At 44.1% G+C, this 69,218-nt stretch overlaps 1 protein-coding gene across 4 annotated transcripts; it reads left to right on the top strand.

The window, feature by feature from the left end:
* Positions 1-15,537: 15,537 nt before the first annotated feature.
* On the top strand, positions 15,538-68,372 carry Ube2f (ubiquitin conjugating enzyme E2 F (putative)). Of its 4 annotated transcripts, none has more exons than XR_012908202.1 (11): positions 15,538-15,681; positions 20,132-20,265; positions 35,228-35,257; positions 38,158-38,223; positions 48,846-48,913; positions 50,036-50,106; positions 51,766-51,823; positions 53,243-53,275; positions 55,829-55,891; positions 59,255-59,812; positions 67,211-68,372. XR_012908202.1 is itself a non-coding variant. In XM_075952035.1 (10 exons), exons 2-10 carry the CDS (start codon positions 20,148-20,150, stop codon positions 59,303-59,305), a joined length of 558 nt encoding a protein of 185 aa, XP_075808150.1. In that variant the 5' UTR covers positions 15,538-15,681; positions 20,132-20,147; the 3' UTR covers positions 59,306-59,849. The 4 variants fall into 4 exon arrangements, 2 of the variants coding, with proteins under 2 accessions (XP_075808150.1, XP_075808151.1); XR_012908201.1 differs by lacking the exon at positions 67,211-68,372 and adding an exon at positions 59,907-63,028; XM_075952035.1 differs by lacking the exon at positions 67,211-68,372 and having other exon boundaries at positions 59,255-59,849.
* Positions 68,373-69,218: the final 846 nt, after the last annotated feature.

Below are 69,218 nucleotides of genomic sequence, written 5' to 3'. Positions count from 1 at the left end.
CCTCACCCCCTACCTTTACTACTATAAAAAAAAACCCAACCCCAATTGAGCTTATGAGCTCTCCAATCCCTCCCACACGCTAGACACACGGAGAGTCCGAGTTTGCAAACTTGTGTAAGAATAAAGGCTCTTTGCTTTTACATACATAATTTGATTCTCCTGGCTGGGTTTTTTGGGGGGTGTGGAGGAACTCCAAGATCTGGGCAGAGCAGTACATAGACAATAGATAATTAACAAGGAAAAATTGGCTCCTATTTTGTAAATAATAGTTTCAATTGAAAAATATATTATTAAAAACTTTATCAGTTTTTTAAATGACCACAGAGTTCTTAGACATCCCGAAGGCAAGGCTTCTATCCTTTTTGTTTATACCATTTATAAATAATGCTCCGATTTGTGCTTCCTTATTTCCGTCTTTAAAACAAATGTTTAGAAGTAGACTGGTGGGTCAAGGGGATCCTTGTGCTTTGAGTAAACACTGCCAGGCTCATTACAAGTGCTGGCGTCACCCACATTCACCAAGGTCAACTAGAACTCCTACCTAGGCAGTTGCCTAAAAGGGACAAGATTTCTTTTTGATCTTTGTAGGAGGAGGTGTTTGTTCGTCCCGACCACCCAGAACTGAAATAATCATACAGAAACTGTATTATTAATTAAATCACTGCTTGGCCCATTAGCTCTAGCTTCTTACTGGCTAACTCTTACATCTTAATTTAACCCATCTCTATTAATCTGTGCATCACCACCAGGTCGTGGCCTACCAGCAAAGTTTCAGCATGCCTATCTCAGTTGCGGCTCCATGGCGTTCCCCTGGTTCTGCTCTTTTTTCTCCTAGCATTCAGCCCAGTCCTCTCCGCCTACCTAAGTTCTGCCCTATCAACAGGCCAAGGCAGTTTATTTATTAATGGCAATCACAGGACACAGAGGGGACTCCCACATCAGGTCTTAAATGGAAAAATCAGTTGGGGGAGGAAAGGTGTTCTCCACTGCTGTTCTCATCATGCATGTCTGACTATGGAGTGGCCAACCTGTCGCCTGTGGATAACAGCCATATGAAGTCTTAGTGATTCCCATGCAGGTCCTTACCACCAACCAATTCCTCCTCTCTTAACAAGAGCCCTCCACTTACAGGCTGACTGTGTTCACGTTGTATGCGCAAAATCTGGCTTTCTCGAAACTGAGTTTGTACCTCTTTTAAGAAGTCGTGTTTTTCTCAGGATTTTGTGAGCTATCCTGTTCATGTTTTGTTAAGGAGGTGAGAAACTTTCATCTTATTCTGTGCCCTCAATGGTGTGCGGAGCGTGAGAAACACAGGGAAGGATGTGGAAAAGCTTGACAGGATCAAGGCGATGTCTCCCCTCTCGGCTCTAAGTGGTGCACACAGACAGACGTTGAAGAGGATGAAGCAAGAGGATCACCTGGGCCACACTTTAAACTAGGTGTGGTGGTCCATGGCTTTCACCCTCAGCTGCATAGCAAGGACAAGGCCAACTTCCACTACAAGAGATCCCATTCTGAAAACAAACCACGACAAAAACGAAGCTACCCCACAAGGTGGTCAGTGTAAAGCTTTTATCGCCAGATAAGACTCTCTGCCAATGCAATAATCCAAATCAGACCAAATTAAAACGAATTAGAAAAAAAAATAAGGTTTAATGGATGGCAGTGCTCGTGGGGGGCCTCCAAGAAAACACAGAGATGGGAGGGAAAACCGGGAAGACCACAGAGAAGGAAAGGAAGACCAGAAGACCGTGGTGTGTTCGTTCTCTGGGGCAGAGTAAACAGCCTGTGAGAGTTGTCTTGACACTCTCTGGGGAGGGGTCACTATTTGGCGGGCTTTCTCAGAGGTGGAGTCTGTACTGAGGTAACTCCCAGGGGAAGGGGCTTGAAATGGAACTTTCCACCAAACATTCCAGACTCCTTGGCTATATGGATGCCAGGGGCTGGGGTGAAGTCCCAGTCCAAACGGTCAGGAAATGCAGATTAAAGCAAGAATGGAATGTCATTTTGTATATGTCATATTGGCAGTTTTTAAACTGATAAAAATCCACAAAGACAATTGTAATCAAGCTGTAAAGAATTGCAGCCTTTGGCAAGAACAAATTATCAAACCCTATCAAACTTTTTTTTAAACATTTACCTATTTTGTTGAAACAACTGTGATTGTCAGGAAGCCAACCGCAGTAAAGATGAAATCTTGCTTGGAGGAGTGCCTTCATAGCAAGACTCCACCCATCAAAGCTCCAAAGCACCCTGGCAGGAACGTGCTAGCTTAATTAAAGGGTTTTTGTTTAAAAAGAGAATGCCTGAGAAGATAGGTCCTCCAGGCAGCCAGCTCCAACAGGACCACCTACGGAGACAGTTTTCCCAGGTTCAGTCACGCAGGCACTCAGTACACACTGCAGTGTGGCCCAAAGAGGCCAGACTGCACCTCACATTCACAACAGGATTTGGTGTTGTCTGCATGGCACAAACATGCCTGCAGCCAGGAGTGGGGAGCGGCAGGCTTCATCATTCAGGCGTTGCCAGATGGAGTGATTTCAGAAGCAGGTCTGAACTGTTTTCTTCTTATGGATTTGAAGGACCTTCCTCTGTTCTGGATTAAACCTTATGCCTAGTGCACAAGATACCGACATGCAAAAAGCAAAAAAATCTCCTGTTGAGTAGCTTGTCTTTAGCATGTTTTAGTATGGTTTTTTTTTAAGTATGATTTTTTTTTTGCCATACAAAAGTTTAGACAAAATGCAAAGTCAACTTTATCTGTCATTTCCTTCATGATTTATACTGCTTTTCCTTTCGTTAAAATAAAAAGACTTGCCGGGCAGTGGTGGTGCAGCCTTTAATCCCAACACTCGGGAGGCAGAGACACGCAAATCTCTGTATAGTATGAGGCCAGCATAGTCTACAGAGAAAATTCCAGAACAGGCTCCAAAACTACAGAGAAACCCTGCCTCAAAAAACCAAAAATAAAATAAAAAGACATTTCATGTATATATGTGTTTGCTTGCATGCATGTCTGTGCACCATGTGAGTGGTAGTACACACAGAGGTCAGAAAAAGACACTGGATCCCCTGGAAGAGGACCCAGCCCTGCACTGTGAAGAGCAGCTTGTCAATCCCTACAAAGCTGAGAATACCTTTTTCCCACCACCCAACCATTCTGTTGTAGGGACAGACTCCAGGAGGCTTCCAGCCTGCAAGTACAGCCATTTGTTACTGCGGACAATTAATGCAACCAACGTATAACATACACAACAACAGTCTACCGGGAGTCTAAAGGCCAAGCTGTGAGTCCATTGCACTTGCCCAGAAGTGGAACTGCTGGGCTGTCAAGGAAGCGTTTGCTGGCCTTCGCTGGTAGCAGCGGTCTGTTTTCCAAAGCTGAAGACCCAATTTGCACCACCATTGGTAGTTAGCATAGCTACCCTTTTTGGCCTCCTGGCTATGCAAGAAGCGTGTCAACTTGTCCTTCCTTGTGACTAGTGAGGAGGTGCATATGTCATGGTAAGCTTTTGTGATGTGCCCAGTAACATCTGCTGCTGGTTTTCTTTGGGAATTTGCCTGTTAATCCATGGTCTTCCTAAGACCCAGTGGGGGCTATGCTCCATACATAAATTCTTTCTACATGTATGTCATAGGCATCTCCTCCCACTCAGTCTTCTCTTTTAGTTTTCTTTCATCTGTTTTTTTTTGAAGAAAAGACGTATTATTTTCATCTGTAGGCATGCTTTTTTATTAAGTGTGTGTGTGTGTGTGTGTGCATTGTGTGTGTGTGCATTGTGTGTGTGTGCTTAGTGCCCATGGAGCTCAGAAGAGGTCATTGGATCCCTGGAACTGGAGTTACAGTGGTTGTGAGTCACCATGTGGATGCTGAGAACTGAACTCCCAGACCTCAGCAAGAGCAACAAGTGCTCTTAATTTGCTGAGCCATCTCTCCAGACCCCTTTCATTTTCCAAACAATGTCATTTGGTCAAAAGAAGTTTTCTCTTTTTTTCTCTTTTTCCTTTTCTTTCTTCTTTCTTCCTTCTTCTTTTACTTCTTCTCCTTCCTCTTCCTCCTCTTCTTCATCTTCATTTTTGGTTTCTGTTTGTTGCTTAGACAGAATCTCAGTGTCTCACCCCGACTTCAGCCTTCAACTTCTGATCCTCCTGTTTCCATCTGCCTCCTGAGTGCCAGTGTTATAGGCCTGTTCATGCCTGCATCATATATACTACAGATCAAGCCCAGGATGCTAGGCAAGCAGTCTCAATAAGCCGCAACCCTGGCTCCAGAATAGAAGTTTAAATTCAGTGTCCATGGTGTCCTTGTGCCGTGTGTGTGTGTGTGTGTGTGTGTGTGTGTGTGTGAGAGAGAGAGAGAGAGAGAGAGAGAGAGAGAGAGAGAGAGAGAGAGAGAGAGAGAGAATATTTCTCTGGTGAATTCTCCGAGAGGTGAGAAACCTTGCTGTTTTAGGTTTCCTGCTTAGCTCTACAAACCACTTGGAAACTAAACTCTTTCCCCTTTCATAATCTCTCCCTTGAAGTGGTGAGCACAGGGAGTCTGGGCTGGGGGTTGAGGTTCAGACCGACAGAGCTCCACTGGCAACTTTAACTCCTCTACAAGTGAGTCGGTCCTGGGCTTTGCTTGGTATGCGTCCTTAGGATGCCCCCTGGAGGCGGGAGTTGTGTAGCCAGATCCTTTAACCTCAGAGGCATAGCGGGTCACACCTCTCCTTGGGACCCTGCAGGCTTTAAGAACCGCGGCCTGGGCAGCAGCTAGACCTACAGGACCTAGGGACCAGGTAGACTCAGAGAATTTATTCTGTGCACCTCCTCCACACGAGCGCAATCCCCTCACTCCCGCGTTCTAGCCTGAATCCGGGCGAGGCCACCAAGATTCACCATCCAGAGGGAGGGAGAGGAAAGGGAGCCTCGAGCATTGAGCATCGGGCACACGGCAAAGTACGTCCTGCTTCAATCCAGTAAACCCAGCGATGTCCAGATCCTGGGCCACATGTGACTCAAGTGATAACCTTGTTCCGGACAGCCACTAACTGTTTATACCCGCTGGTGGTCCCTTGCAACTGCGGGGTTGGGAGATGGGGTGAGAAACCTGTTTAACCACCTTTTCAGTCCCTGCCCTTGTGACTGTAACTGTCTGCCCTTTGCAGCTATGCATTGTCCCAGGGAAGGATAGTCTGCAGGGTGAACTCTAGCCCCTCGGAACATCGCGAAGCAGAGCAGCGAGCTTGAAAGGGGCTCCTTTCCAGTTGCGGTGGAGAGGGAGGACCCAGAAGAAACAGTCACTTTTCACAGCACAGTGCAGGGCCAAACCTGCCTGCGCACTTGTAGAGATCTGAAATCTCTAACGCACCTGTGACACCTGGAGGCCGCCATCTTGATGAAGTCCCCTCCTGGTCCTGGCCTGCAGGTGTCTCTATGGGATGAGACGAGGTAGGGGATGACCATGTCCAGCTGGAGCTAGGGGTGATGGCTTCTCCATACTAAGGGTAGATGCAGCCGAACATGAAGATCCTCCCCACAGGGCTAATCTGGCATGCCGCTTACTCTGTTTGTCCTCCGTCCTGGTGGAGACTCTATAAAAGTCTCAGAATGAACAGACACCAACATGCAGGAGACAGAGGAAAGGGATGCCCACCCTAGGACCTTTGGTATCCCTGACCTCTTCCAGAGGCTTCTGTGAGATACCCACAGGATCAGGGAGTAGTGTAGCCTGCAGCCCCTACCTTTCTTGGAGTCCCACAGCTCTGCCATTTACACCTATGTCTCCCACTGGAGACTTGGAACTGGAGTCGGGCAGAGGAGCCTCAGAAAGGTTCTTTGGCTGGGTGAGCCCCATCGACTTCTATCAGTCTTGGTAGGTGTGACCAAACTTTGAAGGAGGTCCTTGGCACCTATCAATCACTCTTGCAAGCAAATCAGAATTATCCAGGGTTCTCCAAGGTAAAGAGACTGCTATTCTCCTCTCTCCCCTTACTGTTGCATGAGGAATGGTTAGCAAAGGAAGATTCCACACATGGCTTATGATTTGAACTGTAGCCCCCACTCCCCATTTGTATGTAGAGGCCCTCGCTCCCAGAAACTTGGGAGGTTATCTTACTTATAAGGTATAAGGTCTCTGCAAAGGTAATCAGTTAAGTTGAGGCCAAAATAATCTCATCTGCAAAGTGTCTTTAAAAACTAGAGGATTTAAAAAAAAAACCAAAAACTAGAGGATTTGAGCCGGGCCTTTAATCCCAGCACTCGGGAGGCAGAGGCAGGCGGATCTCTGTGAGTTTGAGGCCAGCCTGGGCTATAACAGCTAGTTCCAGGACAGGCTCCAAAGCTACAAAGAAACCCTGTCTTGAAAAACCACACACACAAAAAAAGAATAGCAGTACCCAGGTTCAAATCCCAGCACCCACATGTCAGCTCACAACTGTCTGTAACTCCAGTGCCAGGGTATCTGACACCTTCACACCAATACACATAGAATTAAATAAATTATTTTTTAAAAAAATTAAAAAAAACCTAGAGGCTTTAACTAACAGAGAGGGGAAGGGGAAGATTTTGAGACCCTCAGTCAGAAAGAAGGAAGCCTGACCAGCTAAGGAGAGAGGCTTAGACCAGATTCATCCTTCAGGCCTTGGGGAGAAAAGCCCACCAGTGACCTGATTCCAGGCTTATGGCTTCACAACAGTGTGTGAAGATTCTTTTGCTTAAGCTGTTATGGTTTTGGCCCTTGGTCCCTTTAAGAGACAAGCCATGCCCACTCCCTTCTCCATCCGTGGAGGCAGGCTGATCTTCAGCTTCTGGCCTGAACTCGCTCTCTTTTCCATCTTCCTCTCAGAGAGGCAGCTTCGCTTCTGCCTCTCTCCCCACTTCTCCGCTTCCCCCTTCTCTGTCTCTTTCTCCTCTCTCTCTCTCTCTCTCTCTCTCTCTCTCTCTCCCCCCTTCCCCCTTCATAACCCTCTAAATAAATATTCAACCTCACTCTGCATGTTGTGTCTATCCATGTCTCTGTCTCCTGCCCGCCCGCCATGTGTCTCCCTGCCTGGAACCAGCCACTGCTTGGGGACCAGCAGCCGTCTCTGCCTGGGACTGGGTGCTCCCAGGGTCCACTGCCTGCTGCCACATGGCCTGCCACCACCATTTGGGACCTACAGCATTTCTGCTGCCTACTGCCGCCGGGGATCTTGTAGCATTTTTTAAAAAAGTATAAAATAAGCTACTCCATGTGTGGTAACTTATTTTATAATTGGGCCGCCTTGGCAAATGAATACAGCACACTTCTAAGTGTTTTCTCACCATCCATGAACTTAGCTCTACCTAAACAGGATATTTTTACACAAAATGCCATCATGGGGCTGGAGAGATGGCTCAGTGGTTAAGAGCATTGCCTGCTCTTCCAAAGGTCCTGAGTTCAATTCCCAGCAACCACATGGTGGCTCACAGCCATCTATAATGAGGTCTGATGCCCTCTTCTGGCCTGCAGACATACACACAGACAGAACACTGTATACATAATAAGTAAATAAATAAATATTTTAAAAAAATGCCATCATGCTATCCATGCTCCTTACCACCTATTTTTCTCCTTTTGTGAACTATTGATGCTTAGATGTGGGTGCATGTGAACATACATGTATGTATATACGGGGTTGTTCCCTGTAGGTCTCATGGCCAGCAGCAAAACTGTCAGAGACCAGTTTTGACAAGAATACCACTCACCAGAGTAGGGGCATGGGGATTAGAAAAATAAGTAAAGAGAATAAAGACACGAGTGAAAATAATAAAATAGAAACATAGGACTGTACCGGAAGGGAGTTCCAGTGAGTACTGAATCATCCGCATTTAGCTTCCATTTGCTTAAAATTTCCCTGACCCCAAAAGGTAGGAGTAAGATAAAAACTACATTAACATGATACAAGGAAATGAGCAGACCAGTTGAAGGATCATGGGCTACATTCTTAGTTAAATATCCTATTGCCAAAACAAGACAAGTACTGCTCATACCCTAGGCCAAAACTTCCTGGGTGGAATCCATCCTTATCTCCCTAAGGAAGTTGGAACTCAGTTGGGTCCTTAAGATTTCTGTGTGAGGTAGAAACAGATCTACTTCTCAAAACCTGAAGTACAAGGTCCGGATATTAGCCACACTTGTTGACAATAACCTTGGGAGGGCAGGACTCTCTGGCTTAAATCAAGGTGGAAGCTTGAGGTTCAAACAGACAATAACCTTGAAGGAACAGAAGTAACTTCCAACTCTCTGACCAGTAGTCAAGAGAGAATAGGCTCACATTTTGGGCCCTTTTTTGTTTTTTGTCACATTGTCACACAAAACAATGCAGAAAGGAAAACTGGCTTCAGCCCAACTTAGCCAGGCTAGACCAAACTTCAGGAGTCTGATGCCAGGTGGTTTATGGCAAGTGTATCTAAATACAGTACAATTTGGAAAAAAAAGTTTCCAGGCAGCAATCGTTCTAATTTCAGGTGCACAAGAAAGGTCAATATGCGACTACATAGAAAATCATTTGCAAAGTACATGTGGCCATGAAGTTGGGTTCTACAGCTTGAAGGCCTGGGATCTGGTGTGGTCTCTGACCTAGATGCTATAAAGTCCATGTGGCATCTCCCCTAAGGATGGGTTCTATTGACTGGGAGCTAAAAACTCTCTAGAGAAGGAGAGTCTGGAATAAGCATTCTGGGGGATTTGGGTGAGGTCTGGCCTCCACAGAGAGCAAAGGTCACTTAAATTTGTTTAATAAAATACCGATTGGTCAGTAGCCAGACAGAAAGTATAGACGGGATGACCAAACTAAGGATGATGAGAAGAAGGGTGTCATTAGGAGTCCCCAGACAGACAGACACAGAGGGAGCAGAGGATGAACATGCTAATAAAGAGCTTAAATAAAGGGATATGAGTTAATATTAAAATGTAAGAGCTAGCTGGGTGGTGGTGGTACATGCCTTTAATCCCAGCACTTGAGAGGCAGAGACAGGCAGATGTCTGTGAGTTCAAGACCAGCCTGGTTTACAGAGCTAGTGCCAGTACAGACCCCAAAGCCACACAGAGAAACCCTGTCTCGAAAAACCAAAAAAGGGGGGAAGGGTAAGAGCTAGTTAGTAATAAGCCTGAACTATTGGCTGAGCATTTATAAATAATATTAAGCCTCTGTGTTGGTTATTTGGGAACTGGCAGGCAGGAGAGTATCTTCTGCCTACAATTAACAACATCCATGTCCAGCTTTCCTGGTGGAATGCAGGTATTTTGTTTCCTCCATTGAGGAGACACCCAGTGTGTGTTTAACATCCTGATTTCCCTGGTGCTCTTCTGTGAGCACAAGAGCCTGGTGCCCTCTACTATGTTTCACATGCCTGGGGAAACCAGAGAAAACACTGGGTGTCAGCATTCCTCAGGGACTGTCTCTTTTTGTTTGTTTGTTTTTCAGGATCTTTCACTGATCTGGAATTCAGCAAAATAGGTTAAGCTGGCAGCCAGTGAGCCTAAAGGAGCCATCTACCTCTGCCTCCCCGATGATAGGATATTATGCATGAGTGGGTGCTAGCATGTGTGGCTCTTTTTATTTTTTCTTAAATAGATTCTGAGATTGAACTTTTGCCCTCATGCTGGCAAGGCAAACACTTTACCAACTGAGCTATCTCTCCGGCCTTCCATCTTTTTTCTTAATGAGACAGAGTCTCAGTATATGTAGCCCGTGGTAACCTTAAACAACCTAATGCCTCAGCCTTGCAAGTACTGGGATTACAGGTAAACATCACAGCACTGAAATTCTACTTCTTCTTGTTGTTGTTGCTGCCGCTGCTGCTGCTTCGAGACATTGTTTCTCTGTGTATCCTGGGCTGTCTTGGAATTCACTTTGTAGACCAGGCTGGACGCAAGCCACAGAGATTGGCCACCTGCCTCTGCCTCCCAAGTGCTGGGATTAAAGGTGTATACCATTAAAGGTATGAAATTCTGCTTGTCATGAGAACTGTGCTCTGCTCCCGGTTAAAGATTGGCTTTTTTTTTTTCCATAACAAGCCTTTTTTTTTTGACAGGATTTCGCTGTAGTTTCGCTAGAACTAGCTCCTGTAGACCAGGCTGGCCTCAAACTCACAGAGATCCGCCTGCCTCTGCCTCGCAAGAGCTAGAATTAAAGGCGTGCGCCACCACTGCCCAGCTCCTTTTTTGTTTTGTTTTGAACCCAGAGCCTCTTCCAAGCTAGGCGAAGGGCCCTACCACTGAGCTATATTCTCAGCTCTGTCACACTTTATTTGTTTATTGTTTTCTGAGGTCAGACTGGTCTGGAACTCACAGAGGTCCTCCTGCCTCTGCCTTTGAATGCTGGGATAAAGGTGTGTGCTACCAGTGCTGTTTGAAATGAACCCTAAGTGTCTTTATGAAGACAATATAAATGAAAGTTTAAAAGAATACAACTTTGGTTCCTAGAACCCATGTCAGCCCCAACTGTCTGTAACTCCAGTTCCATGAAGTTGGAGATTGACTGCCTCCGGCCTCCATGGGCACCTGAACTCATGTGAACATACCCATATATACACCAATGGAACTGGGGGTTTCTCTCTGACCAGCTAGCTCCCGAATAACCACTCTAAGGCTTAATATTAATTATAAATGTTTGGCTGATGTCTCAGGCCTATTACTAGCTAGCTATTACATTTAAATTAACCTATTTCTATTAATCTAAGTATTTCCACATGGCCGTGGCATTACCTTTCTGCTGACATATTGTTCCTTGAGTGGCCAGATGGTGTCTCTCAGGCTCCACCCTTCTTCTCCCCTGTCTCTGCTTGGATTTCCTGCCTGCCTCTATCTTGCCTTGCCATAGGCCAAAGCAGCTTTATTGATCAACCAATGAGAGCAACACATATTCATAGCATACAAAAAAAAAAAATTCCCGGGAGGACCTTGGACTTTCCACAGGGCAGGGAACCCTGACTGCTCTTTGGATTGGAGAGGGAGGGGGAGAGGAGTGGGGGTAAGGGGAGAAGGGTGGGAGGAGGGGGAGGGAAATGGGAGGCTGGGGGGAGGCGGAAACTTTTTTTCTTTTTTTTTCCTTTTCTCAATAAAAAAAAAAATTTAAAAAAATTCCCACAACACACCGACATATAACAAATATTAGAAATAATTTTTTAATGAAAAGAGAAAATTCACCCCAAATGTCCCTGCCCTACACAAAAACTGAATTCATTTTTGCTCATTTTCTTCTAGTCTCTGATTTGCATTTGTCTTTTTTAAGTTCTAGTCATTGTATGCAGTTTGAACGGTGCTGTTTCATTTAATAAGCAAGTCTGTGGCTCCACACAGTCTGCCTAACCATCGAGGCGCATGGCTCAGCAGTACTACCACAAGGAAACTTGAGGTGGCTTAGTTAACTATTCCCAGTGCTCCACGAGGCAGCTTCCAAGTTGTCAGCATTACACAATGGGCACCTTCCCGCCAGGGTTGTCCCTGTCATTGGACTACTTCCTCAGGATAAGAGTGAAATCACTGGACCAAAATTTCAAAGGGTCTGTGTGTGTGTGTGTGTGTGTGTGTATTGTGTGTTTGTGTATGTATGTGTGTGCATTGTGGATATGTATATTAAGTGTGGATTGTATGTGTTGTATGTGTGTATTGTGTGTATGTGTTGTGGGTATATGTGTGTATTGCATGTATGTGTATGTATATGTATGTGTGTGTTGTATATGTATGTGAGTATTGTGTGTGTTGTATATGTGTATTGTGTGTATGTGTTGTGGGTGTATGTGTGTATTGTATGTGTGTGTTGTGTATGTGTGTATTGTGTGTATATGTTGTGGATGTATGTGTGTATATTGTATGTATGTGTGTTGTATATGTGTATATATGTATGTGTTATATGTGTACTTGTGCGTGTGTGCATGGCTTGTATGTGGAAGTCAGAACAACTTTCCGAAGTGAGCGCTTTCCTCTCCCCATGGGTCCTGGGAATCAAATTCAGGTCATCGTGCTTGGTGGCAAGCACCTTCAGTTATGGAACCATTTCATCCTCCCTTTTAAAGTTTGGACTTATTTTTTTAATGTGTTTTGTGTCGGTTCATGTGCATGCCATGGTTTGAAGACAACTTGCAGTGGTCAGCTCTCTCCTTCCTCCATTTGGGCTCCAGGTACTGAACTGGGTCACCAGGTTTGGTGGCAAGTGCTCATTCCTGCTGAGTCATCTTTCCGGCCCCTCCCTCATTCTGTGGCAGACATTTTGTTTCTGCTTCAGGAAGCTGAGTAGCAATCTCCTAAGGGACTGGACAGAGTCTCCTGCTGCTCACACAGGCTCTAAGAGAGGGCCCCTCCTCCTCACAGATGCCACCTGAGCTAGGTACTCCATTCTCAGTCAATTGACTTGTGATTGTCAGAGTCACTCCCCCTGGGCTGTCACTTCTTCCCCCATCTCCAATGACAACAGCAAGTTCTTTATGGACTATGTGAGGGAGTTTCACATACTCAGGACCAGGGATGGGCGTTCATGTTCCTCTTTTGTTCACTGAAGTGTTTGTCTCCCACCTCAACCCCAACGTCCCTACCTCCAAAGGAAACCCAAAGCAAAGTCCCATTCTGATAGAGAAGACACAATTCAGGCCACAGCAACAGAGTCAAGTTCCTTCTGAGGCTCAAGGAACTCTGGTTTAGCTTTCAGAGGCAACCTGCACTCCCCTTAAACTGCCCACCACTGTTGTATCTTCACATCACCTCTCCACCTCCACCTCCATCGCACTGACTGACCACTCACCTGCCTCACACAAGAACCCTAGAGGTGACATTGGACCCACTTGGATACTCAAGACAAACACACAACACGCATATATACACATACACCATACACACACAACAAATATATATGAGAGAGGTTCATTCTATAAGTTCTGCTACTCTAGAGAACCCTGACTAACAGTCATGCAGAGATTTGCCAGCTCCATTCCGAGCCTGGTCTGATATGCAACCTGAGAGGAGCAAGAACCACCATGCAAGCTATCATGTCTCTTCCAGCCCTCATGAAAAGGTATCCTTTGTCCTTTAAGGTACATGATGACATTCTCAGTCCCAGCATGTTCAAAACATCACCCTGATTCAGTCTGTGTCCAAGAAAGAGTCCTTTGTCCCTTTTCTTGCTGTTGGCATTAGCAGCCTGTCTAGGACAGCATGCCAGAGACAGATGAGCTGGATTCATATTCCTGTTCTGCCACTCTGTGCAACTACGTAACTCTGTGTTTTGGGGCTCTTCCAAGCTGGAGGGGACAGAATTCCGTTCACTAGGATTGCTGTGGGCACCTGTATAAACTAACAACACAGTAGGCTCTCGGTAAGTCTTCAGGGACACATGAGCTAGAAGTGACTCACTTCCCTGCACTGTAGAGGCTCAGGTCTATTGGTGAGACGCTGGTTCAAGCCACTCCAGTCTTGTCTGCCTTTGTACATGTTCATTTAGCACTTGCTCAGCAAATGGGTTCTGAACACCTGGCACGGGCCCCAGATGTATCTGAGTTCAGTCAGGGAAATAGGTAAAGACATCCACAATAGAATACCAGGAAGGAGGAAGTGCAGGGCTCAGAAAAGGTGGGGCGATTAAGGAGGGGGGCAGGAGTTAGCTGAGCAAGGAACGGATGTTACTTCTGATGAAGAGTTCTCTTGAAGAAAACCACCGCCTGGAGTGTTTTTGTTTTTTTAAATTTATTTTGAAACAGGGTTTCTCTGTAGCCTTAGCTGTCTTGAAACTCTAGACAAGACTGGCCTCGAACTCACATATCTGCCTGTTAGGATTCAGACTTTAGGCTGGCCGGCCTTGTCACCTGGCAGGATGCACTCAGGCAGTACCCTGGCCAGTCCAGGGTCCTAAGGCTGCTATGTCCCTAAGAAGTCTGTATGCCGGTGCAAAAGGTCCCTTTAAGAGATAAACTCCAGGCCAGGCGGTGGTGACACAGACCTTTAATCCCAGCACTCTGGAGGCAGAGGCAGAAGCAGAGGCAGGGGGATCTCTGTGAGTTTGAGGCCAGCCTGGTCTATAGCACGAGTTCCAGGACTGGTTCCATAGCTACTGAGAAATCCTGTCTCGAAACCTGATCACCCCCCCACCCCCAAAAAAGAGAGACAAGTGTTTAATTGGGGGCCTTCACCCCAACCCCTGGCACCCGTTTTTTTGTTGGGTGGAAAACTCCATTCCAAGTCTCCTCCCCTGGGAGTGGCCACAGTCCAGACTCCACCTCCAAGAAAGCTCTCCAAACAGTGATCCCTCCCCAGGGAGGGTCAAGACCACTCCCACAGGCTATTTAAACTGCCCCCCAGGGAGTGAACATGTGGTCTTCTGTTTTTCTCTGGTCTTTCCGTTCTCTGTTCATCTCTCCATGTTTTCGGGGGGGGGGGGGGGGAGGGGAGGCATCCGGGATTGCTGGCACCCATTAAACCTGGACATCTTCTAATTTGGTCTGATTGGGATTATTGCATTGGCAGAGAGGGTTGTCGGCCAAGGAAAAACAACAAGCTCCACCTGTCCCCACTTTCTTCCCTCTTTTTCTGAAGAGGCAAGCAGGTCTCTGTCTCTCTCTTCCCTTTACCCTTTACTCAATAAACTCCTCACTTAAGCTCTGTCTGCAGACCGTGAGGCCTCTGGCTCTCAACCTGCCAAGGTCTCTTGCTCGCAGAATCGCCTGGGCCATCTCAGTGGTCGTGGTTTGAACCCACCCGTGGCTTGGTCCATTTCGCGCAGGAATCATTACATCGCCTGCCTCTACCTCCTGAGTGCAGTGATTAAAGGTATGTGCCACCACCTACCATTGCCCAATATCCACGGGTCTGGCGCAGATTTTTGTTTGAGGTAGGCTGTCCTGGAACTATGTAGAGCAGGCCTTTCTCTGTCCTCTAGGACTGAGATTTAAGCCGGCCTGAAGCATATTTTTTTTAAGATTTATTTATTTTTATATACATTGATGTAATGCCTGCTTGTGTGTCAGTGTGAAGGTGTCCTCAGATCCTCTGGAGCTGGAGTTACAGACAGTTGTGAGCTGCCATGTGGGTGCTGGGCATTCAACCTGGGTCCTTTGGAAGAATAGCCAGTGCTCTTACTCCTGAATCATCTCTCCAGCCCCTGAAGCATATTTTTACAGCATCAAATAAAAGACATTTTAAAAAATTAGGAGCAGGAAGAGTGCCTCTAAGTCCATTGGCCACGTGGTGTAATCTACACCTCTAACTACCCGAAAGCCCTAGAGCATGCAGCAGGCAGGTCGGGTCATTTACATTCCGTCACGGTGCAGGGTTTAGGCACCGCGCACTAGTACTTCTGACCCTCAAGTGCCCAAATGAATGGAAACAATCCGGTTGGCCGCGCGCCAGACCTGGGACACAGACTCTGACACCGTGACCAATCAGAGAAGAGCTTGGCCCTCTCTTGGCCCGCCCTCAGGTCGTGTCCCCCGCCAATGAGCGACGGCTGCCCAGTCTGGCCCGCGCGCACGACTGTATGCTCATGGGGCTGCCAATAAAGTTCTCCGCGGCTTTGAATTTTTTTTTCTTAAAGAGCCCGCTACGGTCACGGCGCAGGCCCCGCCCCGCCACTTCCGGTGCCGCCGCCGGGAGCCGGTGCGGCTGTGAAGGCTGGAGCTTTTTGCTGCCGCCGCTCGTCGGGCATGGTGTTGGATGCCGGTCCGCCTCGCCTGACTCGCGGTGCTCAGGTTAGCCGGTCTCGCGGGCAGAGCTGCGACCGCGGCTCCTCTCGCTGGGCGGGGGCCGCGAGGTCGGCGGCTGACGGGAAGCTCTGGGCGGGCAGCGAGCCCCCGCGGCTCTGCGGGCCGGGCCGGGGCGGACCCCGTGCCGCCGCCGGCAAGGTCACGGTGCCGAACTGAGGCCCCACCGGGAGCCCGAGGCCGCGCCGGGCAGGCCGCTGCTCCCGGAGGGAGGCGGACACGGCTGGCGACCGCGGCAGCGGGGAGGAGGGGCGGCCGGTCCCGCCTGGTCCGGTTCGGTCCTTGACCCGGTTCCGCGGTGTGTTGTCTCGGGTGTGGCCTTCTCTCTGGCGGGCTCAGTTTCCTCTGTCTCGGGTGGGCACTGGACCCGCCCATCGGCCCTGCCGGTGGGTCAGAGAGGGCTTCGCTTGGCCTGTAGGTAGAAATCGGCTCTCCATGGGTACCTTGGTAGGGCTAGATGGTGAAGGGAAGGAGGGCATCCCACGACCTGGTTGTCAGGTTAAGCAGAGGTTCCAGAAATGAGCAGGGTGGTGCTGTACAGTGAGGCGGCTGGTGGGCCTGCTACCCGGGCTTCCTAGCTGGTGGGGCAGGAGCTCGGCAGTGGGAGAGAGACTCGGTGAAAATGAAGAGCGCTACTAGTGATGGGGGAGCTTCAGGAACCTCACCTGGCCGGAACTACCAGCATTCGGTATCCGAGATCAGAGATGGGCTCCAGAGGTGCTCAGTCAATAAATCTGGTAGGCGAGAGACCCCTGGGCACTGGCATGCTATGCTGTATGGTACTGGGGTGTGGATATTTTGATCTCCTCGTCTGTCCTTAGGCTGGGGAGGTTAAATAAGTGTTCTAGTGACCTGTAGTTCTCACTTAAATGCCTGCATTAGGACTTGGATTGGAACGGTCAGTGAGGAGTTAGCCTCACCTTGAGCTGACTAGCCCCGCGCAGGTGACAGGGGCCTGATTTCACCAGAGCACGTGCAAATGCTGAGTAAACAGGACTTGATGAGACTGGTAAATAACAGGCTAGAGTCATCTTTCGTGGAGAGCCTGAAAGCCGGTCCCACCCAGAGGAGGAACTAACCAGGCTCATTACAACTTGTGGAATTTGGAGACCGAGCACATTGTTCAGAATAGCTGGTCTGTTCCCAGAATACTGCCTTAGTCACAGTGGGATTTTTCGAGAAACGGGAAGTTTGGGTAAAACTCGGGTTTTACCCAGAGGTGCGACGTATTGAGGAGAGAAAGAATTCCGGGGCCACTGCAGGTAGTCTGCCAGCCTTTAGATGGTATGAGTGATTATTCTTGTTTTAACTTTCTGATTATGGGAAGATTGCTGAATTGAGCCTGGTTGTTCTCCCTGTGGCATGTGAAAGTGATAGAGATGCTAGAAAAATTGGTGGCTGCTCTAGTCTTATGGGCCTTAGACTATCAGAAAGCATGCTGTGTTATCTACCCTGCATGGCCTTGGCACGGGTTTTATTATAAGTCTACAGTGACTGAGGATTACACCTTGCAGAGCAGAGCATACCCACCCTCTGCCTCAGAGAAGGCCTCAGTGTAGCAGAGGGGTATGGAAGCGTCAAGCACGGTAGCCCTGTGTGGGGAAGGCCTGCCTCTTGCCAGGCCTCTGAGCAGTGCAGCTCCTCCGTGTGGGGTGGCTTGTGCCCTGGCTTCATTTTCCACAAGTCTCTTGTGACCACTAGGGGACAGCCTACTAAACTATTGATCGCTACTTTTAGTTTTCCCTTTTCACCGTTGGCCTTACTGACACCGAGGTGAGGATCTGCTGATCCACATGGGGTGCTTCCCGCACCCCTCCCTGACCCCCAGGGGTAGGTAGGCCTATAATCCTGACATTGTCAGGCACCCCTAATGTCCCCAGGGCTGAGCACATCGCTGTAGTGATTTCACTTGTATTTTAATAACTAAAGCTTGCCTGAAGATCAGAGAGTGAAACAGCTGCAGTGGTAGCGCACACCTTTAGTCCCAGTAGCCACGCTAGTTCGTCAGTGAAACCGGGCGGTGCAGGCCTTTAATCCCAGCCCTAGAGAGAAATATAAGATGGGAGGAGATAGCTCACAAACACAGGCTCTTTTTGAGATTCCTGGAGGCAGGATCGCCATTTTCAGACTGAAGTCGAGGTTAGAGCCAGTGGGTGGCTGTTTTGCTTTTCTGACCTTCAGATTGAACCCCAATTTCTGTCTCTGAGTTTTTATTAAGACAAAAGGGTGTCTTTTAATAAATAAGACTTGCCTGAGGATCAGAAAAGTAAAACAACCACACTGGCTAGCCTTACTGATCAGACAGCAATGGCATACACTTTTAATCCCAGTAGCCACACTAGTTTGCCATAGAAACCAGGCGATAGTGGTGCACACCTTTAATCCCAGGGTCATAAAACGGGAGGAGACAGCTCTCAGGCTCAGTCTCATTCTGAGATTCCTGGAGGCAGTATCTCCATTTTCTGACTAAGGCTAAGATAAGAGTCAGTGGCCAGCTGCTTTGCTTTTCTGGTTTTCAGGTTGAACCCTAATTTCTTTCTCTTGAGTTATTATTAATCTTGCTTCACATAATGGTAGACTTGGACTTGGCCAGGGTGGCGAACACTATCTCATGACCCTGTTTAAGAAATTCCTGACAAGTTCATTCCAACTGGGGGCCAAGGCAGCAAAGCATTGCTATGTTCAGCTGTTTGGTAGCTTGTGGGCTGAATGAAGTCTCCCTGGGGGAGTGACTTAGCAGTTGAGCCATAGCTCTATGCCTGAAGTAAAAACTTGAAGATGCCTGTGTTCATAGTAGGCTCATCTCTTCATGTAGATAACCCTGAGAAGGCATCCTGTGTTCATAGTAGGCTCATCTCTTCATGTAGATAACCCTGAGAAGGCATCCTGTGTTCATAATAGGCTCATCTCTTCATGTAGATAACCCTGAGAAGGCATCCTGTGTTCATGGTAGGCTCATCTCTTCATGTAGATAACCCTGAGAAGGCATCCTGTGTTCATAGTAGGCTCATCTCTTCATGTAGATAACCCTGAGAAGGCATCCTGTGTTCATAGTAGGCTCATCTCTTCATGTAGATAACCCTGAGAAGGCATCCTGTGTTCATAGTAGGCTCATCTCTTCATGTAGATAACCCTGAGAAGGCATTGTAGAGTGGGGCTGAAGAAACGGGTGCTAATGTGCTTTCAGATGTCTGCCAGCTCTGTTGAGGTGTGGCTGAACTGCCCCTTCACTTCATGATTGATCAGTGTGTAAACCTGACACCATGTCCACACTTAGCACATCTTCCGGAGGTTACTGTGGTGAGCGCTTCTTGTAGCTTAGTGACTTGGACACTCACCCTCCACACCTGTTGTTCCAGGGTCCATGTGGGCATGCACCTGTGTGGGGGGAAGATAGCGTGAGAACGAGCAACCTGTGTTAGGAATCTTTCCCAGATTTCAATGCTATGAGTTTATGCATACTAACATGCAATACAAGAATTGTTTGCGTTTAGACAAATATTACTTTTTGTTTTAGTATTTTAGTATTTAGTATTTTTGTTTTAGTATTCCTCTCTGAATGAGGAATTCTGACTGATGGAAGTGTGTGATAGAAACAGAAGGCAGACTCTGGAGGTAGGAGTTGCTGACATCTTAGTGTGAATTGTGCTCTGGGTGAAGCCTTCACACATGTTCAACAGTTAGAACACATAAAGCCTCTTATAGGGAATGCTGGTCATGGCAATGGGGAGAGGAGTGCATAGGAAGTGCCTGTACCTTCTGCCCGACAAGTCTGTTGCTCCAGTGCTGCTTTTAGAATAAACAATTGAAGGCTTAGGGAGTGGGTGGCAGTTCTTTCATCGTTTATGCAGGCAGTCGGGAGCATTACCTCACCTGCCTTTGGATTTTGCTGTCCTTCCCAGGGAGTTTGCAGCAGGAGAACCTGAAAGTCACAGGGGCTGGAAGCAGCCACTGAAGACAGTCCAGTTTGGGGTATTATAATTTTCACTTCATGTTGACATTGCAAAGCAGTAAATGCAACAGTCCTTTGAAGGCTCTGTACACTTCCCTCTAAGGGAGGAGGAAAGCAAAGCATCAGATGTCACTTCTGCCCTAGAGACTTCTGCTCCCAGGCTACACCTGGATCCCATTGCCGCGGGGACAGTTACTTCATTTGACACAGTGGGGTTAGTGAATGAGTGCCAGCTGGGAAGCTTGGAGATGGGTGGGGCTAGATTGTGATTGAACTCTGTGCCTAGTGAGTATGAAACTCGTGGCTTCCCTAAACTTACAAAGAATCACATGGCTTATTCAGATTTATTGTGAAGGAATCCAGTTTTGTTAATCTGTGGAAATTTTCTGCACATTTTAGAGAAAATAAACGCCTGTCTATCTCTCCTGTCTAGTTGTTGTCTGGAGACATGGTCCTTACTTAGCCCTGCTCTTGCCTGTCTTCCAGAAGAAAGGTGGCAGTAATGCTAACGCTGGCAAGCAAGCTGAAGCGGGATGATGGTCTCAAAGGATCCCGGACATCTGCCTCCACATCTGACTCTACTCGACGGATCTCTGTGAGAGACAAGTTGCTTGTAAAAGGTAAATCATCCTCCATGGAAGCTGGCTTTATACCCTGGAACAAAGCAAACCTTGCCCAGAGGCTCTTTGAGGATGGATATAAAGTAGCCTGTTAAATGGAAATATTTCTTTAAAATTGTTTGAACATATGAGTATCAGGTGTGCTTTTAATCCCAGGACTCTGGAGGAAGAGGCAGGTAGATCTTTGAGTTTAAGGCCAACCTGGTCTATAAAATGAGTTTCAAGACAGCCAGAGTTGTATGGAGAGACCCTGTTCCAAAAAAATAAAAATGAAATGAAATTGTCACTTACAGAGGCAGGATTTATACCAGACAAAGGATAGGATTGTGATCGCAAGGAGATGGTGTTAGAACTGTGGTGTCTGACACACCAGGAATATTCTTTGTTGGCGTTGCTGCTGTGCTGTGGAAAGAAGAGACAGTAGAAGTTGGCAGGCCTGAGGCATGTGGGTGCTGCTGGTACTTTCCTCTACTGTCCTCTTTCCTGTGGAATGCACAGCAGTTTCCATCCTGGAACAGGTAATGTCTTGAGATCCTTTCCTGGTTCATAGAGCACAGCCTAAAGAGTCTTGTGAAAAGCTGGTGTCTTCAGAATTATCATCGTGCACCTGCACACCAACACACACAAGTACTGTATGAACTGGTAATAATGCATATTGTAATTTTGTTATTAGAATTCACAGAATTGTTATTAAAATTGTGTCTATGTTTGTAAAGGAAAACTGTATGATAAAGGGTTTCCTTTTGTGTGTGTGTGGGGGGGGTATCCGTATAGCTTGCATGTTCCTGTGTGCATGGGAGGGGCAAGAAGTTGTGCACTTACGGAGGTTCTGAGGTTGAAGGCCGTGGGTTTGTGCAGGTTTAACAGAGTTGCTTATGGACTTCCTGGACTTAAATCTTGAATTAGCTTAAATCATGACCAGCTATGGATGATTGGTTAAAAATGTTTTAAAAGTAAAAATGTTTACATCTCATTCTTGTCTCTAAGTCTGGAACAACCTAGATTGCAAGTAAGGTGTCCTGGGGCACCTTACTTACTTGGGTGAGCCTGATGACATTTGACTTTTCAGAACCCTCGAGGTTCTATCTGTAGAGGCAGCCCAGAGATGGGAGAGCCAGGTTGAGGAGTTTGGGGGTGTAGTTGCAGTACAAGCAGAGTTTTTTATTGCAGTAAAGAAGTCTTGACTTACCTTCTGAGATTAAACTGTCCCTTCTTCACATTGCCACCATCTTGGTTAATAGCAGCTGTAGTACACCAAGCACTTGAGGCCAGACCCTGATTGTGCTGTTATAGCAAGATTCTATATTCCTTGTAGACAATAGGAGCATCTTTCTCATGATCTGGAGTCTGGAAGACTAAGGTTAAGAAAGCAGTGTTGGGCTCACTGATAAAGGCACTTGTCTCAATGTACCAGGCTCTGGGTTCCATCCCCACTGTCACCAAAAGAAAAAAAAAGAAAAGAAAAAAAAAAAGCAAGTATTGGTTTCTGGTGAGGATTCTTCTCAGCTTCCAACTGAGGTTGTAGCCAGGTTGCTATATCCTAGGAAGGAAGGACACTGGTCTCTTCAGCAGGAAGAGACAAGAGTTTAAATGGCACTAAATCATTTATGTGAATAGAGTCGTCATAACTTATTCACTCCATGACACCACCTCTTAATACTGCTACATTGTGGATTAGGTTTTAATACGAATTTTGGCACCTCCGGACCATAGCAGGTATTGTGAGTCAAACCATAGCAAGTACTTTAGGGATAATTGCCAGGATGGTACGTCATTTTCCACCTGAAGAGCTGAGATTTGGGCTAAGAAGTCTGCAATAGTTGAGGCAGGATGGCCAGACCCACATCTTAGGGGTGAGGCAGGCTCTAGGATAACAAATTAAACACTGTGGTTCAAAGAGCAGAAATGCAAGTTAACATTGAGAAAAGAGAGTGTTGGCAGTCTCCACCCATCCTGTGTCTAGAGACTCACCTGGGAGTTTTCAAATAGCTCTAGGGTGATCACAGTGAAAAACCTTTCCAGACAAAAATCCCATTAGGACTTTGAAAGTGTCTGAGTTTAGCAAGATTGCTCTAATTGGGATTGTTGTCCTAGGTCATAAAGTGGAATTCTGTGAAGATGTCTTTCATGAGTATGGACAGGTCCTAGGAAACTGTGGTTGTGTCTAGGACTTGATACTAAGTATCTGGCAACTAAAACTGCCTTGAGACAATACAGTATAGGGAAGTGAAGAAAGCAGGCTGAGGGATAGTCACACTTGAAGGAGAATGCCCCAGTATAGTCTTTGCTCAGTTCTTAGAGCTGTCACCAGGCTGGCAGAAGGTCAGGTGGGGGCTGTCTTGGAAGGTATGTAGCCTTTGGCAACAGTCTGTACAGCCATAAAATCTAGAACAAAGGCCATATGTCCGTAGCCGCAGTGAGAGGGCGCCTGGGCAGTGTATCACAGAAGACTGTCCTACACTGGCATCCCAAAGAGCCAAGAGAAAGATTGTAGAAACTAACAGGACAAAAATAGGTGCTTTTATAGATAGGGGAGGGACTCATGGGGTCCTGCCACTTACTGGTAAACTATAGGCTGGGTGTCCACTCCTGCCCTCCTTGAGCCCACCAGGCATCTTAGAGCATCTTAGGGATAATGTGTCTATGTGTGATTGGGCTCTCACGACCCACCAAGACTCCCACGTGCCTCTGTGCTAATGTGGCTCCTGATGGGGAGAGAGGTCCCCAACTCTGTTCCCAGTGCTAGCCTTCTATTCTAATCTCTGGTGAGTGGGTCAGGGTTCAACTTGCCACATTGCCAAGGTTGTCACAGCCTTTGACAGCATGTGAATCTGCGGGGTAACCTAACAAGGAGTCCTGCTAACAGTCGACTAGGGGGGCAGCTATCTAAGCACACATCGCCTTATGTGTTCTGTTGAAGGGTAAACACCAGTGAGGCTGTTCAGGGAACCTGGATAGCCGTCACAAGTATATCAAACAGCCCAAGGGGGCAAGAGGGCCCGTTGAAGCCATAGATAGGTGCTCAGCTTTTATTTTCTGTGCTCATGTCAAAAGTAGGTGGTATGAAGTCCAGAGCTACATTCTTAGCAATACTAGGCCTTTGTTAGAGGAACTGTTTTTTCAGAGTTGTAGCTTGCATTTTAGAGTGGCTCTAGAACACCTTTGGTTAGCTATATCTGTGCTCTCTAGGGCTTGAGACCCATGTCCTGGGAATGAAGGGCTCAGCTTCCTATACTTGCTGAAGTCTGAAACTGAAACTCAGTTCTGCTAAGACGCATGTGCATCTGACTGGACTGGCTGTTTATCTTAACTTAGGCCACTATAACAAACCACTGCAGATTGGGTAACATAAGCCACACATTTCTCATAGTTCTAGAGGCTGATTTGATGCCCAAGATCAAGTCTTAGTGAGGTCTTCTTGGTTTGTAAACAAATGGCTCCTTGCTTGTGTCCTCACCCAACAGAGAAATGAAGGAGGTGCCTGGGGAGAATGCTTCTACTGAGGACACTGACCTCATGTGGGAGGTCTGCCAAGACGGCCTAATGACTTCCAAGTGCCACTTCATTAGAGCATAGAGCTTCAGTATATGAAGGGAAAAGGGACACAAATTTAGGCCATAGTATCTTTGGGATTCTTCCTCAGTCACAGGCCACATGAGGAGAAAAGTTCTCAATATCTCAAGATATTCACATACAGTAGGGGCCCTGCAAGTGTGTTTACATGCACCACATGAAGGTAGCAGATCTGGAGGATACAATGTTGTGAGCTGCCCAATGCAAGAGAAGGTGAGTGTGTGAGGTATGGGGGCCATTGTGGTAACTGTGAATTTTGTAATCTGGTTATGATCATACTTCCAGGGGACTCTGGTTTGATCCTTACATAGAGAAGAAAAGAATTTAATTTCTCAGAAGGAAGTTATGCAGCCACTGAGTTACGTAAGATGCTAGTTGCCTCCCAGAAATGCTAAGCCACCTAGCAAAAGAGGTGTTGTTACCTTGTTAAAGCACTGTGCAGATTTGAAGGGGTGTTTTATCTTCTGCACTGGCCTAGACAAAGTGCCAGGCGTCTTTATTGAAATCCTATGTCCCAAGGATTCTATTCCTTTACCTGCTCTGAGAGGTGAGACAGAGAATTCCTGATATGGTCAGGAGACTGTGTTTGGGGCTCTCTTCAGCCCTCTTACTTTCTTGGGTGAGTTACACTGAACATGATGAAATAAGCAGAACCTTAAATTTGTTGATGTCATGTAAAATTAGAACTATTTACTAAGTTTGTATAATGATATTAGATCATCTTTTTATGGGCATTGGTCTAAAAGCAGTCTGAATGACATGACCTCAAGATTAATATATTCAAATCTAAACATTTGGGTGATATTAGGAGAAAAATTATTTTTGGAGGTAATTCATGGAGGTAGAGTTGCTACAAATGGAGATCCTTTCCTACCATTTGCACATACAACAAGAATATACTATCTATGAGGGCCCTGAGCCCTCACCAGATTCAGAATCTGCTGCTGCTTTTGGTCTTGGCAGCCAGCTTTCAGAATTATGAAAAATAAGTGTCTGTTTACAAACCACCCACGCATAAGATATTTTTGTTATAAAACAGACCAAGAGTTAGAGAACAACACTAATTTAGGAACCTGGGCCTACTTAGGATTTTTAATGGTACTGGAATGATTGAGGACTGGGGCATCCAGTGTTTTAGAATCCCTATAGCTACTGGATTGTGGGGATAATATATAGAACTCAGATTATTTAAAAAATCGCTAAATCCTTTACACAGCAGTCTTTACAGACTAATAATGGACAGCTATTTGAGAAGATCAATGTTATGGAGAGGGATAACATCAATTTGACAAAATTATCTGAAAGGATTTGTGCTGTTGAATTTAATAATCAGAATCTGAAAAGTTATGATAGATTAATGTGTAAGATATCTCTCCAGGAAGGTAATATGCACACAATCAAAATTATGTCCAAGGATGAGACATTGTCTTTATTGGACAAGTTTCATACCTTGGAATCCTCAGTGGACATTAGAACAGAACACTGGACAGGAGATTTGAACTCTAAAAAAGGCAGTAGTAAAAAGATACCCCTGGATGACTTACATAGAGTTTCAACTGCATATTCAGTAATTTCCTCAGAAAGACCATCTGGCACAAAGTACCCTAAGGTAGTCAAAGAATATGCATGGGAACCAATATATATGAGCGATCTAAAAGAAATAAAACAAGCAATAGTTTCTTATTGACTACATTCATCTTTTGTCTGGAAAATGGTGAAAAACGTGAGCTTCAAGCACTCAGGCTACCCTAAATGATGAACTTCAGTTAATCTCAGTGGTCCTAGAAGAGGGACCTCGGCTGCTTTGGAAGTGTTATTGGAGAGAAGAGGCAAAATTTTTAGAGCAACAGAGGAAAGCAAAAAGATTTGAGATTTCCCAAGATCAAATTCTTGGTGAGGGTCATTACTCTGATCCTCAGGAACAGGCTCACTATAACGAATGCACCCTGTCCCTATATAGCACAGCAGCTTTAGATGCTTGATACAGGATTCAGTAACTAAGAAAGAGGATTGAGTCACATATTAGGGTTAAACAGGGCCAGAGAGAACCCTTTAGTGACTTCTTACAAAGATTAACTGATGCTGTACAAGTAGGAATGACAGACCCTGGAGCTAGATGTGTACTAATTGAATCTTTGGCTTTTGAAAATGCCAACTTAGAATGTAAGACGATCCTTCGGCCTTTAAAGGTTATCAGCACCCATAGATGAATGGATCTTATATACAATGAATGTTGAACTATTTGACTATAGTACTGAAGCTTGGTAGGAGAAGCAATTTCCAGTGGTAATGATGAGGAGACATCAAAATGCCAAATGTTTTAATTGTGGTAGAATGGGATATCTATGAAGGGACTGTAGACAAGGAATTTCTAGAATCATGTCTCTAGGAATGGCAAGAATAGGAGGACTCACCTTCTGGTATATGTAGGAGGTGTGGCAAAGACTGACATTAGGCTAATAAATGTAGGTTGACAAGAGACAGACAAGACCACCTGATACCACTGGGAAATTCCTTTAGGGGCCTCTCGCAGGCCCCCATGTCAAACAAGGTCCAATCATTCCCAGCCACTGTGGAGAACATGTCTCACCAGGAAAATTAAACAATCCAGTGCCTACTGTAAAAAAAAAAAACCATACTGTTCTAGATGATAGAATAGACATGGAGGATAAATCAAAATTCCAGTAGGAAATAGGAAATGTATATTTTGGCAGACTTCTATAAAATGATCAAAGACCAAAGCTGCTAGTGCGTATAAATGACACATTGTAATTGAAGGATTACTAGGCATGGGTGCAGACACGAGTATCATTACTCCAGAATCTTGGCATCCAGATTGGCCTCTTCAAGAGGCAGATATTCAATTCCTGGGAATTGGAACCCTATCTCAAGTGAAAAAAAAAGCACGAGGTGGGTTAAATACATAGGGCCAGAAGGACAGAAAGGAAGGCTGAGGCCATATGAAGCAAATATAGCAGTGAATTAATGGGGTCATGACCTATTGCAGCAATGGAATGCCCAGGTTAACATTCCTGCAGTCCCCAAAACTCATATTTCTGGTAAGGATATTATAAGATATTATAAACAAAGGTCACCAACCATTCAGGCTGTACAAGAACACAAAGCAACTAGCAAACCTTCAGAGGTACTACTGGCCTTGCCTTTAAAATGGTTAACTGAGAAACCCATGTGGGTTAAACAATGGCCTTTAATGGAAGACAAACTTTAGAACAGCTGGTACAGGAGCAACTAGATGCTTACCATATTATAGAATCAACCAGCCCTTAGAATTCTCCAGTGTTTGTTGTTAAAATGAAATCTGGAAAATGGAGAATGGTGACAGATCTAAGAGCTGTCAAGAAGGTTATTCAACCTAAGGGCCCTTTACAATCTGGAATTCCTCTGCCTTCTCTATTACCAAAAGGATAGCCTCTTGTAGTTATTGATTTAAAAGATTTTTTTTCTTCATTATACTTTTACAAGAAAAGTACATAGAAAAATTTGCTTTCACAATGCCTACGCAGCCTACTAGGAGATACTGGTGGACTGTCTTCCCATAGGGAATGTTCAGTCATCGCACCCTGTGCCAATACTTTGTAAATCGGCCATTGGAAATAATATGCAAGCAATTTCCTAAGTCTATAATTTACCATTACATGGACGATATTTTGTTATCTGAGTCAGATGCAGATACTTTAAAAAGAATGTTTGAAGAAGTAAAGAAAGTTTTGCCTAAATGGTGATTATAGATTGCCCTGAAAAAAATACAAAGAGGAGATTCTGTCACTTACCCAGGTTACAAAATAGGTTTACAGAAAATCAGAACACAAAAGGCACAAATCAGGAGAGACTAATTGCATACTCTTAATGACTTTCAAACATTGTTAGGGGACATTTCCAGTCTACGACTTACTGTTGGGATAGCATCTGATCTAATAGTTCACTTAAGCAAAAGCTTAGATGGTGAAAAAGACTTAAATAGTTTCAGAGAATTAACAGCTAAAGCAGAAAAAGAATTTATGGTTGTTGTAGAGAAATTACAGGAGGCACATGTAGGTGGAATGAATCCAAATCTTAATTGTATTATAATCATATTGCCTTCCAGAATTTCCCCTACAGGAATTTTAATGCAGAGGGAAGATATTTTTGATTGGATTGTTTTACTGCATAAACCAAGTAAAAAATTAAAAACTTATGTGGAAAAAGTCTCTGAATGAACTATAAAAGGAAAATTGAGACTTGGTCAACTCACAGATATAGACCAAGCAGGGATTATATAGTTCCTTTTACTGCTGATGAAGACAATGAACCAAGGCAAAGAGCTTGTGCTATTTTTGGGGGGTGGGGATTAATAGCAATTATCCCCAAAGTGATAGAATTAACCTTATAAAGAGAAATACTTAAATTCTGTCCAAATTGTACGTGATGCACCAATAACTGGAGCCTGTACATTTTATACTGATGCAAATAAATCATAAAGGCAGGTTACAAATCAGAAAATTAAGTAAGGTAGAACAAATTTATAATTCTATCCAAAAGGCAGACTTATGTGCTATTCTCATAGTACATAACCAAGGGATTTTAAAGAACCTCTCAATAGAGTTACTGATTTGCAATATGCAAAAAAGAGTTATCTTATATATTGAAACTGATGAATTTATTCCAGATGATACAGAATTGACTTCATTATTCATTCAGGTTCGAGACATAATCAGAAATAGATTTTTGTCCCATATACATAACACACATCTGATCCCATACAGGTCTGCCAGGTCCTCTAGCACATGGTAATGCATAAATTGATCGATTATTGATTGGAAGTGTGCTGAAGACCTCAAAATTTTATAAGAAATATGTCATTAGCAAAGGTTTAAAGAAAGATTTCTATTACATGGCAAGAAGCTAAGTTAAAGAGATGTCCTACTTGTTTTTTCTATAACCTAACACCATTACCTGCAGGGAGTAACCCAAAGGGTACTCAAAGGAATGAGATCTGGCAGATGAATGTGTTCTGCTTTACAGAATTTGGAAAATTAAAATATGTACATCACACCATTGACACTTATTCAGGTTTTCAATGGGCAATTGCTTTGAGCTCAGAAAAGGCTGATTTGGGTAATCACGCATTTATTAGAAGTTATGGCCATCATTGGGTATACCTACACAAATAAAGACAGACAATGGTTCGTCATATGTATCTAAGAAAATGAAATAGGTTTTTTTTGCTATTATAATATAAAGCATATTACAAGTATACTAAAAATGCTACAGGTTAGGCAGTTATAGAAAGATCAAATTGAACTATAAAAGATATGCTAAACAAACAGCAAGGGATGGAAAAAATCTCAGAAGTAGATTGCATAATCCCTTATTAACCTTGAGTTTTCTTATTGCTAATGAAAAAGGAACTGTGGCAGCAGAGAGATTCAATAATAGAAAAAAAAATGTCTGAATTAAATCAGCTGGTGTATTTCAAGAATGTGTTGACCTCACAATGGAAAACAGGAGATGTGCTTCATTGGGGAACAAGTTTCACTCTTGTTTCCACAGGAGAAGAAAGGCTATAGATACCATCAAAATCATTAAAGATTTGGTTTGAGAAAGAAAAACCTCTTGACAGAGGGTAAAAGGGTCACTTGTTGGTTCCTGGCCTCCCATCTACTCAGCCCTGAAATACAGAAACTATATTAATTATATCACTGTTTGGTCCATTAGCTCTAATTTCTTATTGGCTAACTCTTACATATTAATTTAACCCATCTCCATTAATCTGTGTGTAACCATGAGGTCCTGGCCTACCAGGAAAGTTTCAGCACATCTATCTCTCCCTAACCCTGCCTTTCTTTCTCCCAGCATTCAGTCCAGTCTTCCCCACCTACCCTAAGTTCTGCCCTATCAACAGGTCAAGGCAGTTTCTTTATTCATTAACGGTACTCACAGCACACAGAGGGGACTCCCACATCACCTCTTCTTTACTGTTTAAACAAAAAAGGTTTTAACTTTAATATAGCAAAATTACATATAACAAAACAGGTATCAAGCAAGAATTACAGTTACAATATTTTTATTTACTTTATCTTTTATCATAACTAAGGAAAACTATAAATATTCTTTAACTCCATTAAAGACTGAAGAAAGAAATATTACCTAAGTAAACACTAAGTGCATTGTAAGCAACTTCCAAAACTCTAGAAATGATAGAGACATCTCGCCACCTGGACAGTCACCCAAAGTTCTTCTGTACTATGGGGCATCTATCTTCAGCACCGTTGGGGCATCTATCTTCAGCCTACAGGCCCATCTTATCCAGCAGACTTTTCATGAAGCAGGAAATTTCAAAGACAATTCGGTCACTTTCTTTTGTGTCCTGCAGAATGTCTTGCAGACTCTATCATGAAACAGGAACCCCAAAGGACCATCTCACCTTTAGGCAAGTTCAGCAGTCATTCTTTGCAAGTTCTACATGTCCAGTGAAGCAGTCCAGGGAAGAGCAGTTTCTTGCCCAAATGGCTAAGGAGCCTCTCCTATGCCCATCCTCCTCTCGAAGTAATTGGTGCTGCCAGGAACAGACATGTCTCATTGTCATGAAAAGTCCTAAGTTATGAAAACATTTAGAAGCCATATTTGAAGGGATCTAAAAGATTTGAAGAATATTTATCTAATTGAATTACATATCTAGAAAAATCTAACTAACATGACTACAAGCTTGACTATTATAGATGTTTATCTACTAACTTATATTTCTTAATTATACATTACATTTTTAAATGAACTATAGTCACAATACCTTAATCAAGAGCATATATATATATATATATATATATATCACAAGATTGACCTTAAATTTGTCTCAATAAAACAAGATTCATACCAATTCAAATCTCGATAGCTTATCCCCTGTTAAATGTAAACAATTATAAACAATATTTGGGAATATGGGCATAGTTCCGTCCATACTATTTCCTGTTGTTTGGGGATGCTGTTAATCAGGTCTTTCATGGTGTATCCTGTATGCTAGGTTCATCTCAGTCAGCAGTTGGGCAACATATTTTCTTTGTGGGAGTGTTCACAGCAACCTTTCAGAGAGTCTTATTCATTGAAACCATATTGATCTGGAGGCAGTCCACAGGTTCTCATCTTCTATGGAAACAAGAGAAGAATGTCTTTTCCAAAGCAACATATCCTGAGACCCAAATTTGGAAGTCATGATCCCTTTATAATGTATATGCTGCTTTAGCTTAGCAGCCCATACAATGAAATGTCTCTCTGTACTTAGCTGCTTCACAGTCAAAAAATTCAAGGAAAACACTATAATATACACAATCCAGACTCTCTGTGTATAGTCCATCTTTATGTGGCTTATTTTTCTTTACTCCTTATAATCTGACTGTACTCTGAGGTAAGCCAGACCCAAAAAGAGGAACATGGGATGTACTCACTCATATTTGGTTTCTAGCCATAAATAAAGGACATTGAGCCTATAATTAGTGATCCTAGAGAAGCTAAATAAGAAGGAGAACCCAAAGAAAAACATATAGGCATCCTCCTGAATATTAACCTTCATCAGGCGATGAAAGGAGACAGAGACCCACATTGGAGCACCGGACAGAAATCTCAAGGTCCAAATCAGGAGCAGAAGGAGAGAGACCACGAGCAAGGAACTCGGGACTGCGAGGGGTGCACCCACACACTGAGACAATGGGGATGTTCTATTGGGAACTCACCAAGGCCAGTTGGCCTGGGTCTGAAAAAGCCTGGGATAAAACTGGACTCGCTGAACATAGCGGACAATAAAGACTTTTTTTAATGATTTACTTTTCCAACTGTCTGTACTCTTTTTCTTCTTGTTCCCAAGCCTATGTACATTTATCCAGCACTGACCCATGTAGAGTTCTATTATGTCTGAATCTGTCCTTATTGCATTTTCTGTAATTCTCTACTGTCTTGAAGAGCTTTTAAAATGATAAGCAGCTTGGTTGCAGCAGCTCTGGTTGCTGGCTCCGCCTCTCGCCAGTTTTAAAATGGTGGGGGTACCTACCATTACGGCCAGGTAGGAGCCACACTCAGCACTCTGAGAGGGAGCATGCAGCATACTTTTATCTGAGTAACAGCGAAATCTGCTATGCAGATCACTGTGCAGCCTGGAAACATCTCTGTGTATGGAAGCGGGAATCCACTGTGCTCCCCTGCCAGTGCAAGCCTAGTAGACCTGGTCCTGCCACCTACCCAGGCAGAGAGCACCAAGCCACAGGCATGGTCTCAGCCAATTTTCTCCTGACCCCGAGTGGGTACACGAACACCCGAGCCCACAAATGCTTTTCAAAGGCTCCATAGCTAGAGTTTGTGCTGGCAACATGGACCAGGAAGTCACGTTTTAAAACTACACGGCTATTTTTTTGTTGGTGTTATGGCTAAATCACGAAAACCTCTCTTAACGGAGCTGCAGCAAGCTCTGGGAAAGAAATGTAGTCAAACTTTGATTTTTGTGTCTAGAATTCCTTTTAAGCCCTCTCAGGTTTTACATGTCCACCACATTTGTGCCAAATTGTTGCAAAGAGCAGCTTGTTTGTCCCAGCCACCCAGAACCCGAGGTGACAATCATACAGGTGGTAAGAAAACTTCATAAGGATTAGGGCAGGGTTCTGTTCTTGTGTTTGCTGGAAAATTTCTTCAAAGAGTTGAGAGACCTTGGACATCTAGGTGCCTAAAGACAAAAAGATAGCTATCCAGAAAGAATCAATAAGCAAAGAGAAATCTGACTTACTATGCTGTATTATCTGCATGGTAAAATTTGATTATCTGGACATGTATACATCTCTACAGATGCTTTAGATACATCTAAAGAGCTTGCTTTAGAGTTGGATGATGGCTCTATTCTTCTCTAAGCATGTTAAAAAAAAATTCAGAATTTCCGTTTCAAGTCAGGAGCCATCTGGTATGGGACAGAAAGAAAATAGATTTAAAGGAAATATTTTTCTCCATGCCCTTTTTGTCTATTTTGTATCTTTTGTTGAATATATGTCTATATGAATAATGCTTAAGTTTTTAGCAATGAACAGTAGATTTTCCTGCAGTAATCTTTGAAGCTTCCAGGAAGAAGATGGGGCCCCACAACAATGACCCCAACTGGTTGATATGACATCATGATGCTGATAGTGCTACCATGAGACTGGTCTTTGGGTACCAGCTGTGGAAATGGTGAACTTTTTTACAATGTTCTGGCCAGAAATCCAAATAAGAACTTCAAAACAAATAACACTATTGACTACTCAGAGACCATTTGCAGTTATACAAAACAGCAAAGTTAAAACTTAACCATCAGGGGCTGGAGAGATGGCTCAGTGGTTAAGAGCATTGCCTGCTCTTCCAAAGGTCCTGAGTTCAATTCCCAGCAACCACATGGTGGCTCATAACCATCTGTAATGGGGTCTGGTGCCCTCTTCTGGCCTTCAGGCATACACACAGAAAGAATATTGCATAAATAAATAAATATTTTTTTAAAAAAAACTTAACCATCATTTACTTATACAGGATCCCATAGAAAAAAAACATCCCCATAACATCAAGAAGCAATTCTAGAAGATAATGTACTCTGTCCCAATAAAATTTGTCCTCATGGTTAAGGACACCATTTAGGGGTTTATTATTGTATAGGGTTGGGGACTGGGGTGGAAATTTTGTAGGCCCAGAGATCTTAAAAAAGAAATAAAACTGAATGGGATGGTACAAGTTCAAATTATACTTGTTATATTGAATATGCTCCTATTTCTGTTTACAATGTTTGTACAGATATGCATAGTTATTTTGTTAAGATTTTATGCATGCATGTTTCTACCTCTGTTTAAGACATTTTTTATATTGATAGAATTTTTAGGTTGTATTTATCATATTGCTATATATATTTCTACCTCTGATCAAAATATTTATACATTGTTTACATTTTGAGGTCATTGTCCTCATTTACTGCATAATTGTTTAAAGATTGTTTAATATTCTGATATGAAGTCTTAATCTTTAAGTTATATAGGTATTAAGTATTATAGGTCAATAGTCATTCATGTTTGTTATACCTTTAGTCAGACTAGTTTGGTCCTTTAGATACATAGAGATTGTATTCAACCACTTCAAAGATCTGTGGAACATGCATTTAAATAACTTAGGATTCTGTTGATGTGAGACACAATTACTCCTGGCAGCACCAGTCTATTCCCTAGAGAGAACTGAGCACCAAAGACATTCCACTTGGAGTTTGTTTTCTTTTTGGCACAACTAGCCTTTGGGCAAGGAACTGCCCATGCCTTGACCACTGACAAAGTACACAATGTCCAGACTGGACCCAGCAGGATACAAGGGAAAAGACTGCCAAACCTAGCCAAGAGAGGGTAAGACAGTTCTGAATATTTTTCTGCCTCTAAAAATGGTCTGTTAATTACTCAAGGCCTTATCCAAACATTGCAAATGAGACTTTGGGTGATTGTGCAGTCATTTACTACACATTTTGGAAGCTGCTCAATTGCACTTTCTGCCTACTCAAGTAATGTTCCTTCTCAGGCCTTTGATGGGGTTGAAGATTAGATAGTTGTAGTTATTATCCTCTTATGATTTAGCCAAGTCATTTCCAATACAAGATTTAGATTACTTAGAACAGAATGTTTGTTAAAAAAAATAGGATATGTTCCTTGCTTAATATTGTTTATTCTGGTTGTAATTCTAACTTTATACTTGAAATCTGTTCCTAGTGTACATAGTTTTATATTGCGTTTGTAACTCTCTTATTTAAACAAAACGGGGAGGTGCATTGGGAACTCCTTTGGCCAATAACCTTTAAGATGCCAGCCCACTTGGGTGTGGTCTCTTATACTATAAATGCAGCTGTAAAGCATGTGCTCATTCCTTGTGACTACTAGACTCGGTTCCTTTTCCCCATTTATGCCGAGGACTGTGATCTAGGACAGGTATCTGTGAGTCTCCCCTAAATAAATAACCCTTTATTATATGTAAATCTGTACTAGTGTGGGATTATTCTGTAACTTCCATCATCGGGTATCTGGAAGGTACATTTGAAAAGAGAAATAGTCACAGTTTGAAAACAGATCTGTTACTTGGGAGGAGTAATTTTTTAAAAGCACTGTAGTTACTGCTTACCTGTAGGCAGTTACTTTGTAGATGTGACATGATTTTTATTCTTATTAAAGTGAATTGTCTTTTTTTTGATTAATTTATTGCTGTTCTGCATGTTATCTTGTATATATGAAAACTAAAGGCTTAAAATATTAATTTTAGACCAGGTTTCAGTTAATCTATCTTACTTCTGTAATCCTAGAAAAAAATTGCTAATTTAAAATGAATAATATGAAGACTATTAACCACAGTCTCTTTATTTCTACAGAGGTTGCAGAACTTGAAGCTAATTTACCCTGTAAGTATAGCATGCTGGTCAAATTGGTACTATATAGTGATGACATGAGAAAATTTGTTTTAACCACTTTGAATAGCAGAAAGCCTATATTGTGTATGTTGGAAATGAATTATAATTTTGGGCAAGAAGAATTTTTTTTGCAATATCTGATAAAATGAGGTTCTAGCTGGGTGTAGTGTCACGTGCCTTTAATCATAGCACTTGGGAGACAGGCAGGCAGATGTGTGATTTCAAGGCCAGACAGGTCAACAAAGTGAGTTTCAGGATAGCTGTGGCTATGCAGAGGGACCCTGTCTCAAAATACAAGAAGTTTTTTAGTCCTTCTGAATAGCACATGTAGAATACTGTCTAAAACATTTTGGAATTTTGTGGGTTGACCTTAGAGTTACTTCCATTCAGAACTGAAGGTGTTGTCGGGGAATTGTATTGAAAGGTTGATTTTGAAGCTGGGGAATGGCTCAGTAGCAGAATACTTGCCTAGCATTTGTAATGCTTTGGTTTCAGTCCCAGACATGGGGGTGGGGGTGGAGGGAGTATTTCTGACCACTAAGGGAAAAGTAAAAGGATATGCTTTAACTAATGCACCTTTAATTCCCACATTCGGGGGGCAGAAGCAGAATCTCTTGAGTTTGGGGCCAACCTGAACTACAAGTGAGTTTCAGGACAGCCAGTGCTACACAGAAAAAGAAACCCTGTCTCTCTGTAAGAAAAATGCCTAGGAAAGTAAATGTGCATGGGCGTGATAGACAGGCAGGAGGGCGGAGCCCTGCAGCCAGGTGATAAGCTTGTGTGCCTGCCTCCCTGCCTGTGGTTGGGACATTCCTATGAAAAGGTACCACATGGTGATTTTGTTTTTGTACTCTAGTCCAGTCCGTCTTTCCACTGTCTGTGACTCACAGTGTGTCTTCATTAGAGAGCACAGAGTTTCCACTTAGAACTAGCTTGTGTTTGATGTGAGCCTTGCAGGATTTGGAAAAGATGTGGTCTGTTTCCCATTCTGTGGCTTAAACATCAGATAGCACACATTATTTGACGTACTGCTTTCATTCCCCATGCTTTCCACAACACAAATCTTCCACTCATCATCCTGAAGAAGAAACAGGCCACCACAAACTAATTCCTCGCTGTCTGTTTAAAACCTTTTCTAAAATATTTACAGAGCCATAAGAATAGCTTTCTATGTGGCAGTGTAATTAATAACTGCAGAATGAACTCAGAGCTCTGTATGAACAAGCGCATAGAGGCTTCTCTGGAAATACACACCTCCTTAGGTCCTCTCACACATAACAAAAGCTAATTCTAGCGTTTTAAGCTTTGCACACTCTCTCTCCATATGTAAACACACACATGTATATATAAAAATCTATCTATCTATATATATATATGAAGCCTTTTTTTCTATATATATTTTTTCTTTTTATTGATATTTATTGAGCTCTACATTATTTTGCTCTGCTCCCCTCCCTGCCTCACCCTTCCCTCCTGAAAAGCTTTTTATATATTTTTTTAACTTGACTTTTCTTGAACTTTAAGCTTTGTTATTGGATTTTGGTGGTTTCATTAATTTTTAAAACTTCTTTTACTATGTATTTTTTGTATTATTTTGTATGTTTTGTGTTATTTTGTATTTTTGGAAGGCTAATCCATTTCAGAGATTCAACATTTAAACTCTTCTTAAAAGAAAAAGGGTGCCAGGTATTAAAAACAAATGGAGAACACCAATCTCAAATAATGATTGAAGTATTTACTAAGCCTTCATTTCTTCTCACTTGTATCTTAAAGATTGTTTCTATTTTAAAAAGACAAAACACTTCAAGGTAGCATAGACAGGATTCTCTGGAAAGAAGTCCAGTAACACAGGAAATAATCCTAACAGTTAACATGGGGTTGTATCAAATTAGGAAGTTTCTCCATAGCAAAGGAAACAATCACATTGAGAAGAGACAGTCTACAGAATATAAAGAATTCTTTGTCATGGGCCCATGAAATGGCTCAGAAGGTAAAGGCACTTGTCATGCAAGTCTGGAGGCTTGAGTTAGATCCCTGGAGCTCAAGTAAAGGTAGAGGGAGAGAACCAACTCACTCCATAAAGTAAGTTGTCAGCTGACCTTCACAATATGTGCCATGAATGTGCACCCACATGCATCATGAATACACACACTAATAATTTTAGATGGTTTAAAAAATCTACCATCTATGCATCGGACAGGGGATTAATATCCAGGCTATGAAAAGAACTGTAAAAATTAAACAAAAACCTAGATCAATCAATAAACGAATTAGCAAATTTTAGACAGTTCTCAAAAGAAGAAATAGAAATAACCAGTAAGTTCTTGAAAAAGTGTTTATCATCCTTGGCCATCAGAGAAACACAGATTAAATTAGTTTAGTGCTATAATCTCAACCCAGTTGTAGTGGCTGTTGTCAAGAAAACAAATGACAAGACATCCTACAGAGGATGTAGGAAAAGATGATCCTTATTTATTCTTGATGGGAATAACCTTGCGTGATCACAGAAGTCAATATGGAATTCTCCCTCCCCCCCAAAAAAAGAAAATAGAACTTACATATAACCCAGTTATACCAGTCTTAGGTATACTCAAAGGACTCTCTTCAGTAATGAAAATGCACATATACACAATAGAATTTTGTTGTTTTTTTTGTTTGTTTTGTTTTGGTTTTGTTTTTCGAGACAAAGTTTCTCTGTGGCTTTGGAGCCATTTCAAAGTTGAAATAAATACCTTGGTTTAGAATTTAGTAAGATGAGAATGGGAGGAACAACAACAAAACAGTTGAGTGTAAGGACCCATTTGTAAGTCAACATGCTGACATCTGTGTCCAAGCTCAGCATGTGGATAGCTGCTCATGCCAGATCTTCCTAATGGCTGTTTCTTTTGCAGGTACATGTAAAGTACACTTTCCTGATCCAAACAAGCTTCATTGCTTTCAGCTGACTGTAAGCCCAGGTAATAAATTCTCCTGCATACTCAGTGTTAATGTAATTTTCAAACAGCAAGTGTAAAGGTCTGTCCAAGTCTGTTTTTCTGTAGCATCTAAAAACTTAGTTAGATCTCCCATTCTTTATGATAAGGCCTATGTCTTGCAGCCAGATGGCAAGTGAATGTGAGGCAGTGTCCTGATGACTTCATAAAAACCAGACAGCTAATGCTACTTGCAGCTACTGTTGAGTGTGGGCTTTGAAGTCATGAGTGGGCTCTGATAATGCTCCAGAAGAGCCTGGCCTGGATGAAATTGCTTAGCTGTTCATCTGCAGCCCCCATCTATAGAGTGGGGGTCAAACAGGACAATATCAGGATTAAATGGATGCACACCACTTGGGCCCAGGTTCTAGCAGACAGATTACCATCAGTCCTCCTTAGGACGGAGTCAGTGCCTAGTCTCCAGGCAGCAGCATATCCCCTTGGTCAGACTTGTTTAGTGAAGATACTGGAATAGGAGTGGCTGATCACCAACCGATGTTGGCCTCCAGGAGCCAACCATGCAGCCAGTTTGTACTATTTCCCAATAGGTGGGGTAAGAAGAGTCAGGGAATCAATTCTCAGGGTTTGTCCAAGGAAAGCAAACCATAGGTATTCGTAAGTTCCACTGGAGTGGGAGCTGCGTCAGCTGTGTCCCTCAGCACTTGAGGAGGACATTATACCAATGACGCTGTCAGCAAAGAATTATGGTGCAGAGAAAGGGGAGAAGGACAGTGGGGTGATTTGTCTTCAAGTCATGCTGACAAAATAGTGTGACACTTGTTAAGGCTAGAGTGAGCTGACCTTTGGGGTTTGCTGGCGAGTAGGTGTCCAGAGCTGGGGCAATTAGTCCTTGTTTGCCAACTTAAAGCTCATATTGTTACTTGAGCTGAGGCACACAGAAAAAGAAGAAAACAGATGGGGAGTTTTGTTGTGGAAATAGAGGTGTTGTCTTATTTGGGAGAGGTGGGGAAATGAGTGAGGACTAAGAATAATGAGTCATGAACTAATTAAAATATAGAGGTACAGAATTTTGATATGTGATAATGAGTCCATGAATAAACCATGGGCTTGTCTCTGCAAGGAGAATGTTTATAATAAGTATCCTGTTTCAAAATGTTTTTGCTAATTTGTAATTCCATGTACATCTAGCTGCAGTGGTGCACGCTTAGCACTAAAGAGGCTGAGGCAGGAAGTTCACAAATTCAAGGCCATTTGGGCTACCAAAAAAACCCTACTTTTAAACCTATGTGAGGCAGGAAGTTCACAAATTCAAGGCCATTTGGGCTACCAAAAAACCCTACTTTTAAACCTATGTGAAGGTTTTACGAAATGCTCTGGGACATACTTGTAACTTGGGTGTGATATTAGTTGCTTACGCCATATTTAGATGTGGGGTGCTTTGCATGCCTGGTATCTTTGAGTGGGTGTGATGGTGAAGTCCCTGCCCATTCTGAAACATCTGTGTTACGTGTTAAGGGGCACTGAATACACAAATGCCTTCTCTCATCCCAGAGTCACCATGAAAAATGTTGTTTACTAAGTACTCACAGAAGTTTGGTTTTTTTCCAGACTGGTTAGTGTCATTTGGTTGTGTTTTCTGAGTGTTTCTCCCCTCTTCTCCTCGTTTGCCTGTTTGTTTATTTCTACTAAGTCTTCTGAATGTGATTACTGAGATAATATGACCACGCCTTTATCCTATTTTAGGTTCTGTATTCACCATTCCAGCAGGTGATAAAACTTTTATTTTGGTGCCTGGGAATACATTGAACTGTTTGTTTAGCATGCTCTCTGTCTGGTAACTGAATGTAGGCTCTGATTGTGAAAACCAGAATCAAGAGCAGAGAGCTTTGCTCTTGATTGAATATGGCTATGGCCGAGATCTGCCCATTCTAAAAATGTGCCTAGAATTGTGATGGGGGAGCAGAATTACAGTCATGCTCCTCTTAATGCTGAAAAGAAGTAGAAATGCCAAACAGGGAAGTTATAGCTCTGTGCCTACGTATGAAGGCGTGACTCTAAAGCTGGCTAATTTGCAGGCCACAGACTTACAACAAGATGTAACAACTGAATCCTGCATGAGATTAGGCCTTCGATGATGGAGGACTACACTATTTCCAACATCTGTCCTCGCTTTCTGTAATTTTATGTTGTAATGGCCCTTCATGCTTAGGAATAGATACATTTCCAGAGAATAAAAAAAAAAAGGTAATTTAATGGTGAGACAGAATAGTACTAGTAAGTGAGCACAAGTCAAGTGGAGCAAATCAAGGACCCAGACACTGGCCCAGCTCCCAACATTTGGGCCATGGAATTTGCTTCAGCCCTCATAACATGGTGTTGGAGACTTTAGACTAACAGGGCCATAAACTTAAAAATAACTGGGATTTATTTCCCTTATTTTTGCGATTGTTTAAGACAGAATTTGCATGTAGCCCGGACTGGCCAGGGGCTTACTATACAGAACTCGCTGCCTCAGCCTCTTGAGTTAGGATTGTAGACATGAGCCACCATTCTTGTCTTACCTTTTATGTTTTGTTTGTTTGAGTCAGGGTCTTGCTATGTAGTTCTGGCTGTCCTCTGCCTCCTGTGTACTGGGATTGAAAGTGCATCGCTACACGCTGCTTAGCTTTTACTTTTTAAAAATGAGTTTTACTGAGGAATAAAACGATAGTAAAATGTGCTGACCTGAGTTTACTCTGTCACCTCCATAACCCTAAGATGAGAAGCGTTGCTGCATCCTGAGTCCCCTCTGCCTCCCTCCCTCCCCATCACTGTTTTTTTCTGATTTTCTTACCGTAGTTGAATTTTATTTGTGTGAAAACTTTTTAAATGCATATATTGTTCCCTTCATTTCTATCTGAGTGGAATTTCCCAGTCATATGAGAGATGTGTCTTCTGTTTGAATTGTAGCGTTTTGTTGAGGCAAAGGTTGTTTGGAATGGTTGTTTATCCTGCTAATGTCTAGGCTATGTGGTGATCATGCAAAGCCTTACATGTGATTTACCGTGATGTATCACAGTTTCATACATGAGATTTAGAGTCTCATTCATACTTCATCCCTGGTTCTTCCTAGTGATTTGTAATTTCACTGTGAGGTTAACAACTGTGAGAAAAGGGTAGATTTTAAGAACAGATTTCCCCCCCTTGGAGACTCTTTCCAAATAACCCTAAAAATAGATGGCATTTCCCTTCTCTGTACTAGAATCGTGGTGTGAGCTGTTTGCCAGCTGTGTCTTCTGACTGAGGAAACACTCATGCTCTTTTCTTCACCCCTTCCGAGAACTCAACTGCTGTGATACTTGCTTGTGATGGAACTCAGTGGACCACTGTCTCACCTAATGGACACACAATGGGTTTTTCCCCTTCCCTAACACACAGTTCCCAGCTGCATTCTCTTTGAGAATTCTCAGGCCATTCAGTACCATTGTTTATTAGCATCTGAGCTGAGTTGTGGCTCAGGAATAAGAGTGCTTGCCTAGACATTCTAGTGGTCCCTGAAAAGGTATACAGAGAGGGCCAGTGAAATAGCTCATTGGGTAAAGGCACTTGCTGACAACCTGAGTTCAGTCCCTGGAGTTCATATTGTAGAGGGAAATTCCTACAAGTTGATCTGACTTCCACATTCACATTTCTTTCTTTTTTTTTTAAAAAAAAAAAAAGATTTTATTTATTACTTATACAATACAGTGTTCTGCTTCCATGTCAGAAGAGGGCACCATATCTCATTGTAGATGGTTGTGAGCCACTATGTGGTTGCTGGAATTGAACTCAGGACCTCTGGAAGAGCAGTCAGTGTCCTTAACCTCTGAGCCATCTCTCCAGCACCCCACATTCACATCTCTATGTGCATTTGGGCATACTAACACTAAACCCTCAACACACTAAGATAAGTAAGTAAATAAGTAAATAAATGCAATAAAAATTAATGTATTCAAGGCATGTTAAGTGTCCAAAATAGTATGGCATTTAAATGGTAAGTTTGGGGGAATTTAAAAAAATAAAGCAGCATTCTGTTTTTCAGTTCCATGTGTATCTTTATGTAGCATAGATTTTTCCCTTGCTTTATGTTTTTCAGCAATCATGTTTAGCTCTAAACCCTCACTGCTCTCTACCTCATCTCTTTCTTATGTCTTGCCCTCACCCAGAATCCTCTCTAAAATGCACCCCCCCTCCTTCTTCCTATTGTTGTGGTCACCTTCACTGTCCACTTATTTGTCCTCTTTTCCACTGGAATGTAAGCTTCCCAAGGGCAGACATTATCCCTTCTGTCCCCAGTGCTTAAAGCAGTGTCTGGCATGAGGTAGACATTTACCACCAAGTCTTGCTGGAAGAAGCAATATGTTACAGTGTTTTATGCTAGAAAACATTTTATGTATAGTGATCTCTGGCAATGAAGATTACTATTAGTGTTCTCCCCAGTAGAGCTGAAATTTGTGAATGACTATTTATTTGGGGGGTTCGGGATAGGGGTTCTCTGTGTAGCTTAGCCATTTGGAACTCACTCTGTAGACCAAGCTGGTCTTGAACTCAAAGATCTACCTGCCTCTGCCTCTCTAGTGCTAGAATTAAAGTCATGTGCTATCACTGCCTGACCTTATGAATGAATATTAATTCAAGCCAGAAGCAGAAGTTCATTCAATACCAGGTTTCTTTCATTTGTCTTTATAGCTATAATTACTTTGTTCATGTAAGTAAGTTGACTGGCATGTTATAGTTACATCTTTTTGTCTTTGTACTTTAGAGGTGTCAGTCTGTTTTCTATTGCTGTGGAATTCATTACAGGAAGGGGTTATTTGAGCTCTGGTTCCAGAGGATAAATAAGATCACCATCACATCAGGGAAGCAAGGCAGCAGGCAGGCACAGTGGCAGGAATAGCTCACATCTCAAACATCAAGCAGGAAGCAGAGAAAGAATGACCTGGGAAATGATGCAAGGCTTTGAAAGCTCAAAGCCACCCCAATGATGTACTTCCTCTAGCTAGACCATACCTACTATCCCCCGCCCAAACAGTGCCATCAACTGGGAACAAGTATTAAAATGACTGAGACTATGAGGGACATCTCATTCAAACTACCACATTTCATGGCCCAACCAAACTTCCTTGTGAAAGGAAAACCTAAGCAATTTTCTGCTCCTAGAAAAGAACAATCAAGTTGGTAGCCAAACTTGGCAGTGACGTCCATAGGGTGCTGGCTTTAGAGTCGTGAAGGATGCAAGTCTATTTAAAGGGGTTGTAGAACCTTCTTCCGTGGTTTCAGAGAGCTGCTGAAGCCAGGTGTGTGGCAAAGGAGGCCTTGCATGGAGCCCCTAAGAGGCCATTGCAAGAAGCTGTGGAAATGAATCCTGAGCTGAGATGTTGAAGATGTCAGAGCTATGGGATTTCTACCGAGGATTGCTGCACACAGAGATTGGAACTAGCTCAGAAAGAGGTAGGCAGCAAAGCCTACAAGGCAAACCCGTCTGAACCCTCTAACATCAACTGTGGAGCTATAGGATTTGGGATTTGCCCTGCTGGGTTTCAGTCTTACTTTGTCTGGTGTTAGCTTGCTGTAGCCGGATTCCTCCCTTTTGGAATGGAAATGTATACTCTCTGCCATTGTATGTTGGAAGTATGTAGTTTGTTTTTTGATTTTATAGGGGGCTTACAACGAAGAGACTGCCGAGTCTCAGAAGAGACTCTTGAAGTTGAACTAAACACATTTTGCTTTATGATATGACCATGAGCCTATGAAACACGGGAGTGAAATGTGATTTGAAAGAGAATGCCTTGTGCAGGTTCAGTCGTTTTAATTCTAGGTCCCAAGTTGTTTGACATTGGGGGGGGGGGAGGCTTAGGAGGTGTGGCCTTGCTGGAGGAAGTATTTTACTTGGGGTGGACTTTGAGGGTTCACAGCTTCTCGCCATTCAATTTGCTTTCTGCTTGTGGTTTAAGGTGTCTTAAGCATGCCTGCTGCCATGTTCCCTGCTATGATAGTGGTGAGTCAAATAGATTCCTCCGTAAGTTACCTTGGCTACAGTGTTTAACACAGCAATAGAAAAGTAATACAAAAGATAAGTTCAAAGTTAAAACCAAAAGTCATAAAAGTATTTTCATGATCTTGGAATTGATTGCTAGATCTAGTATATTTTTGGGCAGTGGTGAAAGCAGATTAGAAGAGGCTTTGCCAGCAAGGTACTGGAATACTTGGTGAAGTTTCTGAGTCCTAATCCCGGCTTGCGCTGACTACTGTCACAGCGGCCACTCATCCTGCAGAGCGTCTTGTTTTACATTAAGTACTCAGAAAGGAGAATTTGAAGATGAATCATATTTTAGCGTGCTTTTGCTGGCATCATAATGAAAAACCTTACCACATTCTTTGTACTTCACCTAAATCTTGGTGCTGCAGATTCATCTCATTCTGTTCAGAATTGCCTGCCAAAGTACATTAACAGTCAAAGGAAGTAGGCTCCTGCTCTCTGGGAAAGTCTTCCTTCACTGTGTCTACTTTGAAGCTCCTGGGAGCTTCATTACTTTGGAGCTGTGACTCTTGCTGAGTAGAGAACGTAGGGCGAGACTTTAGGTTTGAGACAGTCCCTGGTGGTTGCTTATTGGCACACTGCTTCTTGCGAGGGGAAGTAATGTATTCTTTCACAGTAGCTTAAGGTTGGAGTTGTCTTTTTGTTTCTTGATTTTTTTTTCAAAACAAAGTTTCTCTGTGTGGTCCTAGCTGTGCTGAAGCTCACTTTATAGATCAGCCTGTCCTTGAACGCACCAAGATCCTCCTGCTTCTGCCTTCTGAGAGCTGGAATTAAAGGCACGCACCAACACTGCCTGGCATTTTATATTTTTTTTATTTTGTTTTTATTTAAGGTTATCTTGGCTTATCTCTTACTATGAAGCCAAGAATAGCAAGCTTCTGTTCATTCTGCCTATACCTTTTTAGTGGTAGGATTACAGGTCATCCAGCTTGATAACTGAATTTTCTTTTTTTTAATATTTATTTATTATTTATACAATATTCTGTCTGTGTGTATGTCTGCAAGCCAGAAGAGGGCACCAGATCTCATTACAGATGGTTTTGAGCCACCATGTGGTTGTTGGGAATTGAACTCAGAACCTTTGGAAGAGTAGGCAATGCTCTTAACCGCTGAGGCATCTCTTCAGCCCCCCGATACTGAATTTTCTAAATGAAACTTTAAGCATCTCTGCATAGTATCTGATCCCAAGGCAGGAACTGGGATATGGTATATAAAGTGCCACTCTGGCCGGGAGGTGGTGGTGCACACCTTTAATCCCAGCACTCGGGAGGCAGAGGCAGGCGGATCTCTGTGAGTTCGAGGCCAGCCTGGTCTACAAGAGCTAGTTCCAGGACAGGCACCAAAAACTACAGAGAAACCCTGTCTCGAAAAAATTCAAAATAAATAATAAATAAATAAATAAAGTGCCACTCTGCCTTGAAGAAGCCCTATGCAGATGGGAGACGTAATGGGCTCCTGCTGCTTCTTTCAGCCCTCTGGACCTGTTTTTACGATTCGTGTGTGTGTGTGTGTGTGTGTTTGCATATATTAAAGTAGGGAAAGGTGGTAAAATGCAAGGAGCAAAGTGGAGCTTATGTGACCTCTTGAGCCTCGAGAGCACCCAGTAGTCATTGTAGGGTAGGGCAAGTGTGGAGTTGGTTCTGTTCAAGTGTTAGTGTCCCTGAGTTACTCATTTTCTGTATGATTTCTTGAAGGCAGGAGGGAGCAGGTTGCAAAGCTCCAGTAGAAGGAAGTGTTAAGTTCTCTTAATAACAATGGGTAGAGAACCAGGATTCAGTTCCAGTTGCCCAGAAGTAAAATGTGGTTAGCTTCAGCAACTGTGGCTAGTAGTACGAGTTGGCACACTATGCTGGTCCATGGTACCCTACAGATGTAGTCTTCAGCCTGTCACGTCTATAGGAGAGGAGGCCTCCTTCGCCTTGGGCATGTGGGCTATGGAGCCAGGAAGGGGGTCACAAGAGCTCACCAGCTGCGGTCATCATTCTAAAACCTGGGGCAGAGCTGAGCTTGGACCTTCTGCTGTGTAATCCACTCCTTGGCTGCACTGTGTGCTACAAACCAGTGTAGTAAAGTGAAGGGTCAGGCCTGATGGCAGCTTTGAATAGGGAAGTGCTAAGAAGCAGGTCGTTTCCTGGGAGGAGTTCATTAAAGAGGAAATCAAATGGAGATAAATCTTAGTTACTTAAGACATTCTAATTGTTAAATAAAAGCTTTGCTGGGACAGAAGGAACATGATGAAAGAAGAAACACATTAGAAACACTAACATTTGTGTGACTGGTAGACAGCAAAACCAGAGTAATTGCAGTCAATGAAATAGGAAGCCAGCTAGAGAGAAGACCGTATGGTCGGGGAGGGGGTGTTGTCTCAGCACAGCCTTGTACTGGATTACTGTGGGAGAACTTAGAGTGGCTCTGGTCTGGAGTGAAGAAGCCTGATGTAAATATTCTGTACCGTGGTGGTTGAAGTCAGATTACAAGAGAACAAGGTCAGCCAAACCTTTGGGTCACATGGATGTACTGTATATAAAGATGCCACCTACATGAGAAGTCCTTATTTGTAGCTAAACTTAGCAAGCAAGTGTCTTTCTCCAAGACTTGTTACTATGTCACAAATCCAGGTGTATTTACGAAAAGTAAATGACCTAACAGAGACATTTTAAAAAGAGGAATGATTTGAGTTGCTCAACATTTAGGGGTGGCAGTCCATTATGTAGGGAGGGCATAGCAGATCTTACATCATGCCAAACAGAAGAAAAGCAGTATTGGAAAAGGCCAGGGCAAGAACCAATCCCTGGAGCTTCATACATAATGTGGCCTTTATTCCAGCCAGGTCCAACTTCCATAGTCATAACCAAACTGAATGGCTCCTTAGGTCTGAGTCCTCACGATTTGTTTCTGGAAAGGCTCACAGATGTAGTAATTCGGGCGGCAGGGCTGCGTCCCCAGCACCCCGGCTGCCTGGCTAGCTTATGCCCGAAATAACAACACATAAACTGTATTCATTTAATCACTGCTTGGCCCATTTCTATCTAGCCTCTTCTAGGCTAATTCTCACATATTAATTTAGCCCATTTCTAATCATCTGTGTAGCGCCCCTAGGTGCGCTTACCGGGAAGATTCTAGCCTATGTCCATCCTGGGTCGGAGCTTCATCGCGTGTGTCTGCCTGGGAGCTGGGAGCATGGCGTCTCTCTGAGGCATCTGCTCCCGAGAGGAGAGCTGTGGAGTCTGAGCTCACTTCCTCTTCCTCCCAGCGTTCTGTTCTGTTTACTCCTCCCACCTATCTTCTAACCAATGAGGGCCAAGCAGTTTCTTTTTATTTAACCAATGACCTTCCTCCATCACACAGACACTTCTAAAGCTGTGCCTTATTATCTCCTAGGCTGTTCTCAACTCGGTCAAACTGACATCTGATTAATGTATCAAACAGAGGAAATAGCCAATTGGGAGTGGAAGAAAACAAAATACATATTCTGTGAACCGAGTGACTGACATCTATCTAATCTTTGTGAAAGACTGAATCCATGAAGTAGAACTTCTTAGAAATGGAAACCGATCTAGGTGTAGCCAAGCTGTGAGTTTGAGGTCAGTGTGGTCTACAAAGTGAGTTCCAGCACAGCCATGGCCGAGCAGAGAAATGCCCCTCTCAATATACACACCCCCCAGATAAATTACTGAACTGGCTAAGGTGTTCTAAATCAACAGTTAAGGGTGTGCAGAGTTGTTGCTGCTCTTCCAGGTGATCACAGCACTTACTTCAGGTTCCTATTGCGTGTAACTTAAGCTCTGCGGAATGGGGAAGGGGGCTCTTAGACTCTGTAGGCTTCTGTGGACACCCACACAAAACGTGCACCTTAACTGAAACATTAACAAAAGCAAAGGCAAATCTTGTAGGAGCTTTTTACTTGAGTGGCCCAAAAATATTCCTTTTGCTAACAAGAACTGTACACTAATTCTTTGGGAAGAAGTAGAAATAACCAGCTATTTCAGCCACACTAACATTTATCAAGGACTGTGAAAAATAGGGACAAATAGTGCCAGAGTATGAATGCTAAGATCTGGTAATGGCTTTTTTAATTGTTGGATAATATAGTGCTGGCCTCAGATTTCTTGGGTGGAGGTCAGAGGACATTGAAGGAGTTGGTTCCCTTGTGCTGAGTAAGCATGTGTGGAGTGATTGGAAGTTGTGCACAGGTCTGGAAAAACAGCAGTCATATCTCATCAGCCTCCCTATGGAAATGGCATCCTCATAGGGAATCTGGAGGCTGACCAGTAAAACTCACACATACAGGAGATGTTAAGAGGATGACACTAACCATAGTGCCCTGCAAAAAGAGCCAGTCTTCCTGAAGGATACCCTCCCCTTCTGTGAGAGCACCTTTGCCCATGAAACCGGTCGTAATGGTGGCAGTGTTGGGACAGGACAAGGCTCTGCAGTGTGCAGCTTTGCTAAAGGAACCTGGGGACTCTGTGGTCCTGTTTTTAACCTCTTCATTCTCTGTTTGCCACATCCTAACTTCATGTTTGCTTTTGTTTCCTTTTTTTTTTTTATTTAAAGCTTTTTTTGTTTTGTTTTGTGTTTTTAATAGATGAGGGTTACTACCAGGGTGGAAAATTTCAGTTTGAAACTGAAGTTCCTGAAGCCTACAACATGGTGGTGAGTAGCCTGTGCCTAAACCTCACTCCACACCTACACACCAGGGACAAGGCATGGAGACATGGGGGCACTGCCTTGGGAGCTGTGCTTTCAACGCAAACTCACTGTGCTTTTCTTGTGGCATTAGCAGCAGTATGAGACTTTCAGCACAGAAACTCACTTGTCCAACAGCTATTCATTGTGCAGGTGTTCTTGTGTATTTCATGTAAATTTTTTAAATGGGGAGGGCACATTTTTTTAGACTGATTTCATTTAAGGTATAATACCAAAGCTCCAGGGGCCAATAATATTAGAATTTCAGGTAATTAATAGCCTATAGCTACATATTAGTTCCTCAAAGATGATATTACAAGACAGTGGTGACACACACCTTTAATCCTAGCACTCAGGAGGCAGAAGCGGGCAGACCTCTGAGTTAGAGGCCAGCCTGGTCTACAGAGTGAGTTCCAGAACAGGCAGGGCTGTACAGAGAAACCTCATCTCGAAAAACAAAACAACAACAAAAAGATCATATTCCATACTAACTATACTCGAGACTGACAAAGGACTTTGACTTTTGAGGATAGATCACCAGGGAGTAAGGTGATATATAGGCAGTTTAAGTGATAAAAATGGTAAGTAGCTAGACAGATGGGTAAATGGCTGAAAACGGATTCATAGGGATTCCAAAAAGAAAGTGAGAGCACCAGCTTTGGAGCGTGGGGTGGGGTGGTGGCCATATCGTTTGGTTTTGAGCCAGGGATTAGGTGGCATGGGCCAATCAGAGCTGTAGTTGAAGGTGTGGAATGAGAGCACATATTGGTAAGTCCAGCTCTGAGGGATCCTACACCACACTTGCATGCAATGTGCACATATATTCATGGACACATACACATGCAAATAAATAAAGAATAAATAGACTCACCCTGGTCTAGGAACTGTCGCACTAGAGTCTGCAGACACATCTGACTGAAAAGGTGATTTGTTCTGTCTGAAGCAGTAATGGTCAGGTGTGCGTCTGTGACTTAGCATAGCAATTTGGGTTCTTGGTTGGAGTTTGGGGGGGGGGGGTGCACGCGCACACGTGCTTACTTACATTGCAGGTGTAGATTGGGAGATTTGTGACCTTTCTCTATGTTGCAGCCTCCCAGGGTGAAATGCTTGACTAAAATCTGGCATCCCAATATCACAGAAACAGGGGAAATATGTCTAAGGTGAGTCTCTTCCTCCCTCTGCACTTCTGTGAGCCTCTTAGATCCACTCCTGCAAGGGGGTCTCTTGGCTACAATTCAGACCTGCCTGGGCCACACCTTACTATTGCTATAACGAGGGCCCTCATTATGCAGCATCCATCTCCTTGAGAGAGCAACTACAGTCCCGGTTTATGGCTGATGTATGCTAACAAGGAGAGGATGGTGGTGGGGTAAGAATAAAACTGCAGGAGCCTGACGTCAGTGATCTCAGGCAGGCACTACTGAAGACGCTTTCCATAAGACTGTGTCCCAACTGTCCCTGGAAGGTTACTGCTCTCTGAGAAAAAGAACTGGAGAAGATAAAGGGGGGCTTATTTTCATAGTAGGCAGCATTTGAGTTTTGGGGGTTTTTTTGTTTTTGTTTTTGATTTTTTACCTGTTTGGACTGTTAGTCTAGTAGTTCAGGGTATTAATGGTGGCTGTCGAGTCTAGACCAACTGCAGGTGATGCAGAATCTCTCTGACAGTAGGACTGGGGTGGCCTCATGTTTGGCCACCTGGGAAGCAGGCTTCTCATGTTATAAAGTGTTAGAACCTGAGGCTGCTCTTAGCGTACCTCTGTTTCTCTATTCTCCTCCCTAAGCATTAGCATTAGGTAAGAAAGATGAACTGTACCTGGTGCCTCTTGTTTGGTCTTTTATTTTTTTTTGTCTGGGAAATGCAGTCATTGCCATCAAACCCATACAGAAGCTTTAAAAATACTGTCAGGTAGGATACACATGCCTTTTGGATCTCTGAGTTCCAGGTCAACCAGGGTTTCATATTCATTAGTGAGACTCTGTCTCAAAACAAATAATAAACCGTAAACACAAAATTGAAAGAGGATCCCTGAACTACTTATCCTTGTGTGTAATCATTTTGAAAGCATGGACACTGGACAAAGGGTCTTAGACTACAGGAGGATACCATTCATGCCTGTAATCCAAGCACTCAGCCTGTGAGGCGCTCAGCCGCACTGATCACCAGGAAATATGCATGAGCCCCATGAGGTTGTGGCTTGCTGCTCTCCAGAGTTGGGGGTGTGGGTGAGAAGAGAGACCAGCCTCTCCCACATTGGAGGCTGTGGATGCTCACTTTGGGCAAATGGTTCCTTCTTCATAGGTAAAATGGTTTCCTGTTGGGGGATTTTTGTTTCAGATTATGCCTGACAGATAAATTGTAGATTCTTATCATTTTTATTGCTGTCACTGTTCCTGGCTATTAAAAAACTTTTTTGTGTGTGTATGTTGTTTTAATAATGCTTTTTTGATGGGACATGCCTGTAATCCAAGCACTCAGATGGCAGAGACTGGAGAATTGACACAAGCTTGAGTTGACCTCAAGTATGTAGCAAGTTTTAGGCAGGCTAGGACAACATCTGACACCCTGTCTCAAAAACAAACAAAAAACCCCATTTCCTTTCCTTTGCTTAGACTTCCATGTGAAGGACTAATAATAGTCCACAGAGTCACTAGACAGAGTAACAGGAGACATAGTAACTGAAATACAGCTTTGGAGGTGAAGACTGTCCTCAATAGGACAGAAGACTACACAGTCAAGAAGAGACAGGCTTCACAGTGCAGTTCATTCCTTTATGGTGAATAGCTACAGCTCCTCATTAACATGTGTTTCTGTCTTTCAGTTTACTAAGAGAACACTCAATTGATGGCACTGGCTGGGCTCCCACTAGGACATTGAAGGTGAGAGCATTCCTTCTGTAGTCCTCAGGCAGCTGCTCTCCTGTAAGATTTGCACCCTTTTTTCCTCTTCTCAGAACTACACACCTGGGTCTGCTCCACCAAGTAACCAGTTCTAATTGGATCAGAGTCCTTGTTGACCAATACTGTACCACTCAAGAGTCAAGCTGTAGTTTTCAGAACGACAAGAGAAAGTCTAGTGGTCTTGTTTATTCATTGGAGCTATTTTGAGCCTTTCTGGGTTTCTGGAAGAACTGCAAAGTGTGTAGGTTACTTCCTGAGTCAGAAGGATTGTGAAGTGATGGGTAGATTATTACTGAATAGCCTCCACAGGGGAGAAAATTTGACCTTGATTCCATGTCAGAATATGTAGACTTACTATAGTCCTGTTCCTTCTAAACTGTGTTCTGACGGTGGACCACCCACCCATTTCCTGTGTCCTGTCCTCAGGATTTAACTGCCAGATTGTCCCATTACCTAGAAGGTAGTCTCCTCCAGCCGTCCACTCATGATATCTGCTTCTTTTGTAATTCTCTGGGATGGCTGCCATTTCCTCTAGTGTCTGTACTACTTGGGGCAGTAGCCTGCTGTCAGCTCAGATGTCTAGCCCCCTCTTTCAGGCTTAATGCATGGCTTCACCTCCAGTGACAGTCACTAGCTCACACCAGAAGGTCAAATTTGCCAAGACAGATAGGTGGGAGAGATCAGAACAGTAAATAAAATTAGCGCTAGCACGTAACAATGGGCTATCCTTGAGAATCAGCTTGAAAGAACAAGACTTTGGAGTTGAAATATCAAGTAGAAGGAGTCTGTGGTTGCCATGGCTCTCATCTGAAGATCAAATTTGTGAACACAGATAAACAGTGGTTTTTAGTGGGAATTAGTTTTCTTAAAAGGGAAAGTCTCCCTTAATTCTTGAAATAACTAGAGACGATCAAGAAGATGTAGTGGAGTGGGGCTGGAGAAATGGCTCAGCGGTTGGGAGCATTGCTGAGTTCGATTCCCAGCAACCACATGGTGGCTCACAACCATCTGTGATGAGGTCTGGAGCCCTCTTCTGGCCTGCAATCAGACACACAGACAGAATATTGTATACATAATAAATAAATAAATATTTTTTAAAAAAAGATGTAATGGAGTGATTTCTCACTGAACTGTAAGAGGGAGTAATGTTACAAAGTAGCAGGCTTTGTTTTGAATGTAAATGTTAGAATTCCATTCTGTAACTACAGGAGGTCGAGCATGGCCTGTGGTCCCTGCATCTTTCTGAGCATGAAAGGCAGTGGTCAGAGGTTAGTCTTGAGTACAGGGCTCCTGTGTTCTGTCTGGGAAAAGCACTATCATGCACGTTTGATAGCTTATGATGCATATTTCTTAGTGGATAGGAGCCTGAGAATTGTTCTCTTTTTTTTTTTCTTTTAGGATGTTGTTTGGGGATTAAACTCTTTATTTACTGTAAGTATGTTATTAGCCCCTCTCCCTTTTCTTGGTTTTCTGGATGCTGGTTTGAAACACAAGTTTAAAATATATGGAAGCTTCTAAGCTACCCATCCTTTCCATTTTATGACCAGATTTTACACTGCAATGCAGGAACTTAGGGGCCTTTAAGAGTGATATATTTGGAGATTTTCTGCCTTCTGGAGCATATCTGCGCCTCTTCCTCCTTGTCATCTATGACATAACATGTTTGTCTTTAATCATCAACTAAAGGAACTTCCACTAACCTGTGAGGCCCTGCCCTATGTTGCGGAGTTTCTGGGAGCCAGTGTTTAAAGGCATTTCAGGTTCCCCTGTCTCCCTGTGAATACACTATTTGGAGGTCAGGCCTGGATTCCAACGCTCAGTTTTCCCTGCGTGCTCAATCATTGAAGTCGGCCTTGGCGTCTTAGGTGACATAACAGTGTTTGTAATCCCAGAGCCTTAGCCTAATTATTCTCTCCAGAAGTTGAGTTTCACTGCCTTTTTAAAAGGATTTATTTATCTTCATGTGTTTGGCCTGTATCTTGTCTGTGCAGTGCATGTGTGTCCTGTGTCCACAGAGACCAAAAGAGGGTGTTGAATCCCATGGGGCTGTTACAGTTGGATAGCCACTGTGTGGGTGCTGGAAATCAAACCAGGTTTTCTGAAAGAGCAGCCGGTGCTTCTCTTCAGCCCCTCCCTCTGGGCTTCACTGTCTGTTGACCCTTTGTGTTTTCAGTTTGACTGTGAGCCAGTGAGGACATGAGCTAAGCAGGCCTTTCTCTGTCACTTTTGCTCAGCCCGGACAGAGCTGTTCTGGAGTCCATCTTGTCTGCCCAGTTGTGAGTGTGTGTGTGTGTGTGTGTGTGTGTGTGTGTGTGTGTGTGTGTGTGTGTGTGTGTGTTGGTTGTTTTGACTAGCAATTGTTTAGGGAATTAATGGGCAGAAGTACATTGAATTTGAGGCTTTTTATTTGTTTGTTTTTAATATGTTTTTGTCTTAATTTATGAAATAACAGGTTTTATTATAATCTTTGTTTTGGGATGAGGTCTCACTCTGAAGGCCTTGACCCAACTATGTCACCCAGGCAAACCATGAACTCATGTCGATCCTCCTTCAACTTCCTGTGTCCTGGAATTAGCATGTGCCACATACCCCACTTGATAGATTCATAGTCATAGCTATGTTTTATCCTAGAGAGGAACACTGTACTGCAGGAAATATTTCTGCAATAAGCCATTTTCAGTGCTCTTTGAAAAGCAGTGACTCAGTGGGCTGATTTTCAAGAGGATTGAGTGTTCTTTGAGAGGTGGAAAGAGTCTGTGCTCCCCTCAGTTTGTGGGTACCAGATATTGTTCCCATTGGATTTTTGAGTGATTACCTTTGAAAGAATGTCAGAAAAGTAAGAACATTAGTCAAGGTCAGAAGAGAAACTGTATACTCTGAGTGAGGAGATACCACAGACATTAAATTAGGAGAGAGAAAGAAACTAATGCTTTTTAAAGGAAATGGAGAAGGGTGTGGTGGTGTTAGTTCCAGCATTTGGGATACAGAGGCAGATGGATCTCCTGAGTTTGAGGCCAGCCTCATCTAGCTAGTGCTGCAGAGATGCTATCTCCAAAAGAAAATAAAGAGATGAAGAGCCAGTGGTATGGCTTAGCAGATGGGAGGCGCTGGTCCAGTGACCCGAGTTAAATCCCACAGTTGTCCTCTAAACACTTGTGCGTGCAGCATAACACTGTCACATACATGATAATAATAAGAATGTGAACAGTGAAGCTGGAGAGGTAGCTGAAACAATAACATGCTTGCCGTACAAGCATGATGGCCTGAGTTCAGTTCACAGAGCTGATGTGAAAAAGCTGGGCATAGTGCTGGAGATAGGGAGATAGGATCGCTGGAGGTTGCTGGCCAGCTTAGCCTAATTAGTGAGTTCCAGGAACCAGTAAAAAAACCCTATCTGAGAAAAAAACAAGGCTCCCTAAGGAGTGACATTGACCCCTGGCCTTTAGATATACCTATTACCCACCTGTACCCCTACACTCAGGAACTATCACACAAATAATGACATTTTATTGAAGAACCCCATTGTTAAGAATGGTTATTCAAGGCCAGAGAGATGATTTGGTGGTTAAAAATACTGGCTGATCTTCCGGAAGACCCAGCTCACAGCTTCCTATAAACTAGTTCCAGGGGATCTGGTGTCATCTTCTGGCTTCCATAAGTATGTGCACTCATGTGCGCACACACAAACACACACACAGGAAAACACTCGGAATGGTTGTCCATCACCAGTTATCAGAAAGCATCAGATTAATGTGATTGCTGTCTTCTCCGGTACCTCAGAATGGCATAGTCTGTGTAAACATACTCTTGACACTTTCTCAACTGCCATTCACCATTTTGAAAATCGCCCGCCCTTGACACTGTGCTGTGAGGGATTTTGAGTGCTTGGGGCGGGGCGCTGTCTAGGTTGCTGTGCCATTCACTGCCTGACAGTGGGAAAGCAGATTCTTCCCCACACTCATTGTGAGTTGCTCTCTTTTTAAGGATCTCTTGAATTTTGATGATCCACTGAATATTGAAGCAGCAGAACATCATTTACGAGACAAGGTGAGCTGGCAAACGGGCTGCTTCTAGGTAGACTCATAGGTAAAAGGAGCCTCTGCATTGGGTAAGTGAGAACTTAAGTGGTGGGTGTGGGGTAGCCATTTAAAGCATCTGTGTCTCAGTCAGTGTGTGGTTTGCTCATAGCGAAAGTGGCTTTTATTTACAGGTAAAATTATAATAAAATTTCCGTATGAGTAATATAGCAGGCACATTACCTCATTAGCAGTAAGGTAGAGCTGGGGTATAACTCTGTGGTAGAGCACTCACTGTTGCAAGACAACAGCAATACCATACCATGGTGGTTGAGGGACATGGAAGGAAGGATGGGTCACATCAGGCCACCTGCCTCTTTCCACACCCTTTGCTGAGATCTTGTGTGTTTGCTTTTACCCAAAATAATGGACTCTAGTCCATTCCACTTAATCTTCAGGTTTTTTTCTTTTTGATCAGATCAAAAGCTCCTTCCTGGGCTGTTTTCCCCACAGGATGTTTCCCTGCTGTAAACTGCATGTCAGTAAACACAACTACATCCTAAATATACTGGATTTGGTTTAGTCCTACAGCCGGATCACTGGATCCTTGATTTGAATAGTGGGCTGGCTTTTAGGCTCATCAGGGCACAAGTCCATGCCTGATAGGTTGATGCACTTCACTGCACGCTGCTCTGGAAGGCTACTTTGCCCTCTGCTTTTAAACTTCTTTGTAGATCAGGTGTGACAGTGTGATTACTTAGTTCCTCTGAATAGTTTGCTTTTATTTTTGAGCCACTTCATAGAAGATGGTTTGTATTTTGATTTTTTTTTTCTGATGTGTCTACTGAGGGCCTGACTCTGGCTAGTCATTTGCACATCAGGGACAGAGCTTTTTCTGTACATTGAACACTTTCTGTCTTGCCTACGTCAGATGGGTATGAAATGCTTGTGATTTAAAAAAAAGCCCCCTGAGAAGCCAGCGTAAGTGTACCAAGCTGATAGAGTTGCCATCATGCACTTGTGACTGTACTGTGGGGCCTATGTGTGGGTCCATGACAGAGCACTGCTAGGGAAAGGGATTCCTACAAAGGACCAGCAGCAGTCCTGTGTAACCTGAGTAGGAATGTAGAGAAGTGTCTAGTGTGATCTGGTTGAAGTGGCTCAAGTTGTTTGGCTTCAGTAAGCAGCAAAGAGGCTTGCCTGTTTAATTGTTTGAGATAGGGTCTCACTCTGTAGCCCTGGCTGGCCTAGAGCTCTCTATGTAAATCACTGCCTCTTGAGTCCTGGAACTAAAGGCGTGCGCCACCACACATGATTGAGATTTGTTTGTAAATTCATTTTGCATTGCTAGGGGTTGAACCTGGGGCCTTGTGCATTCAAGCCAGATATTTCTAAACCCCCATCTCCTTTTCTCAGAAATGAGGTCTTGCCAGGGTAGCCCTAAAACCTGTTCTTGGGATACACTTCCAGACTTGCTGAGACTAGACAGATAGGCGTTTGCTGCCACACCTGGCTAGGAACACTCTCTGATCCTTTAGTGACCCGTGTGGCTATTGACCATGTGTCCTGTATTACCTCCTCCAACTGGGTATACCTACTTAAATTAGTCATGGGGCTACACTCTTGGGCTCCAGCATCCATGGTCTTCATTTAAAGTCTTGTGTTCTTAAAAATGAAAGAGGAAGTTAGAGGCAACAGGAACTGCAGTAGGAAGCCTCCTGTGGACCTGGCACTGGGTTTGCCCAGAAATGAACAGAACAAAAGGAGTCAAGGTGGAAGAGAAGTCTTTTGTCCTGAGTTAACATTCTAAGGTAGTTTCTGGTAAGCTCCAGCATTGCTCAGCTCTGGAAACTAGAAGTGATCTCGAAGGCATTTTGAAGTTTCTGCACAACCTTCCGCAAACTCCTGTATCTCAAGTGAATGGCATACAACCGTGCGCACAGATGTGGAGAGGTAGCGGCAGTCACCTATAGTCAGGTCGCCACTTAAACTGGAAGCAAGTCTCTGACCTCCTCATAGTGTTCAAACTGAGAAAAGGTTTTGAAACTTTGGGCCTTAAGAATAAGCAGGAGCTGGCTAGGGTTGGGGCCCTATTGCAGAGAGGCTATTATAGGTAGGCACACTTTTAAGAGAGCACAGCAGCCTCTCAGGATGTACCAAGTCTTTGCCTTTATCCTGCTCATTTCCGTGAAGAACAGACAGGGGAACCCTCCATGCTTCAGGCCTTAGAAAACAAAGCTTATAGCTGTGTAGTGGGGACAGTAGTGACCTATAGCTAAGTTGTTAGAGGAAGCTGTTTGAGAGCTTCAGCCCCATGGGAATTGACTGCTAACCTTGAAGAGAACAGACTAGGGAAAACCTAGGGCACTGGCCCAGATCTCAGAAGGCTTTTCCACTCAGACTGTCCTGGGTGAGTCCTAGAGACTCTGCTGTGTTTTATCATCTCAGGAGCCCCAGTGTGCATTGTCTTTGATGTGAGAGGATGGTAAGCTCTGTGGCCCATTGCCTTTCTCCGGGTATGGTGGGTGCAGGTAGGGTGGGGCCGTGAAGGTAAGCACATTTTGGTGGATAGCAAGGCTTTGGGAAGGTGGATCTAAAAAAGCAAAGGTCTGTCCAAGAATGTGTGACCCCTCCTCCTCCACGGTCCATTGGCCACTGGGCCATGGGGGCAAAGGGAGCAGAATTGGCGAGCGTGGCCTTGTCTAGCTTGTGAGTACAACAGAAATAGCCCTTCAGGAGGTTAAACTGCAGTGAACCAAAGTATCGGGGATATATAGAATTGGGGTGGTAGCTGTCGTAAAGCTCCGTATACAAATCTTTGGAAGCATGGTCCTAGTGTAGTGCTCCTAGCACAATGTCTGATTGCCTTATCAGCAGCAGAGGGTAGCTTCAGGGAACTGTGTCCAGGGTCATACTAGGGTTGGGCATCTGGGCCTAGTAGCAATCTCCAGATGAGGTCAGGTAGAGAACAGGGCTCCTTCTGCCAGGGGAAGGGAGTTGTCCATGTTTCTGAGCTTACTCAGAGTTGCCAGGCCAGGGTAGACTTTAGCTTCCGACCATCAGGGCCTCCCAGCAAAAGAGCAGCCGTGTAGAAGAGTGTTGGCATTGGGACCATGAACATGCTTTTTCAGACTTGATGTTCCTGTTGGCACGAGTGAGGGTGTGGGATGAGATGCCCTCAGGTTCTCCACTGCTCTGACTTGTGCTGTGCCCCTCCCCACCGCACACTGCACTGTCCCCTGCGCAGTTCGTACTAGGGTTATGGAGAGATGGCACCGTTGGTGACATGAAGCAGGCTTCTCCATAGAGTCCTTCACTTCGAGGAGACTGGCTGTGTTCCTGAAGTGTCACTTTGCTCTCTTACTCTTCTCTGCTTTATCTTCTCCCTCTGCAGGAAGATTTCCGGGACAAAGTGGATGAATACATCAAACGCTATGCCAGATGATAAGAGGGGAGATTGCAGTGCTGAGGACTTTGTCACAGTTGTCTCTGATGTGAAACAGCTAGAGGTAGCCCTCCTCCCCATCCTCATACTCCCTGTCAGCCCCTTGGGCTTGTCCCAGTCTTGCGACCTTGTCCTGAAGAAGACCATCCTCCTGACTACACAATACAGCAAGAAAGTGTCTGGGCTTCGAGAGCGTTGTCCGCTTCCCTTAACATGTTTCCTGAAACTCTGTCTAGGCTATGGGATTCCTCTGAAGTTGTAATGAACTCACCATTGAGGATAGCACTTGCTTCCCTTACCCCCAACAAAATCGGTGTCCTGCACAAGTGATGTAATGACATGTTTGGTGTGACTGGCAGATTGGCAATAAGAAACCCGCTATAAACTGTGATTGGATGCACATTCTCTTAGCTTCTTCCACGAATGTTGGCCCTGCCTAGATGTGAAGCTTCCCGGAATGCATAGTCATTCACTGTAGATCTTACTGAAATGCGTATTTTATTTAATGTAAGTATATTTTGGAACAGATTTGTAATTTGTACAATTTGATGCTTTAATTATTTTTTTCTATTCTCAATTAGTTTGTATTTTCATTGTATAGAGCAGACACAAAGATACTGGGTCAAGCAACTCTTGAAGAGAAATACAAAGGGACCGTGAAAGGCACATTACTCAGTTTCTCCAGATGTAGCAGGAATCCGGCTGCTGGGTATCAGCTCTTCCTTCGGCTCCGCATGTGGCAAGGATGTTTTGGAGACTTAGTACCTAGTGCTCGATGATCCAAACCAAAGGCAGGGAATCTTCCCTCATTCGCTACCCAGACACAGCAGGCTGAGCTCCCTAAGAAGGGTGGTGGCTGACTCTGCAGTTGTCATAGCATGAGCCAGGGCTTCTTTAACAGAGCTCTGTCTTTGCTTTCCAGCAAGAGGAAGTATCTGGGGAATGAGCTCAGTCTCTGGTGCTGCCAGGACTGCACTGTGGCTGCCTTCTGACTTGCCAGTGGTTCCAAGCCCTCATAGGGGAGTCTCGCGGGCCTTGGCAGGCTTAGCAGCAGCAGTTACCATACTTCCTCAGGGTAGAGCCCTTGAGGGTCGGACCTGTCGAGAGAGGCTAGTAGACTTATTGTAGTTTTTTTTAGACACTTAAACCAGTGAAATCTAATGCAAAATAAATGCATGTCTGGTTTTATTCACTGCCTGCCTAGCGTTCGCACTCAAGTGCCAGTCTTCCTGCCTGTCACCCTCTGGGTTTGGTGACCTTTGCAAGGTCAGTCTTGCTTCCCACTTGGTATCAGAAATTGGGTCAGTTAGCCACAAGGGGTGACCTCATCTGACAGGCCACAAACCTAGATGAACAGAGCAGGAAGGATGGGGCCCAACAGAGTGAATGGTGGTACCCCAGTGATCCAGGACTTGCTCGGGTGCCCCAGCATTCTCCTCTCAGAGCCTGGGGGAGTGCTGAGACAACCCTCTGCCAGTGTTGGTGTTACTGGGTTCTCAGCAGCCAGATACTAATGCCACCATACACTCGTCAGCACTCTCGGTGCCCAGTGATCCTGGTGCCTGATTGACAGTGCTAGCGTCAAAGATAGGACTCCTCACAGGAGTGCTTCAGTGAAGAAATGACACTAGTCCCTGTCGGTCAGATGCGAGACCAGCCTGCCTCAGGCTGCGCTGAGACTGGTGCTAACCTCAGGGCATTATACAGTAGCATTTTATTAGAGGTCAGATAATTTGTGACTTGACATTTCCAGATAGCCAATACCCTCTCATTCTGTTAAGTGGAAATCCCTTAGAAATAGTTCTAGAACCCTTCACCTCACTCCTCCCAGTGAGCAGTAGCTTGTGCCTGACCTCCAGGCTGGTAGCTTCTTGATCTCCCCACCCAGGCCAAAGCAGCATTCTAACAGTCCTTGGGACCCCAACAAACTGAAATTTTAGTTCTGCTAAAATCCCCAAGCTTGTGAAGAGGCCAGGTCTCAATGGAAAACTGGTAGGAGTGGTCTGGCCTGGGGAAGGAAGGAAAGCTCTTGGGCAGCTTGAACACACCATCAACCTCTGCCTCCTGGGTCATGGCTCTGCTTGGGAGACTGCTGCTCAGACTTTAGCTAAGTCGTGTGTTCTCAAGAGCTCAGAGAATGAAGCACCCTCAGAAGGAGGGTCGCATCTCTGATTATTTCTTAAACACCCCACCCCAGCAGGTCACTTCCTTTTACAGTCTTTCTAAGGAGTTGAGGCAGAGTCCAGGTCTTGGCTGTACACCGCTGTGCCTCTTTTCCTCCCAGTCTCCTGCTCTTGCTCATTTGTTTGCTTTCTGTTAGTTTTGTGTGGCCCAAGCCTTCATCCCAGTCTCCTCCATTCTAGGATGATGTGCACAACACCCAACTCATCTTGGTGTTTCTACCCACTGTTGAGGGAGTACGGGAGCGGGGTCTTCCGATGTGGGTGACCTCCCTTTTTGTTATGTTCAAGTACTGAGAACCTTACAGCCACCCTGTATTCCTACTCAACAGGCAGCAAGGTTTGCACCTGAAAAGCAGTCAGCGCTGTAGAGCAGCTCTGTGGACTGACTGCCTTCCAGCCTACTCCACTCACTTCTGTGAGTGCACTGAGATGAAAGCTCTCCGAGCAACCTAAAGCCACCCTGGATTTCCTCCCCTCCCCCTGGCAACCCTGACGGGTTGTGATTTGCTTAACCTTTAGTTGAATTTGCTTTATTCTTTCCTAAACCTAAAATCTCCAAGATTCCTGTGGACAGAACAGTCAGGGTTTTGTTTGTCTGTTTATTTATTTATTTTAAGTATTATGAGTGTTGTGTCCGCACGGACTCGTGCTTGCCAGAAGAAGGAATCAGATCCCATTATAAACAGTTGTGATCCACCATGAGTTCTGGGAAGAGCAGCTATCAGTGCTCTTAACCACTGAGGCATCCGTCCTGACATCAGGGTTTTTGCTGACAACCCAGCAATAATTTTTTAATGTAAAAATATCACTAATGGGTCAGGCTGTGGTGGCGCACGCCTTTAATCCCAGCACTCTGGGAGGTAGAGGCAGGCGATCTCTGTGAGTTCGAGACCAGCCTGGTCTACAAGAGCTAGTTCCAGGACAGGCTCCAAAACCAGAGAGAAACCCTATCTCGAAAAAAAAAAAAAAACACTAATTTAATGGGCTGACAATACAGTTCAGTGGCAAAGGTGCTGTGCACAAGCCTGGTGACCTGAGTTTGATCCCCGGAACCAACCCAGGTCAAAATGGAAAGATAATAACTCGAGTTTTCCTCTGAGCTCCACATGTGTTATGGCACATGCTCACACTCTTCAATAACAACGTAAGGTAAAACAATAGAAGGCTATCCGCCAGCAACCATGGTCTGTAGTAGGCACTTCTTCATTGTCTGTCCCAGAGGTGATTTTCACCTTCACCTACTTAAAAATACCCCATCTAAGAAAGATCCCAGATTGCTACAGTTCCACTGTTCTCAACGTGCTTAATAAAATCTTAGAGTATGGTTATATGGCTAGGAATACTTTTGCCAAAGAATTTGAAATATAAAGCCTGTGACCCCCTCTTCCCTCCTATGACCTGTATCACACACTAGACAGCACATGGGCTGATGCTGAGGCCACACTGCCTGTCGGTGAATCACAGTTTTAAGCACATGGTGGAGGCCTTGTCGAGAATGTTTGTACATGTTGAGTGGCATAAAGACTTCTCTCAAATCTCAGCTTTGGACTCATTTGCTCTCATTTTCAAATTTCCTGAGCCAGAGTTTTCCCAAAAAATTTCCTTGGCTTCCAGCAGAACTGTTGTGAACAGGGTTTCTTGCACAGCCTTTGACAAGATCACCTGCCAGGCAGGCATCCACACAGAAAAGAGAGGAGCTAAGACGGCTTAGGTTAAGGATGTTCCTGCTGCCCCGTTAACGCAGTGGGCTCTGGCAGGTCTAGATGTGTCTGGGTTGTGTTTCTCCACACTGCGTCTTTAGTGGCCTCTTCTTGTTTTTGTTGAGCTTTCTAGCCAGTCCTCACAGGTGATTAGGTATCAAGCCAGCCATTTGTGTTAGCAAACATTTCTCTTTAGAGAAGAAAAGCCTGGTTCTAATAAACCCATGTCCTACCTTCCTTCACTATGGGAACTGAGGGTCCATGTTGGGCAGAGCTGTGGTGAACATGAACAGCCTTTTCCCGTTCCAGAAGCTTTCCCTCATACTAGTGTCTAAAAAGATAGGGCCATGTCCTGGGAGGACTGGTAAGGAGTTCTCAATGAACTTGGGACATAGGCCAAGGTCCAGTGATTCCATGGATCCTGTTGCCCTCAATATAGGTGTCAGACTGGTAATGGTGGTGTATTGGTAGATTAAAAGAAGCAGCCTGAAGTCCATGCCGTGGCAAAACCCTGGGTACAGAAGCAGTCTTCCCACATTGTTTTCACCCGTAGAAAGGGTTGTAAGACATCCTTGGCCGCCTCACAGCTTCCCGAGTCCTTCAAAATAAGTCCCCCTATACCCAGCATGCAGAGCTCACTATGCCACCCTTACAGGAAATAGCCATTTAGGGCCTTGCCTATTCCTTCATGTCCTGAGATGACACTAGTCTAGTTAGTCAAGTCTCAGCTTTCCTCTTGGGGTCTGTCCAGATTCAGTTCATATGTTCTTAAGTGCGCTGACATCTTCCATGAAGATAGACACTTGTGAGGACCCCTCCTTTCCCTGTCATCAGGAAACACAAGGTAGAAATGCCACTTGACCGTATATGTTTGTCCCCCTGGGAGCTACTGAGCACCTGGAGCCTCATCTTGGCCATTTGCAGTAACCTGGCGGGTTATAGTGTGACTCTTCACTGTTGAGCAAAGTAGAGAATATGGAGTGTGTACCAGAGGCAATCGCCCCAGGAATTGTCCAGAAGCTGGGTCCTCTGGCCAACCAGGCAATGACTGGCAGGTTATGTTCACCAGCCAGGGAGCTGTCTGGTCTGTACAGGTTGCTTTGCCTGAGTGAGGAGCATAGGAAGAGAACAATAAAATCTTAGCCAGATGCTCAGACTTGGCTATCGGTATGAATAGAAGTGAAGTGTAGGACTGAAAACATTCAAACCTCCCAACCCCCAGTAAATAGCATGTTAACTCAGACTAAAAATGTAGGCGAAAACTAGGCTAACGTGAAAGGCAATGGAAGAAGCAAGCCAGAATAACAACCCATATGGTAAAGGTAGGACCAGTGACATGGAGACAGTGAGACCCTGGAACATGCAGCAGACGACACAGGCCCTCAGGATGAGGGTTGCAGAGAAGGCTGGAGAAGAAGATTGGATGGACTGATTGACCAAGCTGAGTGTATACCTGGCCATGACACAAATTGCCAGACAAGTGTGACAGTGCCCTTAAAGTGAGACCCAGCAGGTTCTGACTCATGACAGCCATAGCTTCTCTGCTTGTAAGGGAACTGAATCTTTGGTTCTACAACTCAGAATAGAGCCTACCCAGAGGGTCATTTGACCTTAACAGTTCCTGCCACACCTGTCCCTGAGATCGCTAAAGCTGGCAAAGAACCAGCCAGGAAGAGCAGAGAATGCGCCACTGGGGTTCCCACAGGCCCAGGAAAAGGCCGTGTTTCCATGAACTGTTGGAGGAGAGAAACCTTGCCATGCAGCATACTGGGCAGAGGTTAGGGGCTGGTACCTGCTCAGCAATGGGGAAATAAATCTAAAGGCTATGTTGGTCAAGATGGCTGGGCGGTTGAAGGCACATGCCAAGCCTGGTGACCCCTCGGGACTCAGTATGGGAGGAGGGAATCATTTGTTAAGTGCTCCAGGTGGACCTGCAAGCAAGTGCTCAGACAGCAGAGTTGAAAAAACACCCAGAATAAAGCTTCTAAATGTAGCGCTGGAACATCCATACCATGCCACCATAAACTACCAAGCCTGCTGACATACTAGGCACCAGGCTGGCTACAATGCTATCCTGGAAAAGGAATTTACTGCCTTAAACGGCAGTCTCTAACTCGGGCACTGCTGGAGAGGGGTGGAGAGGAGTCTTCCAGATGACTTCCCAGCCAGGCATAGCTCTTGCTTTCCCTCATGTAAACCAAAGTTGCTCTTCCAGGAGAGACAGACCAGGCCTCCAGCACTAGCACAGCACCAGACTTCAGATCCCAGTTTCCGAATATAACGTGTCCAAGAGCCTCAGAAGCCATCTGTCAGAGTTAAGGTTTCCATTGTGGTGAAGAGACACCATGACCACGGGAATTCTTAAAACATTTAATTGGGGTGGCTTGCTTACAGTTTCAGAGGTTCAGTTTGATTTCATGACGGTGGGGAGCATTGTGCCATGCAGGCAGACATGGTGTTGGGAGAATAGCTGAGAGTCCTACCTCTTACAGGCAACAGGAAGTCAACTGCCACAAACTGCAGTATCCTGATCACAGGAAACCTCGAAACGCAGTCCTACAGTGGCACACTTTCTCCAACAATGCTGTGCTCCACCAAAGCCAGACCTAATAGTGTTATTCCCTGTAAAGGTTATGGGCGCTAATTACATTCAGACTATCACATTCCATTCCCTGGTACCCATAAGCTTGAACAATATGATACAGAACGCATTTAGTCCAACTTCAAAGATCCTCATAGTCTATCACAGTCTCAAAAATGTTTTAAAAGTTCAGTCTCTTCTGAAATTCATACAATCTCTTAACTAATACCCTCTAATCTCATGCTTCAATACTTAGTTGCATAGGATATATATCACCATTTCAAAACATAGGGAAGGGAACATTATGAGGAAATAAATGGACCAAAAACCAGTTGGGCAAACTCCAAATTCTTCATCTCTGTGTCAGATGTCAAAATGGTCTTCAAATCTCAAATTCTGTTCTGCTTTGTTGACTGCAACATACTTCTTTCTTCTGGATGGTTCCACTCCTTTAGCAGCTCTCAGCAGGTACCCATGACTCTTATCTTCTCTAACGTCTTTTGTTCTCCAAGGCAATCCAGACTTCAACTTCACACAATGGCCTCTCTAGTAGGCCTTCATTCAGGACACCCCTGATCCACGCTTGGCTTCAATGGCTTTCTTTAGGTGTGGAAGCCAATCCCACAACCTGTTTCTCCTATTAACTCTAAAGCCAGAACTACATGGCCAAAGATGCTAAGTTCTCTGCTTGCTAGGGCTGGAACATGGCCTCCTCATTCAAATACATCTTCACCAGCTTTCTGTCTTTCACTAGCTAAGCTTGGCTGTCCTGAAACTTGCTCTGTAGACCAGGCTGGCCTCAAATTTAGAGATCCACATCTGGCTCTAAGCTTTCCTTTAGATCCTTTTCAGAAGTTGGGAATTTAGCTTCCGGGATAGTGCCCTGAAGTCACCTCTCTATCCATTTCTTAATCCAGTTATCTTCTTGAACACAGGATTTAGTTCCATTTCACTTTCTGATGCTCCCTGCTTGGCTTCCTCCTTTTCATTATAAATCTTCATTAGAGTCTATACTAGGCTGTTGGAAGATATCTTCTGCCAATGGAATTAATTGTGAACTTTTCAGTTTAGCCTCAGGCAGATTCTTCACCAAAATATCACAGGAACGATCTCTAGGCAATATACTAAAATTCTCTGAAACCTCTTGAGTGAGCCCCTGACAGTTCGAATAACTCTTAGCACATCTGCTTCCATGTTTTTCCTAGTATGCCCCATGTAAAAGGTCTTAAAGCATTCCACTTCTTTCATAAACCCAAAGTCCAAATTCCTCCAAGCAAACACATGGTCAGGCCTATCACAGCAATACCTGACTCCTGGTACCAACTGATGTCACAGTAAGGTTTTTGTTGCTGTAAAGAGAGCCCCATGACCATGGCAACTGTTATAAGAACATTTAATTGGGGTGGTGCCTCACTTACACTTTTCATTATTGTCACGACAGGGAGCATTGTGCCATGCAGGTTGATGTGGTGCTGGAGTAGCTGGGAGTCAACAGGAGGGTGATGATACACTTGGCAGTATCCTCAACATAAGAAACCTCAAAGGCCTGCCCAGCAGTGGCACACTTCCTCCAACAAGGCCATCCATACCCACGCCAATAAAGCCATACCTCCTAATGGTGCCACTCCTAATGAGATTATGGGGCCAGTCAGTTACATCCAGAATACCACGTTCCACTCCCTGGCCCCAATAAGCTTGTAACAATATACTGCGAAGCCTGGGAGCAGATGGGCATTGCCTATAGAGTACCCCAATTTGAATTACGGCTGGTTTCAGAAACCATACAGGCCGGAAGGAAGATGCATGGTATTAAAGGCTGAAAGGCGCACGTGGCAAAAACCTGGTTTCTGGAAACAAAGTGAAAAGTCAGCTTGAATCTTCAAATGCTGTAGAACAAAGAATCACTGCCCTATTGGTAAAGGTTGACTAAAACCTTCAATATGGGTGCAGTGGGGGCATGCCTTTAATCCCAGCACTTAGAAGACAGCCAGGTGGATCTCTGCAAATCCAAGGCCAGTCAGGGCTATGTAATGAGACTCAAAAATTATGTAAAACCAAAGTTCTAAAACGGAAGGATGGGGCCTTTAGAAGTCATAGATGGTGGTTAAATAGAAATCGCCCATCTGATGCTCAAGCATAGTGATGCTGAAAGTCAGCGGTGAGGAACAGGAGTCGTCAGAGAGGACAGAGACTGAATACTGTAATACTATAAATATTTGCAAATACTCAAGTATTGTTAAATTTTAATTAAAAACAGGGGTGGGGTGTAGCACTTGACCTAGCACGTGTGAGGTCCTGGGATTATGTCTAGTACTCCCTCCCCCTGTGCCCCCCAAACGGCAAAGAAACTAAATTCAGGTAAGATTCCCTCCGTTCATCAAAAATGGGTAAAACGATGCTAGGGAACTGGAAAGAGATGAGTCAGTAGCTAAGGACACGAAGTGCTCTTCTGGGAGATCCAGGTTCCGTTCCTAGCACTCATGGGTGATTCGCAAGCACGTGTAACTCCAGCTTTAGGGGATGCCAAGCCCTTCTCTGGAATCCATGGACAACTGTACTCATGTACATACACATGTAATTTAAAAATAAATGTTTTTAACGTTGGTACTAGTGAACTTAATTCACGTGTGTGTGTGTGTCATAATACCCATAGCAGCCACTGACAGCTGCACAGGAAGATACCCTGACAGCCCCAGCAGATGTGACTACAGCTGCAGTTGCATGCTACCACATCTGGCTGATGGCAGTACGCACCTGAAAGGATGCTCAACATCACTCGTTGGCAAAGCACTTCTGAGATCATTCTCCATGAACGTAACAGAACCGGCAAAAGGAAAAAGGAGAGGCAGCGGCTTTGGCCAACCTGAGGATCCCCCAGACTTCAGAGAGAGCAGAGGTGTGGCATCTTTCACTAGACTAGCCCACACCACAGTGTTGTTAGAAACATGCAGCCAGAGTGGGCAGAACACGGTGGGTGCTCTTTGAAGCTTACCTTCCCAAAGGAATGTGCCATTCCTTAACAAATCTTCCATCCCCGTGATGAGTCCATGTGCATGGTTTGAATCAGAGTTCAGGAAGGACAGTGGTGCTTTCCCTGTGTTGCAAAACACGTGCCAATATACAAAGCACCAAGAAAAAAATGGCTGAAAGACACTTAAGGAAATGTTCAACATCCTTAGTCATCAGAGAAATGCAAATCCAAACAACTCTGAGATTCCATCTTACACCTGTAAGAATGGCCAAGATCAAAAACACTGATGACAACTTATGCTGGAGAGGCTGTGGGGAAAAGGGAACACTTCTGCATTGCTGGTGGGAATGCAAGCTGGTCCAGCCCCTTTGGATGTCAGTGTGGCGATTTCTCAGAAAATTAGGAAACAACCTTCCTCAAGACCCAACAATACCACTTTTGGGTATATATCCAAAGGATGCTCAATCGTGCCACAAGG

Source organism: Microtus pennsylvanicus, chromosome 17 (genome assembly GCF_037038515.1).
Source record: "Microtus pennsylvanicus isolate mMicPen1 chromosome 17, mMicPen1.hap1, whole genome shotgun sequence".
Classification (NCBI taxonomy): domain Eukaryota; kingdom Metazoa; phylum Chordata; class Mammalia; order Rodentia; family Cricetidae; genus Microtus; species Microtus pennsylvanicus.
Note: the sequence above shows the minus strand (reverse complement) of the source record. Positions and strands in the feature narration are given on the sequence as shown.

Bases quoted from the DNA above. Each gene is read 5' to 3' on its own strand.
- Ube2f (XM_075952035.1), top strand. From the start codon at position 20,148: ATGCTAACGCTGGCAAGCAAGCTGAAGCGGGATGATGGTCTCAAAGGA. The intron at 38,224-48,845 runs GTAATAAATTCT...TGTTTTTAATAG, and splicing joins TCAGCTGACTGTAAGCCCAG to ATGAGGGTTACTACCAGGGT. The intron at 55,892-59,254 runs GTGAGCTGGCAA...CTCCCTCTGCAG, and splicing joins AACATCATTTACGAGACAAG to GAAGATTTCCGGGACAAAGT.